Below are 56,149 nucleotides of genomic sequence, written 5' to 3' on the forward strand. Positions count from 1 at the left end.
GGAAGAGTCCTGTATCTCTCTCTCTCTCTTTAACTCTGTCTCCATCTACCTCTCTCCGCCCCAAAGCAAGCTTGGCATGAACTAAAATATAGTAAACATGTACACACACTAAGCTAAATTCGAATATAGTAATCGAAGTTGTAAACAAAGATCAAATGCTAATACCATGGTAACCACATATTAACCTATAGGTGAAAACTGGCTAGATAACTCCCCCAGAGCTAGTTACTCTGTGTGACATTTAAAACCATAAACTGTCACTCCGATGAAGAATGTGCATGATCCAGCTAACGGGGGTTCCCCCTCATTAAGATTTTTAATTAGCCAACAGTACTTCATCAAGTAAACGATGCACAGAAATGACAGTACTGTTTGCCTTCCTGTTAGAGACTGAGAACATTGAACATTGGGTCATGCAACAGCTCTGAAAAAGCTAGAAACACTGGAACAAAAATACTGTATTCTATGTGTTTGTGTTGTATGCTGTAGGGTTTGTATAATACTGGGTTGTATAGTAGCTACTATTACACTACCATTAAATAATTTGGGGTAACTTAGAAATGTCCTTGTTTTCAAAGAAAAAGCTTTTTTTCATTTTTTACATTAAAATACCCTCAGTTTGATCATAAATACAGTGTAGATATTGTTAATGTTGGAAATGACTATTGTTGCTGGAGATTATTATTATTTTTTATAGAATATCTACATAGGCATACAGAGGCCCATTATCAGCAACCATCAGTCCTGTGTTCCAATGGCATGTTGTGTTTGCTAATCCAAGTTTATCATTTTAAATGGCTAATTGATCATTAGAAAACCCTTTTGCAATTATGTTAGCACAGTTGAAAACTGCTGTGCTTATTACCGAAGTAATAAAACTGCCCTTTAGACTAGTTGATTATCTGGAGCATCAGCAATTGTGGGTTCAATTACAGGCTCAAAAGGGCCAGAAACAAAGAACTCCGAAACTCTTCAATCTATTTTGTTCTGAGAAATGAAGGCTATTCCATGTGAGAAATTGCCAAGAAAATTAAGATCTTGTACAACGTTGTGTACTACTTCCTTCACAGAACAGCGCAAACTGGCTCTAATCAGAATAGAAAGAGGAGTGGGAGGCCCCGTTGCACATCTGAGCAAGAGGGCAAATACATTAGAGTTTAAGAAACAGACACCTCACAGGTCCTCAGCTGGCATCTTCATTAAATAGTACACGCAATACACCAGTCTCAACATTAGCAGTGAAGAGGCGTCTCCGGGATGCAGGTCTTCTAGACAATTGTAATGAAAAAGCCATATCTCAGACAGGCCAATAAGAAGATTAAGATGGGCAAGAGAACACAGACACTGAACAGAGGAAGATTGGGAAAAAAGTGTTATGGACAGAAAAATCTAGACTAATCAAGTTTGAGGTGCTTTTATCACAAAGAACATTTGTTAGACAATGACCAAATGAAAAGACGCTGGAGAAAAAGTTATTGACTGGCCAATCAAATATCTGAATCCTATGTTTAACACTCATCTTGCGAGTACTGCGTAGCCAATATGAAACATTGCAATAAGATGTATGCAATAAGGCTTGAGGGTGTGTAGTATATGGCCAATATACCACAACTAAGGGCTGTTATAATGCACAACGTAGAGTGCCTGTACATAAGCACCATTGACAATATTTCAAACCCCAGAGATGCCTTATTTCTCTCAAAAACTTGTTACCAATGCAATTAGATGAGTAAAATGTATGCAATGTCATTTGTATAGCAAGAAAGGCTTCCTTTAGACTTCTTTTACAGGATTCTCTTAGAAACATATCCTCCATTAAGTCATGTTATCAATGCAAACAGGATGGAACTGAGCATCCACAAAACAATGGATAAAAAATCTGAAATTAAGCTAAGGCTTATGGAATAGCAGTCATAGCCAATGCAAAAGCTGCACAACGGGACTTCCGGTCAGTTTAATAGACAAACAGTAACTAGAAATGTGAATAAAAAATGGTGTAAAACAAAATTAGCATGAGCAATATGTTCAGTATCAAACAGCTTAAAGGTGGTATGTCTGCCTGTTTGTCCTATCATGGTCACACAACAGCCTCCTTAAAACGCTAATATACCATGTATTCTCACAGGTATGGTAATACAATTTATTATTTCAGTTGAGGTGAAGCATTATGACAAATTAACTACATTTTCCCAAGACGTGTTCGACTGTTCTCCAGGTTACCCTTGATGTCACGGCTTGACGAAACGCACAGATATAAAAGCGCACCTGGTGACGTCGCGATAAGAATAGGCGAGGGAAACGGCTTGGACAACCTTAAGAGACAAGTGGAGACCACGAACTATATTAAAATGATTTCAAATATTCAATTTTGCTGTTTATCTGTCCTTGTACTTCTGAATTTGGTAGGAGCCAAACCCGTGTCCAATTTACAGGTAAGCATGCGCAAACCTCTCTTGATCATTACTATTTTGCCATTCTTATTCCACCAATTCTTATTTCAAGTTACTCTATGTAACATTTGTTTTAATAATGCCATGTTTTCTATCCATTAGAGCCTGAAGGAGCTTCTGGAGGAGAGTAATGTACCGTATTATGGGTCGGAGGAGAGCGAGGTGGATGATAAAGACTTGAATACAGAGAAGGAAGCTTTCACCGGGGAAGTGGTCCAACCTTGGCTCACCGAAGACCGTTCCGCGCTTACAGGAAAGGAGAACGCAGTTGCGCGCCTTCTGAGTGACATTATGACAACACCCAAGCGTTCGTGGGGCCGGTTTAAGAAGGGTGGAATGAGAAGCTGCTTCGGAGTTAGACTAGAGCGAATTGGGTCATTCAGCGGACTTGGATGCTAAAGGTATAGTTTTCCAATGCGTCAATCCAACCGAATGGGATACTCAATTTAAACTGTAGTTACAGTCAGTTATAGTATTCTTTATAATAGGTTTGTTAATGTAATTTGTTTAAACCATCAAATAAATACAATACTGTTCCTTAAACCCGCTGTATGTTTTGTGTTGTTTGTACAGGTTTTATTGGCTGTTAATCAGAGAAAGAAACAACGCTTAGGCTACTATACAGTAACTCTTCAACATGGATGAACCTGTTCAAATCAGAAATTGACTGAGAGTTTACAATGTTGTTTGTGATGTATGTATGTGATGTAGATGTATGTATATTTGTGGGTTGCATTTGGCTTAATTAATGTTCATAATTGTTAACTTATTAATTGTAGCACCTCTTTATTTATTTATTTATTTATTTGTCTATTTGTTTGTAAGAAAGTAATGTCCAAATTTGCAATAGATTATAGCCTATAGAAGATAAATAAATATTTTGCATAATAAATTAACCTATTTTGTGAGTTTTCCTTTCCAATAGTATTTAGCTATGTTGGTCTATCACAATGAGACACTACTCATTGAAGTGAAGCCTCTGTTTACAAAATCATCATCACAAATCCTATCAATTATCTCCACTCTGGGCTTATTCGTAATCCCTCGTCGTACATCTCACACTAAAGACTAACTAAAAAATGGGATAACTCCGTAGTATGCAATGACTGTACAGTGAATAAGCACCCGCGTTCTCAAATATGGTCCGACCGATATATCTTAAAAGCATACTGCAAAAAGTCAGCTTTCTAATCACGGTTGAGGCGGCGGAATGTCGAACCAAATTTCGTTCGGACACGCAGCGCATAGCATCAAATGCGCGATGCTCTTGCCTTTTTAAAAGGACCCCTAGTCAATTCGTAATAAATACAAGGTTCTTGAAAACAACTGAAACAGGCGGCAGAGGTTAGTTACTGGACTGACAAAATTCCAAGATTTATTTTAATGTACCTAGAAATTATGTGAGACCCTCGTGAGCTGAGGAAATCCGTATGCCATTCGGAGTCAAAATAAACTTTGCAGCAGACTTAGTCATCTTACGTCTGCTGCAATTAAAATCTGCTGAAACTATAAAAAGACCAATCAGGTTAACGGAAATGTCTGCCAGTTTATAAAGACACGTTTAATTCTCAGAGTTGTAACCATACTAATAAGTATCTAACAAGACTAACCAATAGAGCGAGAGAGAAACAGATATGGGTCAATGTTGTGGTTCTAGTTGGAGTTGTAAGGAGGCTAGAGAAGAGTCACAGAGAATTAAGAATGGAAAGGAAGGTGAGACAGGAGAAGCGAAATATATGAGAGGAAAAGATAGGAGGAATGACGAACATGTGAAAAAATGGAGGGAGAAATATAGATTTCAAGGTACGTTAGATCCGAAGGAATGCGAAAGGTTAGTGAAGGAGATTCGAAAGAGGTGTTTACGTACTGAGAATAAGGCGAAAAAATAAGGTTTAACTACTGCAATAGTCTGGTTGACAGAGAGTAGGAAGTGACAGAAGGGACAAGAAGAGGCAGAGAAAGAAGAGTTTAGTCGGATGGTCTACAGCAACACTGGATGAGGTAAAACGGCAAGCTGTGCACCACGAGACCAATAGAAAAGAGCGGAAGAAACAGAAGGTTGAAAAGACAGCAGAGTACTTGGTGGGAGTATTAAGTTGGAAACTAGACTTTTCAGAGGTAGGAGAGGAGATCTATTTTAAAGGGGGACGAGAGGGATGTACAGGACGTAATAAAGATGATAAATCCAATATCCAATATAACAGAGATGGGACACCAAATTATGGGAAATGTTTCAAATTGACAGCCCCTAGAAAAGAAAGAAAAAAATAATAATAAAAAAAGAAAAAGAAAAAACCCCGGCCCCGAGAAAAAGGTATAAAGAGACTGGGGACACAGCATGATAGGTTCAAGTCAGAGGGGTACAAAAGGAGTACTACCAGTTTCAGTAAACCCTAAATCGTCATATAGACCATACTAGAGACAATATTTACATTACTGTTGAACAGGAGTTAACTTAAGAACGATTAAAAGAAATGCAAACAAATGCTCCTAGGGTAGAACTAAATAAATGGGAAACCAAGGGAGCAACTAAAACAGACGACTCCCTATGGAAATGACCTGAAGGAAAATACATCTTACCCAAATCGTTGTACAGATATGTTGCATTGTTGACACACGGAGCAAGCCAGGTGTCAACAGGGGGGATGTATGATATGGTGAACACAGTGTTCACCGCATATGTACTGATAACTAACCTAAACAAAATGATAACTAACCTAAACATAACCCACAGGGGCAAATAAAACAAGAATTGGGAAAGTTTCCAACCTCAGAATACCCTTTACTAACTAATACTAGATTTACTAGCTAAAAAAGATCTTGTCTCCAAAGTTGCAGCTCCGCAAGACAGTGACCAGACAATTCAATACCATGGAGTACAGACTGGTGACTGTATCCTGATCCCAGAGACTACTACCCACCTGATCTTACTAATTAGCCTGATGAAATAGTTTTGGCCGAGACGTTCATTATCCATGAAGATTCTTAAGAAGAAGGTTCAATGCTTTGAAAACCCTAACCAGAAGTGATGTAATTGTGAAAATAGTTTAAGGGGATTCATGTTGAATAATGATTCACAACTAATAAGCCAGAGCCTTACAACCTCTGACTAGTGATTTTGAACCTGACAGATGATAAATGGCTTCATGATCACTATCCTTCAGTAAAAGACAGTTTTTTGCATCAGTCATATTTTCAAAATCAATGCCAAAATTTAACAATTTCTGCCAGGGTATGCAAACTTATGAGCACAACTGTAGCTGCCAGAATTGTGCACAAATGTAAGCCGATTCACGCACACAACGTGATCCACAAGGACACTCAACAATTTTAACATGAAAATGTAGACTGACAAATCAGTTTGCATTTATACAAGTGATATTTTAGGAATATGGGTCAGGTAGTGTTTGTGGACAGTGACTTACATTTGTGAAATTTTTTTTCAGTTCCTACCACGCATTTGTGAGTTTAGTGCTGTGTATAGACAAATTAATGTTTACAATCATGGATTTGCTGTGGTGTATTTACCAATCACGGTTTACTTGTGTGGATTGTGTGCTGTGTATTTACGGATCATGGCTCACATTTCGTTGCTGTCGGAAACCTCTTATCTCCAAAATCGCAACTTTTCAGGAAATTAAAAAAACTGTATTTATACAGAAATAATTGAACACAGCACTTTCAAATTGGTATTGTATCTTTATATATGGTCAGGTACATGCATGTATCATTACATTATTACAATTTTATCAAAATCAAGCTCAAATGGAGTTAGAAGGTTTTTGAATTGAGAATGAAGAGATACAGTGGGGAGAACAAGTATTTGATGAACTGCCGATTTTGCAGGTTTTCCTACTTCAATCAATCAAATGTATTTATTAAGCCCTTTTTAAAACAGCAGTTGTCACAAAGTGCTTTACAGAGACACCTGGCTTTAAACCCCAAGGAGCAAACAACAGTAGTGTTGAATTTCACTTACAAAGCATGTAGAGGTCTGTAATCATAGGTACACTTCAACTGTGAGAGACGGAATCTAAAACAAAAATCCAGAAAATCACATTGTATGATTTTTTTTAGAATTAATTAGCATTTTATTGCATGACATAAGTATTTGATCACCTACCAACCAGTTAGGATTCCGGCTCTCACAGACCTGTTAGTTTTTCTTTAAGAAGCCCTCCTGTCCTCCACTCATTACCTGTATTAACTGCAACTGTTTGAACTTGTTACCTGTATAAAAGACACCTGTCCACACACTCAATCAAACAGACTCCAACCTCTCGACAATAGCCAAGACCAGAGAGCTGTGTAAGGACATCAGGGATACAATTGTAGACCTGCACAAGGCTGGGATGGGCTACAGGACAATAGGCAAGCAGCTTGGTGAGAAAGCAACAACTGTTGGGGCAATTATTAGAAAATGGAAGAAGTTCAAGATGACGGTCAATCTCCCTCGGTCTGGGGCTCCATGCAAGATCTCACCTAGTGGGGCATCCATGATCATGAGGAAAATGAGGGATCAGCCCAGAACTACACGGCAGGACCTGGTCAATGACCTGAAGAGAGCTGGGACCACAGTCTCAAAGAAAACCATTAGTAACACACTACGCAGTCATGGATTAAAATCCTGCAGCGCACGCAAGGTCCATCCTGCTTAAGCCAGCGCATGTCCAAGCCCGTTTGAAGTTTGCCATCCAGAGGAGGAATGGGAGAAGGTCATGTGGTCTGATGAGACAAAAATAGAGCTTTCTGGTCTAAACTCCACTCGCCGTGTTTGGAGGAAGAAGAAGGATGAGTACAACCCCAAGAACACCATCCCAACCGTGAAGCATGGAGGTGGAAACATCATTATTTGGGGGATGCTTTTCTGAAAAGGGTACATGACGACTGCACCGTGTTGAGGGGAGGATGGATGGGGCCATGTATCGTGAGATCTTGGCCAACAACCTCCTTCCTTCAGTAAGAGCATTGAAGATGGGTCGTGGCTGGGTCTTCCAGCATGACAACGACCCGAAAAAACACAGCCAGGGAAACTAAGGAGTGGCTCCGTAAGAAGCATCTCAAGGTCCTGGAGTGGCCTAGCCAGTTTCCAGACCTGAACCCAATAGAAAATCTTTGGAGGTAGCTGAAAGTCCGTATTGCCCAGTGACAGCCCCAAAACCTGAAGGATCTGGAGAAGGTCTGTATGGAGGAGTGGGCCTAAATCCCTGCTGCAGTGTGTGCAAAACTGGTCAAGAACTACAGGAACGTATGATCTCTAATTGCAAAGAAAGGTTTCTGTACCAAATATTAAGTTCTGCTTTTCTGATGTATCAAATACTTATGTCATGCAATAAAATGCAAATTAATTACTTAAAAATCATAAAATGTGATTTTCTGGATCTCTCACAGTTGAAGTGTACCTATGATAAAAATTACAGGCCTCTACATGGTTTGTAAGTGGGAAAACCTGCAAAATCGTCAGTGTATCAAATACTTGTTCTCCCCACTGTATGTGTTTGTCCACCATTGATTTAGAATGGCTGTGTCTGAGACAGTAAGTGCATCGCATTACATTATTATCAACTTACAGGTTACAAAGCTTATTGAGGCTTTGTGTGCTCTCAGTTTTCCTATCATTGAATACATTTTGACAAAATCTTTTTTTAAAAGATTAAATGCTATGAACATGTTATTGAAGACAGTAGTGTCTATGACTAAATGGCAAATGCTAGCTAGTCTAAACTGCACTCCAACCCAGTGTTGCCAGAAATTGCAAGAGAAACAAGCAACCGGGACTGTCAAAAGAAGCCTAAAAGAAGCAACGTGGAGAAAAGAAACAATCACAGCTAGCAGTAGCCAGTAGTAGCTCAGATGTACATTAGGCAGCAGGGCTAGACAAGAGATGGGGACGTTACAGCATTTATTTAATTACAAATTCTCTGTTTTTGTGTGCTTCATGGTCAAAACAATACAAAAGCCCCAATAAGCATGTACATTTTGGAAACAAGCCCAAAAAAACACAACCCGTGACAAACGATTTTTCCAAGTGATTTTCTCAAAAAAGCCCAAAATTATTATATTAAGAAAATAATTCATAAAACATTTGCCTTTTTAGGCATAATGTTTCTTTGAGCAAAGAAAATGCTGTAGGCCTACTTACTGTTGTAGGGTGCTGTAGGGTTTCACTAAGGTGACAAAAATCAAAGGAGACAAAAATCTAAGTTGGGAACAGGAAATCCAGGAAAAACAGCTACGGTACAAAATCCCAAAGGCTAGGCAAAGTTGAGAACAAGAAGGCCAAAATATTGTTACGTGGGAAAATCTAGGTACTATTGTGTTTTTGTAGGAAAACGTGAAGGCTAACGAAGGCTCAGTATATTGATGAAAGACAAACAATACCTCACAGGGAACTGAGAATGGCCCCTGAATGAATAGGTGCGCTAAATGAGGAAAAGGTGGATCGAATAACACAAATTAAATCAAAACAAGCAGAGAATACAAAACCTGGAATGTCAGAAACAATGAAAAAATAACCAACCACTTAAGAAGGAATGAAAACAAAACAAATCCCAATGAATAAACAAATCCCCCAAGAAACATAGGCTATAAAAACTAAATTATAACGAAGACACATAATCCCATTCAAAACCTCACACATAAATAAACAAATTATATTAACCCTTTGATGCTTACGATCACACCAGTGTGATTAGGCTAGAGTGGTCCCTGAAGCATACGATCACACCAGTGTGATTAGGCTAGAGTGGTCCCTGAAGCATACGATCACACCAGTGTGATTAGGCTAGAGTGGTCCCTGAAGCATATGATCACACCAGTGTGATTAGGCTAGAGTGGTCCCTGAAGCATATGATCACACCGGTGTGATTAGAACGTATGGTTTAGAACGCACAATTAGAATTTCTAGGTATGAGTGACGTAACGATCACTGGTCAGACCACACTTTTCTTTACTCACATTTAGCACAAATAGTGTTTATAACTTTATTTCCTCATTTTAATTGTTTGAAGACCACATTATGATATTAACCAGGTAGCAAGCGTTCAAATCGGGACAAGAAGCGTTACATACCAACAGGCAGCCAACACTAGCAGTCATATTTTTCTAAGAAAAACATAACACCTCTGACAAAAGAATAAATAATGATATTAGCTACTGTAGAGCATCTTACCATTTCCTGGAAGAGCTGACAACCGGTCAAAATCATTGTGTAAAAACTTTCTAGAAGTTACGTTACCCGTTTGTGGGCGCCGCTATGCATGTTTATCAACCAAAGATAAAGAAAGGTGAGTAACTCTGAGACCTGATGGTCATTTACATTTGCCAGTCTTTCGAACAGATTTGCCATCCTGGGAAAACTATGATTTGTCCCTCCCCAATATATCACTGTAAAAATATCTATGTAATTTCAATAATATTTATAATACGCAATGAAAGCACTTGTGCTGGATACAGACACTTAATAGCGCATTTTTAAGTTTTAAATGATTGCACCCACCGCCCTTTGCCTCACAATAGTTTGATCCAGTCCTCAGCAGTGGCACATCATGCAGATACTACATAACTACAGTGCGTGTGTGGGAATCTGAAGGAGTCTGTTGTTGTTGGTGGCTGACTTTCAGTAACTAGTTCAAACAAAATATGTTTTTTTTATTTATTCTACCGCTCAATACAATAAGACACATTTATAACCGTCACCAGTGTTCATTTTCGCTGCACTGAATTACAGGCCACACTTTGTTAGCTAGCGGTTAGCTGTAGTTCTCTAGCTAGCTACAGTAACACATCAACCAGTGTTTGCAGCTGTTTGAATTTGAGTCAATGAGAGAAGCTTGCAATGTAATGTATGTGGTGTTCCTTACCTGGCAAGGTGGTTAATCCAGTCAGTTTGTTTTTATGTTAGTAAGGTTCACACACATTAGCTCAATTGGCAGGTCTAATAGCGAACCAATGGTGCAAACTAAAACAGTATTACAGCACTACTTTTGTTGTCCCTATCAGGAATTTCTCTTGAGAAAATTTTCACTAATCGTATTTGTCCATTACTAAATGCAAGAAACAGAATTCATAATTTGTCAAACTTTTGAGAACTTCTGAATAATTACGTAAATAAATGATTTACACTCCACCTATTGCTTGATAGTTAGCGTATGTTTTATTGATACAAAAAGTGTCAGTATTTTTGCGCCGCGATCTTTAGAAAAAGGACAGCATTTTTAAGATTGGTCAATAAGTATTCAATATACATTTTTACAGTTACTACCGGTAGAGGTTTGCTAATATAATATATATATTTTTAAAGTGTACATAACTAGTAAGCAATGTGGTGTTTTTGGGAAACTGCAGATTAAATGTATTGTGACGTCATAATCACATTCTGGAACTCCAAGTGAGTACTGAAATCACGTGCCAAAAAACTCACGCTGGGGGGCCATAAAGAGACATTTGAAACTCACGCATGAAAAGGTTAATAATAAATAGATATAAAAACAAGTAGTTCATCATAAAATCAAAGTAAGATTGTACCTCAGATGAAGTCCGAAAAAAATCACTTCATTGATGTTTAGCTTCAGCTCTGCTGTGCGCGGAACAACAAAATATGAAGATACAAGTTTTCCGCCCAAGAGCGACGATTTGTGAGTAGTATGCTGTGAACACAAACATTTTGGCAGTATTCTATCTCCATAAGCATTTCTCCAACCTTGGTCATATAGGCACAGTGTTTTCTAATTGAAGTATAGCATAAATATTTTAATAAATACGGGGCTTTGGAACACATGATGCTATTAGCATTACTGAACTCTCATTATAACTCTCACAAGCAGGCAGTGTAGGCCATATCAAAAGGGTCTGTGGCAAATTCGCAGTTGAGTGCAGTGAATGGGGTTTTATTTATTATAATTTTTTTTTGATTTTATTGCCTCCTTTTGAAAAGGTGACGAGCATGAAAACAGGCTTGTATAAATATAAAACCCTATGAAATTGAAAGGAAGCTCGCACAATGAAAATGTTGGCTCTAGTTGTGCTGGTTTTTAAACATCACACCTTGGCCACACCAAATGCGCCATTGCATATGCTAAGTTCAGTCATTTCCGAAGAACAAGTGTGTTATGATGCAAAGACGTACAACAATATGCGTACCCTCCACGGATGCATCACGTTTGGGGTGTTGTATGCGTAGGATTTTTCCGTATGCGTATGCGTTATTCAACCCGGAAACTGCCGATTTATAAATAAGTTATGCATCTAATATAATCCAAAAAGCATTGTCAGAACAGAGACTCACTAGCTTGCTAACAAAGATTTTTCAAGAACTACTCTCCCGGTCGTGGAGAACAGAACTTTTAGAAAAGGAGAAATCCCCACTTTTTGTGAACACATACTTGATGATCGTCCCTGATGTTTTCAAGAACTTCTGAGGGTCATTGTGAAGCATTTCAGTCACTACAGAACAAACTGGAGGTTTCAATCCTTCAGATTTACATTTGGTTCACCTGATTTACATATTTTGTGTGTTATAACTCCCCAAGTACATTGTCACAATCTCCTATATGTTTCCAAAATTATAAACAAAATGCAAACAACAGCAAATTTGTGATTTACCCAAGGCTCTGGAAATAATTACACAATGCCCATTAACTTACTTATATTGTTGATTGATGAGAAATCTACTGTACTATTCATGTTTAAATAGTATGTCCAGATTATTAGCATGCTAACAAATGTACATCTCCTTAACCACTGAACCACATTGGTTTCTGGGTCAAGGAAGTGATAGGAGGGAGAGAGGATTTCAGATGTATTATTTCCTCAAATACATTAACAGGCAAGACTCAAGGTCCAGCACACACCCCACTTTAGATGCGCAAGATATTTCATGCCATTTACTTTTGTCGGTTGATTAATTATATCTTGTGGTTTATTGAGAACTGTGAACATTACTATCTGCAGTAACAACGTGCAAAGTCTGTTCCCAATGACATCTGCCCGATGTTGGCCCACGTGTAGGACTTCCTGTAACATACTCAACGTCAACAATCTCAAACAACTTGGAAGCCAATTTATGAACGTACGCTTCTAAACAAAGCATTGAACTGACTATGTCATTGGTATGCCCTATTATCTAGTAAGACAACGCTTTAAAAGGAGTCGTTTCCGACAGCTAGTGATACCACAATCAGGTGTTGCAAAGTTCTTTGCATTTCTGTGCGTGTCAGTCTAGATATAAAAGAACATGGGGTAGGTGTGTAGAAACAACAGCTGTAAAGGAAAATAGGCTTTACAAAGAACTTGAACTTCATTGAAGACAAAAGAAAATGCAGCTCTACAACATCATTTATTTTGGCCTCCTCCTATTCTTAAATCTGTCGCATCTCAGCGCGTATCCTGTCTACAATGGGCTACTGACTAATGATGACATGGATGTCCTAAAGGTGAGTTCCTATTATGCTATACAGCTTCATAAGGTTTTTGAAAGATGTCTTGTTGCTGATAGATCATGTAATTTGCCTTTTGTAGACACTGATGATTTTATTGAAACCATTTGTTCAAACTTGTTTTTGGCATTGCAGGTACTGCTCCATCGACTTGAGGAGTCCATTCCTGAGCAGAGAGAAGCTGAGCAAGTCCCCAAAGAAAAGTTGGACGACTTGACTCTTGAAGACATTGCAATGGTTACACAGGATGAGAGAGAGCAGCCACAAACAAGACTTGACAACGCCGCAATAAGAGAGTTCCTCTCGGCTCGGGACTTGAAAACTGTTCGAAATGACTCTTCATCAAAGAGATACTCAGGCTGTTTCGGGTCAAGAATGGACCGGATCGGCTCAATGAGTTCTCTTGGATGCAACACAGTTGGCAAATACAGTAAGTAGGCCCTATACTTAGTTTAGGTTGAGATTGGAGGGGCTAGCCTTCTGTGCATCAGACAAAATCAGTTAGAGTCCAAGTAGTCAACTCCAAAACTTCCCTGTCAAATTATGTGATGTCAACTGTAAGAGTTCTTGTGCTCAGAAACAGAATTGTGTAGTCTAATTTTCTTGTTTTCTCTATTTTCAGATTCAAAGAGTAAATGAAGTCTTATCCTGGAACAGCAATGTCATTATTTACCAACATTTATTGTTATTTATAGGCTATAGGCTACATATTTATTTTCATGGTATTTATTGCATTTTGTTTATTGCCAATAATATTAATTTCAACTAATGTAAGATTGTTCTTTATATGGTGTATTTATGTATAATAAATAAAAATGTTTACAATTGCTCATAACATTTTGTTGACTGCTACTTTATATACCATCTATTCAAGAAAAAAGTGAATGATTGCAAATTACAGAATGCCGAAGTCATTGTGTGTGAAGTTACCTAAACCACCTTGGGGTCCTATCCATAAGCCTGGATAGGATCCTAAGGATAGGATGTCTCAGTCCCCAGCCCCTCTCCAATTAGGGGAGGTTGGGTTAAAAACAAGACATCTAATTTGGATTGGACCTAGTGACAAAATAACTCATAGGCTTAGGTCCAAGTATAAATGATCCATTGGAATCACAGGAGACCATGACAGGGTATCAGAACAGAACATTATGAGGAAAGCAAAGAAAAACAACTTTATTCAAAATAAAATAATAAGCAATTATCTTTAAGGTTGACTTCAAAGTACTGTGTGGTCTTCGGTGTTGTTTCATTACCATGGTGATAGAAGGCTCAGAATATAGGCTGCCTTTCTGAATAAAGCAGAAAATATGTGTTTCTGTAGAGAGTAGGCTTAGAATGAGCAAACTATTCTATGATCAAAAACATTGACCAAATCACTGACGTCTGCCCAGTTCACACCATCAACATTGAAACCTCAACACATGCTCAGTTATGCTGTCCTGCAATATATATATATTTTTTAAAATTAATTATGAACAAAAGAAATCCCACAGCAATGCCAAAAATGTAAAGAACTCTTCATGTCATCAAGGTTATCGGCATGCATACATGAGTCTTGCCTTCTATGGAGTCTCATTCATATATCAGTGAATGCCCAACCACTGTCACCTGGTTCACATGTTGTTCCATAATACCGATAGGAGGGGATGCATGGCAACTACAACATAATATTATTGTTTCACAAGGAGACAATTTATTATGGATGCCTTTTAAATAACCACACTTAAAATTAATAAAGTCATTATTGCTTGGTTTCTCAGGTCTCTCTTTTGTGCCATGTAAGGTGACTGGGAAACTCCAAAGAAATACATTGTGATGTAGAAAACTCTTGTAGAGAAGGGAAACACGCCAGTGTACAACCACTCCTTCACTTTATCGGATCAATTCTAGTATTTTATTAGGATCCCTATGGGCCCTGCCTAGGCAGCAGCTACTCTTCCTACCACCGCATCACCTTGAAGTCCTAATATGAGATTGTGTAAAAAAGATGTACATTATAATGTACATTGTGGTGTATAAAGCACCCAAGTAACGTATTGGATGTGTTCATAATAATGGATGTTATGCGAACGTCAATGCAAACTGATAGAATGGCAAGATGTTTAAATGGGGAATATCTCAGGCACTATAAACAGTTCTGTAGAAATAAACATTTGAAACATTGCCTGGAAACACTGACTGCAGATGTTGTCTGGTCATTTACATGTATGCTTTATTTATGCTATTAGTAAAGGAAAAATCTTACATTTGGCCCATTTAAGTAGTATTACATGAATTAATCAATTAATGAACAGTATGCAAAAGAGATATTTTTCAGCAACAGAGCATGCTGATGAATGTGATGATTACCAGTTCAGTTTTGGTTTAATAATGGTTATTAACACCAATCCCGTAGTTATTTTATACCAGTAAGAGATAATTTAACACTTGAATAAATGTTTGAAATGTTACACTGAAAACTGAACACAAGAGGGCCCATGGGTGAGGCAGATTACTGTCTAGCACTGCGACTGCGACCAGGTGTTTGGGCTTAGGCCCCTGAGATTGATTCGGAGGTCACACACTGTTTATGAATGTGATTGGGCCCTACCATGACTATCCTTCTTTCACACACACACACACACACACACACACACACACATCAGCCACCACCCGACTGCCACTTAAAATTACATTTTACCAGAAGCCTTATCAGAGAGGTGTCAGAATGCATCTGTGTCTGTATGCGTGTCTGTGTGTGTCAGTGTGTGTGAGACAGCTTACACTATATAAGAGAGTGCTGATCGACTATGCTGACAATGCCCGTCTCAGCACTAACTAACTACAGGTTAAATGGAATCATATATGGCAAGGATGACTGTCTCATGGGCACTTTTGGTCCTGGTTTGTCAACAGATGCTGGTGGCTGCACATGTGTTGGGCAGACCCTACCCTGCAAGCGACTTGGTACAGCTGAAGGTTGGTAGCCACTATTCCAGTCATGCTTGATTGTCCATGGGAACATTTATAAGAAAGGTGTGTTTAAACCAACTGATGGATGGTTTCATGAAGTGCCTGGCAATTTTGTTACATAATAACAGCTAATCGGAATGAAAAGGTCAAAGCTAATATGCTCTTTTCAAAACAATAATTTTCAGTTCAAAAAGTAGAGTTATACTATGAGGAAAGTGTCTTGTATTTCATGGCGAATGGTGTTTAAATGGACTTCATATCAATGTCTAAAAGAACTTGTCTGCTATAGATGGCCTTAACAGTGTACAGAATGCTGTAACTAAATCAAGTCAAGAATATTGTAATAATGTCATGTCAATCCCTTGGGTCCAGTTAAGCAAAATGTAACTTAAACCTCTGGACAAGCCTACATTGCCACCTACAACCTTTACACCGCCATAGTGAAAAATAAATGAATCAACTAAACGATCACGGTCACCTCCAAAAGAATTGGAACCCTTGAAAAACGTATTTTCCTAAATATGAAATATAAACATTATTGGCGTCCTTGTTTTGAGCACTGCACACTTCCCTTGCAAGCATAAAGCCACTGAGCATTTTCCGGTAAAAAAAAATTCTGAAACTGGAAAGCACTGGAAGGATTCTTAGGAAGGATCGGAGATCATCCCCCCACACAGGTTATTTCAAGATCCTTGAGATCATTCGACCGGTGTTGGACTGCCATTTTTAATTAAGACGACATGTTTTCAATCTGATTAATGTCCACGGACTGAGATGTGTGACAGAGAAAGGTGTATTTAACCTGAAATTATGTGAAACACCTTAATTGCACAATGGGTGGACTTTCAATTATATGATTTCTAAAGACAGCTTCATCACAACTCATTCAATTTTGTCATAGCAAGGGGACTGAATACTTATGGAATACAAAATAAATGATGTTTCATGTTGTTTTATATTTATATTTAGAAACTATTTGTAACAAATTAATAATATACATATATGATGTATTTCCCTGAGCCTCTTTGAAAAGCTTTGTCTTATCACAAGAACATAAAAAAATAAGTATGAAGATATTTCTGATTGGCTGCTAGGTTGATAGAGACTACCAATCTATCCACTCTAAATATTTAAACTTAAAACCATTTACAGTATAATCTGATCAGTTTTGTGTCGTCATGCAGTTTGTCAAAAGGATCATCCCATCCAAACACTTTTTAAACACTTAAACAAAAAGAGAATTATATTTTCTAATGTTCAGGGTGTTATTTCCACCTAACGGTGTGTCATTGTAATAAGAATCTGAAAAATCTGTCCAAATTCTTATTCCGAGGATCAGAATACTATTTATTGCTTTAAAAGAATTATATTCTAACATTTAATCCTGTCCGAATGGAGATTTCCAATCAGTTAACGCTTAGAACAACTGTTCTACAGAATCTACTGGAGCGATTTGAGGAGACCCTGGCTTCGGTGGCAATAGCAGAGAACCCTGCAGTGGACTACGAGGGCCCCAACTCAGAATCTGAACAAAGTCAGAATAACCCAGGGTGGGACATGGTTCAAGAGGCTCCACAGAGGTCTGTACTCTCAGACATCCGGGAGCAAACGACTGACGAGAGCTACAGCAGGGCCCAGAGTCTAAAAAACAAGCTGCAGGACCTGCTCATGGCCAGCCGAAGTAAAGCTGTGTCTGGGTGCTTTGGAGGCAGGATGGACCGAATCGGGACCGCAAGTGGTCTCGGCTGCACTCCTAAAAAAGGTAGCTAGTACAGATTGGATTGACTATTTACAGAACCAGATGAACTGATGAATTATTCTTCATTTGAAATAAAAAATTACCCCCTTACCTTAACTTAGTTGCACTCTAAGATACATGTTAATGCAAACTAACAAGTCATGGTAAAATTTGCAGTGCGATACACACAGCCTATAGAATAGAAAGAAGTTATGGACTCTAGTATTAGCTATCACTTAACATCTACAGTATGTTAGTGGTTCCCAACATCTATGGTTAGAGTGCAAGAACACAAATATGAATAATTATAAATTAATGAATAAAGCTTGAATATATAAAATATTTGACAAAAACATAATGATGAAATTCTACACCCAGATAATACTGTTCATTGAGCTTAATTTTTCTTTACTCCAGGACTAGGCTTAACGTGTCCATGAAACCGGACCAATAAATTATATGAATTGGCTAAAGTTCTGGATTTTTGGGTATTGAGATTTTGCCGCAATGTTCCCTGCATAATTCCGCTGTTGCATGTTTGTTTTTACAGGAGTAGACTACATAAGATTAAACAAGTATAATTGTAGGAATAAACTAGCTAGTGATGACCATTAAACATGTTAGCTAGCTTTACCTGGCTTTCAATGGAGTGCCTCAAACACATTATGTATCATCATTGAGATATAAGCATGAAACCAAGATGTTTGTCTTTCCTGGTCCTTGAGGATTTGAACTAACTTAATTTAGTAATTTTTCTACTATTGTTTTCTATTATTGTAATGTTTATTGTTGCTTTTGACCTCAAAGCAGTGTTAGCTAGCTAACTGTTGGCGGGCTATGAGTCAAGTAGGCAATTTTAATCAGTAAAGAAATCTGTATCCTTCCTATCCTATTGTATATACACTTTTGGTTGTCAGCATCTTATTGACTTGAATGATGTGGATATGTTCACATTACACAGTTCTTTTCTTAATACATCCCTTTTGTATGTTTCTATTTCTATTAGGATAGGATGACAATGACAGTTTCCCTGGACACAACTATCATCAGATCAGATCACCCCACATGAATAAAGTTGTGATAAAATCGAATATTGTCACTGTTTTACTTTTTAAGCTTAAATTCCTCCAAGAATTTTGATTGAACCGTTTGGGAAACATGTTTTGTAGAAATGTATACATTATTACTAGTATGTTTGTCTGCATCTCAAGAAGTTTTGTTTTAGACTAAAGTAGTCACAACAAATGTGTAAGGCAAATAATTTTTTAAACCATCTACCATCTATGCGTATTTAACTTTGCTCCAAAATGTTCCACATCTCCAGACGTCAGAACCCATTAAAATGAGTCGCCTGGTGATGTGACAACCTCCACACTTCCAGAGTCACCTAGCTCTTCTTAACCATAAAGTCAGTGCAAAAGGACCTTATTACACATCTTATGACTCCTTTCTGGGCATTGGAGAAGTGAGCTAATAACATCCTAACACCTAGTGATATACAGTAGGGACCCCTTATAGTTGGTAACTCCTCCAAGTAGTCTAGTCTAGACATTAAGTGCATTATATTATAGCCAATGGCTGCTTCCTTATATCTTTACTGGCCACAGAACACACATTAAAGGAAAACAATAGGGTTTATTCGTACTGTAAGCACGGCTTTAAATCACTACTGAGCTGACTCGAGACACGTTGAACAAAGCAATAGTAAGGCCTGCTAAGATTAGTTGGGCTTGCCATGATATTTGGTAATCGTTTGCATTCACTAATCCAGTTTCTTTGACATCAGTGTTAGATGTAGAGATGTTGTTGTTAGACAGGTGTCCAGGGCCTAGTGACTTGTTCAATAAGGGGTTGAATTTTGCCATAATGTTTTATAAAATACTTAATTACATTATTATAATTTGTGTCCCTAATCACATATGATGAACCAGTTTTAAGCAACTTTAATGTGAACAACCTTTGGTTACCTAGGGTCTCGCTTCTAGCCAATGATTATTACAGAAAGCAATCAGGAAGCCAGTAGAAACATGTAACAGTCACTTTGACACGTGGACATAACCTGAATGAATCTTTTGACAGAAAAAGCGACACAGAACGTGGAGTGTGTCTGCGGGGAATGTTTCTTGACAGGCAGCGTGAATGGGATGCCACTGTTTGTTATGCTAAAGCGTAGCTGGGCCGCTCCTGTCTCACAACCGTCTAGTTGGGTTACTCTTTATCAATTAAAACTCTGGTAATCTGCTTCAGTGAAGCATTACCACAGATGGCGGCGACCCATTGGGAGAAAGTGTTACATTTTCAGTGGAACCAGCTGAGCCATGCAGGAACTAATGAAACACAAATGATTCGCCTGGCGACTTTGCCCATTAACGTGTCAGGATCACTTGGAAACCTTAAGTGGCATAGTAACAGACCCTAGTGGAACTCCAGTTAGACTCCAGGGCTGCTCAGTGACAGACTTTACATGCACACCAAAATCCAGCTAATATCCAGGATAATAGGAGATGTTGCAGATAAAGGCTTTTATCCAGGAAATGAGAAGATGGAAGTTGCAGATCTTGGATGGATAGTGTGGCATATACACATCTTATCCTGTTAACTGTCTGCACAGTCTCAATTATGCATAGAATCATGAGTACTGTGTTATGATATTCATCAACTACATAGCAGAGCTAAGACTTCTAGGGATTGGAGAGCAACTGTAGTACCTCCAGAACAGTGATAGAAAAGGAAAAATAAATGTCTGATAAGACTTACTTACTGTTAGTTTTCAGTGCATATTTTTGAAATATTATCTAGCATATAAGTGTAGAAGATAGCAAGTTATACAGTCCTTAACCACAGATTCACATCTTCTCAAAAGATGCTGAAATACAGTATTTCTCCTGCCTGTTTTTAAGACAATATTTTGACTTGGTGTGGCCTGTTTACTATAAGAAATGTATAGCAGATGTTAATAATCTAAAGATAAATGCGAGATCAAGCCTATAGTCAGTCTACATTTCAGTTAAGCTATTATTTCATTTAACCCATATGAACATCATTTTGGAAGACGGTTTTTATTCATGGATACAGGTACACTGGCCAGCTGTATATTACACTGGCATTGTAACAACTTGTGCCAAATAAGATGTTAACAGGGATATTGGCTATTATTTGGTTGTAAACATGGTCACTGATTTTGATCCCAATGATAAAAACGGGTGTGACAGCCCATGGAATAACAACCCTCTGAGGATTTTTCCACTGTGGGGAAAGATTAGCAATTACCAATCAGGCCAGTTATTAAGTGTGGGCCAGCTTCCCAGAGCCAGTCAAATGTGGAAAACTGAGACCTGGACATAGTGGAATTCCCACATAGGGTACACCAGGACACCTAACAACCGTTCACAGCCAGCCTGCCCATGCATATCCTCATTCAAGTACCAGGCAACAGAGAGCCTTGAGTACATCTGAACTACTCAAGCATGGAAGTCGTCCACAACAAGAATGTATACACTGCATTTGCTATAATTGAAAAGTACACAATCCTTTTTCTATTATAAAATGTAAAATATCTAGCGATGATCATTTTTAAATGGTTTTTAAATTAATTTGGAATACATTTGAATGACTTACAAAACAAAGGGACCTTTATTGTAAAGAGTAATGTCAAGGCACAAGACAGAGGTCTCTGCTTTCTCTTTCCAATTGACCTATGGTGGATTTGCATTGGGCTTGCTTTTCTACAATTTTCAAGCTTTCACAAACCTTTCAATAAGATTAAAAACAATGGCTAACATCCACAGCAGATGTACATAAACACAAGTGTGTCTACAATGTCATTTGGCAAAAAAGCAATCCCTTTAGTCCCAACACTGGCTAAGCGTAGCACATTTACCATTTGTCTTCCTCTGATGGCATATCACCTAACATTTCCTGTAAATATAAAGCATTTTTAAAAGAATGAGGGACTCTGGCTAGAGATGCAAAATTACAGTAACTTAGTAAAATATTCCAGCTGTAACTCCTGAATATGAGACTGCTCACAAAAGTTTTTTTAATTATTTTTTTAGAAGAGAGTTTGCAGAAATGAGACTTATATTTTACATCCCTAGCTAAGCAAAAACAATGCCATTTAATTTGATGCAATCATAGTACATAAACCAAACTGTAAAAATAGAACTTCATAAAAATAAACTCTTAAATAAAATATTTAGCAAAAAAATTACATTAAACAAGGAATACTTAGAGTATAAATATGTGCCATCATGGTTCTTCATAATTGATTATCTTTACATCTATCTACACTATTTAGAGTTTATAGAAAAGCTGCACTGGCCTCATAAATAACATGTAAATGATAGACTTTGCAATATGACATTACCATACACAGTGGGGCAACAAGAGACTAATCAACTTAACAGGCATTATCAGCCTTTCCCAATTTACACTATGTTTTGATGAGGATATCATATTGTGGAATCTACCTTTACAGAACCACCAACCCAACCTCAGCCACCCTACCTCAAGCAACCCTACCTCAGCAATCCTACCTCAGCAACCCTACCTCAGCAACCCTACCTCAGCAACCCTACCTCAGCAACCCTACCTCAGCAACCCTACCTCAGCAACCCTACCTCAGCAACCCTACCTCAGCAACCCTACCTCAGCAACCCACTCTGCTGGTTTGCCAATAGGTTCTCTGCATTGTAAAATTAAAGTGAGTATAGGTTTTACATAGGTACTTAATACTGACAAATGTCCACTCATTCAGTCTAGAAAAAATGCTTGGGCTTACTTGGTCCACACAATCAAAAGAAAAAGAAAATAAAGAAAATGATCATCTTGGGTGGATTTCATGCATTCTTGACGTCCAATCTTCCTACACACTCCTCCGAACCTTGATGCTTGAATATTTGTGAAAGTAACAGTTTGCAGTTAAGCTTTAAATACACAATTAATTATGCATTTTTATGTTCAAATGTTTCACAAATCTTGATTCAGAAATATCTGTAATGTGAAATCTTGATCTCTTGATAACACTGCAAGGAAATACTACATAGATTGAAGCCTAGGCAGGCCAATGAAATAATTGATGTGCAAATGTATAGTTTAGCACATTCAAATAGTAAACTTAAAAATGTTAAGGTAAAAGTAGAAAAACAAAAGTGCTGCTGTGATGAAAATAAAGCGTTGGTCAGTTGGTAAAGCATGGAAACGGAACCCGGGGTAATGTGTTGAAGGAAGGCTCTTCAGCAGACATGACACATGCACCCATTTGAAAGGTGTGTGCCCGCTGTGTACTGGATGCTGTAGTGTGTGTGTGGTGCGTGTGTGGTGCGTGTGTGGTGCATGTGTGGTGCGTGTGAGTTGGTAATGGATAAGACATGGAAAAGCCTGGTAGATGGCGATCCAGTTGAAGGAAGGCATGTGTCCACAAGGACAGCAAGATGTGGGTCTCTCTTGTTGGCTTTGAAGACCGGACTCTCAAAGTGTTATGTAGTGCTGTCTGAGTTTGGCTAAAAGGAACTCGTGGGTTAAATTGTGTCGTGTGATTATTCCAACAATCTGAAAGAGAAGGTACAAAGGTGATTTCTTCCTCCACTGATTCTCACCATAATAATTATTTGCAAACAGTAATTAACAAAGCAAAGGCACATTTTTACTATGTTTCCTAGATTTGCATCATAGTGGACAAGCAGTTATGTTATTTATGCCTTTATGATTGACTAAGAGACAATTTGTGATGCTAATTGTTACTATAGATCTGGGTATTATTCATTAGGACCACTTTCTTCACATTAACACTCACCTCTCCCACGGCATTGACCACAGGAAGGTGTCGGAGGCCCATGGTCCTGAACAGGTTAAAAACCTGAGACACATGGGTGTTTGGGGACACCGTGTAAGGGCATGGGTTCATGTACGGTGTGACGTCCTGAAAGGAAACGTTGATGATTGTTAAAACCTACGTAAACTTCTATTTCAGTACAACTGTCAGTTTTAGGCTTTTTCCCTTGGATGGACTCAAATAAGAGATCTTTAATGATTGACTGGGTTATACCACTTCATGTGATGATATACATGCAGTGTAAGCTATTAAAGTGTAATGCACTGGGTTGTACCACTACTATGTGGGGGTGTGAGCAGAGTTGGTTGAAAAGTTAGCAGCAGATCCTTTAAGTCCTGTATGTTGTGAGGTGGGGTCTCCATGGACCAGTTTGTCCAGCACATCCCACAGATGCTCGATTGGACTGAGATCTGGGGAATTTGGAGGCCAAGTTAACACCTTGATCTTGTTGTTACGTTCCTCAAACCATTCCTGAACCACTTTTGCTTTGTAGCAGGATGCATTATCTTACTGAAAGAGGCCAATGCAATCAGGGAATACTGTTGCTATGAAAGGGTGCACATGGTCTGCAACAATGCTCAGGTAGGTACTTTCGGACCACTTTTGATAGGTACTGACCATTGCAGACTGGGAACACCCCACAAGGGCTGCAGTTTTGGAGATGCTCGGACCCAGTCGTCTAGCCATCACAATTTGGCCTTTGTCAAAGTTGCTCAGATCCTTACACTTTTTACAATTATTCCTGCTTCTCACACCAACCTTGAGGACAGAATGTTTGCCTGTAGCCTAATATATTCCACCCACTGACAGGAGACATGATAACGAGATTATCAGTGTTATTCACTTCACCTGTCAGTGGTCATAATATTATGGTTGATCGGTATATATATATATATATATATATATATATATATATATATATATATATATATATATATATATATATACATACACACACACACACACACACACACTCACCTAAAGGATTATTAGGAACACCATACTAATACTGTGTTTGACCCCCTTTCGCCTTCAGAACTGCCTTAATTCTACGTGGCATTGATTCAACAAGGTGCTGAAAGCATTCTTTAGAAATGTTGGCCCATATTGATAGGATAGCATCTTGCAGTTGATGGAGATTTGTGGGATGCACATCCAGGGCACGAAGCTCCCGTTCCACCACATCCCAAGGATGCTCTATTGGGTTGAGATCTGGTGACTGTGGGGGCCATTTCAGTACAGTGAACTCATTGTCATGTTCAAGAAACCAATTTGAAATGATTCGAGCTTTGTGACATGGTGCATTATCCTGCTGGAAGTAGCCATCAGAGGATGGGTACATGGTGGTCATACAGGGATGGACATGGTCAGAAACAATGCTCAGGTAGGCCGTGCCATTTAAACGATGCCCAATTGGCACCAAGGGGCCTAAATAGTGCCAAGAAAACATCCCCCACACCATTACACCACCACCACCAGCCTGCACAGTGGTATGAGGCATGATGGATCCATGTTCTCATTCTGTTTACGCCAAATTCTGACTCTACCATCTGAATGTCTCAACAGAAATCGAGACTCATCAGACCAGGCAACATACTTCCAGTCTTCAACTGTCCAATTTTGGTGAGCTCGTGCAAATTGTAGCCTCTTTTACCTATTTGTAGTGGAGATGAGTGATACCCGGTGGGGTCTTCTGCTGTTGTAGCCCATCTGCCTCAAGGTTGTGGGTGTTGTGGCTTCACAAATGCTTTGCTGCATACCTCGGTTGTAACAAGTGGTTATTTCAGTCAAAGTTGCTCTTCTATCAGCTTAAATCAGTCGGCCCATTCTCCTCTGACCTCTAGCATCAACCATGCATTTTCGCCCACAGGACTGACGCATACTGGATGTTTTTCCCTTTTCACACCATTCTTTATAAACCCTAGAAATGGTTGTGTGTGACAATCCCAGTAACTGAGCAGATTGTGAAATACTCAGACCGGCCCGTCTGGCACCAACAACCATGCCACGCTCAAAATTGCTTAAATCACCTTTCTTTCCCATTCTGACATTCAGTTTGGAGTTCAGGAGATTGTCTTGAACAGGACCACACCCTTAAATGCATTGAAGCAACTGCCATGTGATTGGTTGATTAGATAATTGCATTAATGAGAAATTGAACAGGTGTTCCTAATAATCCTTTAGGTGAGTGTATAATATTTTAGCAATAAGACACACCTTATTGCTATTATAAACCTTCTACCAACGCAAATATAGCAGTAATAAGTATAATGTTATACCTGTGATACATAACCTTATATATATCATGGTAATCAGCACACAGGATTTTAACCACCCAGTTTATAATACTAATTATATTACTTTGCACTACTTTTCTGTAGAAAAAGCTGTAGATTAGCTTAAGAGGTATGTGATGGACTTGGGTTATACCACTATCATGCGGGGGTTGAGGAGGGCCAGGTCCAAGTCATGGATGTCTGGGAAACGGGGGTAGTCCTCGGTCATCTCACCATAGGACAGCCTAGGCTGTGTGGCACTCTATTCGGACACAGAGAAGATGCACAAACACACATTAGGTGTTACCCCACGTTACAAATGCTGATGTAATGTCTTGCTTGTTGGCACATATTTTGATACCGTGTTGTTTGCGAGATCCAATAAAAAGTCTGTTCATTTTGTTGACCGTGCGGCTCAGAAATGTACCAGAAAAACAAGCTTATTGTTTCCGGCCTACATTTGATGAGGTGCATGAATAATGCGTTTTGCAACTCAGACAACACCACTGTGGTTATAACTGCTCACTACATGTCTGCCGCTGAGTGGCAAGACAGCCATTAGAAAACACCTTTTAAAATAAGCCATTGATATAATAGTGCTGAAAACATGTTGGCTCGCCATTTAAAAAGGTGACAGAACTAGCTGTTGGTGCAGCTGCAGCCAATAGGCACTTGCTATTGTTAACTATTCAACAAAGCAAAGCATTATATCTACATATAATATTTAGAATTGACACATGCAGTCAGAGAATCAATAAGAAATCCGAAAAAATATATATTGGGATAATCAATTGGATCCATTCCTCGCCAAATGAACTTGACCCTGATTGCAAAAGTATTCATGCAGTGGTTTGGGATACTGACCGTCTGGTTTTCTGCATAGCAGACACCGCGGATAAGCAGGTTGACAAGCTGGGAGCGTAGGATCAGGCCGTGGAAGGTTAGCGGTCGGAATCGCTCCTCCATGGTCCACTCCTCACTAGGGGACTGGTCTGGGTACAGATTAGGGTAGGGAACGTGTCTGGAAAGACACGCAGACACACGTTCTAGAATGACTTTCTCTTCAAATTAAAACACTGGACAGATTTCATGACAGTTTCTGGAAACTGAAAATGTTTAATTGTGTGTATCCTTGTAATATAGGAAAGACATTCCTCTAAACAGGCTGGCTAATGAAAAAGATAACGGATCATCATCTGGTTTACGACTGCAGTAATGGGATCGACGTCAGTGCTACGATAGCGTTATGACTTCATTGTTAGCACATACCATAGTATCTATTTGAACACATCAGCTAGTACAAGCATTGCATTGTGTGTGTGCTAGGTAACTCAGCACTCTTTGGGAAGGTATTGGTACCTCTGCACTTCTTACAGGAGATAAGGACCATAGACATGCATTAAGACCTACACTCTGTTTTAATACTGACCGTTGCTATAAGCTGATTATAAGTGACCAGATGTTTTTGTATTCACCAATGAGAATGTAAATGTTATGCAAGTTGTAAGTATAAAAATCTCAAATGCATGTAAGAGTTTGAAAGCTCTTCCCGGGTGTTAAGTAAAGTCTTGAATAGGATTAAATCATTTGACTGTTGTTCTCAAAATCTTTAACATGATTCAAAACTACAGTTTGAAATGTTTGAAACGTATTTTGAACTTGGCAGCAGAAACAAGGAACCCTTTCAAAGGTTAGGAATTGCCAGGGACAATCCCACAATATGATATTACCATTATGCTTAGGTGCCAAATTGATACGCCATACCATATTAACATATGTTCTAAACACATTTATTACCATATATTATGCAGTGGGACAAGAAAAAGCCATGACAAAATACATGTTGATCAGTTAAGGTCTTAGAAATTATAAAAAGTTGGCTCACCATCTAAAAAGTCGACAGATAAAAAGCTAGAGAAGGAGAAAAATGCCAGCGTTTTGGTGCAGGTAAAGCTGACAGGCTCCAGCTAATATTAACCACCCAACAAAATAAGTATGAAAAAAATTGAAAACGTGCTGCGCTTAATAGTGCAACAACAAGGACATAGTTTATGTTCCCTAGGATACCCCTGGGCTAGTCAAATTGTTATAATAAATGTAAAAATTTGGTCTAATTGGTTTATTACAGTGACAATAACGGAGTAACATCTCTGTTTCAAACTATTGTCTTCAGATGAATATCAATGAAAGCTAGTTAACCCTAATTAGCATTTCTTTTACCCTTTTAGTGTTTTGAATATATTCAGACCAAGGGAAGCAATCCAAACACCACCTGAACAACTCTAGGAAAAAGACAAAAGACTGAGCAACAATGCATCCTATCCAAAGGAAAGAAGCAGCCCAAGGAAGTGGAACTCCGGAGAATGATTATTATGAACCTAAATGGAATTATTTGCAATGGTTTGTGCCAGAATGAAATTAAGTTTAGTCTGTTCAAGGACTTATTGTCGAGACGTGCCGTTGAGTATGTAGTTCCCAAAAGTAGTGAACATTAATTGAACATTTAAGGAGGCTGATAACATCTCTGGTACGGTTACTGTCCCCATGGCACAGTGTTGTACCCCAAAGCGAATCATCTCATTGGCTCATTTGTCCTGGTAAGGCGGGGCTACTCAGATCATTGTACAATGCCACTCTACTCTGTTTGCACCTTTGGCTAAACAAATCACGTAAATTACATGGAATCACTGTGATGACAATACAAATATTGAATTTCAAGCACATTATGATCTATAATGTGGATATAGCACATTTCCTCAGTGTTGTTTCCAGATATTTTCAGGCAGTAACGACACAGGATGTTTAGCTGCATGGATTTCTCCAGCCTCACCTTCTCTCCAGCATCTGCTGCAGCATGTCCTGACCCTCCTCCACGGCCGGCACCACGGCTGCCGCTGGGTCATCACAAACGTTGCGCAGCTCACTGGACGGGTATGACTTCATGGACTGGCAGCGCCTCCGCTGCTCCCCTGCCCGCGTCAGAACACTCGCTTTCTGTGGAGCGGATGGCAGGAGAAAAGGTCAATGAGTGCACATAGAATATAACAGTCGCTCCACAAACACATTTTGCAGTTCAGATGATGTTTACAGGAAGATAGCATGACAAACTCACTGTCTTACACGTCTCTGTTTCCAAAACTACCTTGAAAAATTGCCTTGAGCTAGACTGACTTACCACGATACAGCTAAACAGAACAATACGTTTAGAACAATACGCACCAGTTAGGCTATGTTTGTCTACATGACCATACCCATGGAACAGCAACTAGGGACTTCACTCTCACGCTTTACTCTCCACTGGACAGGGAGAATCATTTTGTTTCTCCCTGTCCAGTGTTGTCAAATTAGAAAACACACACACACAAAGTGCTTTAAGGAATCAGTAAAACCAGAATGGGATGAAGAAAGAATCATATATATTTTCTAATTATTGGAGACTACAGACTACATACTATAGACTTAGACTACAAGGGCCAACAGGTAGCTGCACAGTATAACAGAGCTCTGACTCCCCCTGGTGGTAGCTGGAAGCACAGGACAAGGCACTTTCTGCAGGGGGGTTCTCTTTAGAAAAACATGCTGAAGCCCTCACCCCCCACCTCACTGTTAATGGCAGCAGCCCCAGACGCAGTGCTGCCTGGCAGATAGAGGTAATAAAATATCAACTTCAACCAAAGTCCCACCAGGCTGCCCTCAAAGGTTCCTCTCTAACACAGAACAGAAGGACGTGAGCCTACCTTGTAGCGAATATTGTTGCTGATCAGGATGTTTCCCTTCATGAACTCGCGCTCATTGTCCCTGTTCTCGGTGACCACGGGGAAGGCGTGGTAGATGGTGGTGCGCAGGATGCTCACCAGGGACTGGATGCGCGTGTGGGGGTACACGTACGTTAGATTGGGCTCCATGATGTCACTGGCTGTCAGTCTGGGGGACAAATGTGAGGCCCACATGTATACCAGTGTTAGGAGCCATCAATTAAAGGAGGAAAACTGAAGTAAATATTTTACTTTAGACAGGTCCCATGTCTTCAATGGGATGTGTGTCAGAAATGCTTGAACATCTGCATGTGGAAACAGATGCAGTGAAACTAACACAAGGCATGTGTTACTGTCTTACTATGTACAAAGACTCCTTACCAGGCAAAGAATCCGACACCTCATTTTGTAATTAGGGTGACATCCCACTAAGATCTTTTAGTTTAAATGTGTCTATATAGTAATGTGTATATACACTAATGTTCCAAATGATTTGAGCAATGACACGATTTGAAATTAGATGATTTTTGTTTATGTTTAGCAATAAATCAATAGGCTGAAATACTGCGTGCAACTTTTTATCTTACATTGTAATTATCTGTTAATCAGCAGCTCTTCCTAATTATTGTGTGTGCACCAGTTAACATATTTTTTTTATAAAAGTGAAATGTCAACATGGACATCAGTAAACAAATTGCTTTCCTTCAACATCACTGTATATAGACAAATGAATGCAATTTAGTGTAATCATCATTAACACCAGTTTCTCCAATAGTAACCCTAGTGTTTTTGGCTGCATTACATTCCACAGGTGGATGAATGATTCGGATCAGATGGTTGTACTGGGTGAAAGGAGGAGCGGCCACAGGCCAGTGACTGTTTTCTAGAACATGCTTGACTTGGCTGATATCATAAGTGTTGTTCAAGCAGGGCATGCCGGACTTCATCATGAGTCTGGCTACAGGCTACGTGAGAGACGAGAGCCATGCGGCAAACAAAGATTCCACCAATGCTGGAGCCAAATGCCACATAGCTGAATGACACGCAGCCGAGTGACACGCACCCGAAAGACACGCACACGTGTGACACATACACGAAAGACACGTACATGTGTGACACATACACGAAAGACACGCACACGTGTGACACATACACGAAAGACACGTACATGTGTGACACATACACGAAAGACACGCACACGTGTGACACATACACGAAAGACACGTACACATGTGACACATACACGAAAGACACGTACATGTGTGACACATACACGAAAGACACGTACACATGTGACACATACACGAAAGACACGCACACGTGTGACACATACACGAAAGACACGTACACATGTGACACATACATGAAAGTCACGCAGCCGAGTGACACATACACGAAAGACACGCAGCCGAGTGACACATACACGAAAGACACGCACACGTGTGACACATACACGAAAGACACGCACACGTGTGACACATACACGAAAGACACGCACACATGTGACACATACATGAAAGACACGCAGCCGAGTGACACATACACGAAAGACACGCACACGTGTGACACATACACGAAAGACACGCACACGTGTGACACATACACGAAAGACACGTACACATGTGACACATACATGAAAGACACGCAGCCGAGTGACACATACACGAAAGACACGCACACGTGTGACACATACACGAAAGACACGCAGCCGAGTGACACATACACGAAAGACACGCACACGTGTGACACATACACGAAAGACACGCACACGTGTGACACATACACGAAAGACACGCACACGTGTGACACATACACGAAAGACACGCACACGTGTGACACATACACGAAAGACACGTACACGTGTGACACATACACGAAAGACACGTACACATGTGACACATACATGAAAGACACGCAGCCGAGTGACACATACACGAAAGACACGCACCCAGAAGGCACGCACCCAGAAGACACGCAGCCGAAAGGCACGCAGCCGAAAGGCACGCAGCCGAAAGGCACGCAGCCGAAAGGCACGCAGCCGAAAGGCACGCAGCCGAATGCAGCACATCTCCCCAGAAGGAAAAACTGACGAGGTGCACAAATCTGACACACGTAGCACCTAAAACTGATTTGTTTGTGGGAGGGATTGTAAATAAGTGAGCCAAGTCAACTGTTAAGACAACTGTTGTCACGATTCCATTGAGGGTGGCGCCTGTGTGCATGAGCAAAGTCACAAACATAGAACACCCTGGCCAAGGCAACATCACTTACACTGGCTTATCTGTTTGTCCATTTTCAGTATTGTCTCTTTATCTGCAATTTGTTTTAATGGATTGCTGTGCCATCTGCCAACCATAAAGGTTTTTATTAGCTGGTATACCAAATTTCCTGTTAACAGTCCTTTTCAGACTGAGGAATGACAAGGGGAAGAACAAACATACATTGCCCAATCAATTTATTTGAATACAAGAGTATGTATGATGACCACTTATCTTTACTCTCATGAAGTATAAGAATAGCATTCTTTACATACTTGTCCATCTCCACCTCTGTCTCCCACTCCAGCATTGGCACTCCTCTTAAATGGATATGTATGTCATAGATGCCCTTATTGAAGAAATCCCCTATCCACTTGGCCACCTGAAAACACACACACACACACACATCATTTTGGAAGCAAAAACAGAGATACATGTGTGCAACATTTTGCATGAAATATTAAAAAATATTAAATCCCTGAAGAGTACTTTACCATGAGGGTTATCATAATCGGCAAGCCGTAAGTGATCTCATTGGTCGATTCGATGAGAATGACAGTCAGGCTGATTGTCATTCGGACCACTCCTCCCAGGAAGGCGGCTGCTCCAATCAGGGCAAAGGTTCCAGAGTAAATATCCATCCCCAGGTTTCTGTGGAAACAGGACAATTAAAGGAGCCAATCGGGAAGAGCTGCACATAAACGCATGCAGTCAGTTGTATTGCGAGGAAACTAAATGCTAGCAGAGTCAACTCAAATTGTATTATTTTCTTGTTCATAGAACCACAAAACGAATGAATGGGTCAATGACAAATCTACATATTAATGTTAATTCTTTCTAAGAAAGTTGGTGTGGTTGCATTACACCCAAGCAGGTAACATTATCTGATATATGACAATAGACTGCTCAAGGACAATTCCAATGTGAAACAATAAATCCAATGAGTGGGATCTACAAAGTTTCCTGTTAGCACATGCAGTTCAAATGCCCGGAGACAGCAAACCTTTCTTTTAAATAAGCCGTCAGCAGACAAAACTCTCCCACAAGCCCTATACAGGCTCCAGCGTAACACATCATGACATTCATTATTTGTAGATGAGCAGAACTCAAGAGCCTGAGTCTGACAAAGCAGGGATGGAGAAAAAGATGTGTTGAAGGGAGATGAAGCTGAGAGAGGATGATTGGCACTGAAAGTTCCCAGTCAGCACCCAAGCATGTTTTATTTTAAAAAGGAGAATGTCACCTACAATTTACGGGTAGGAAATGTGTTTGCATCCATCAGACTAGTTAGTATTTTTCTGACCATCTGTCCCTGAGCTTATAGGAAGGCGTGAGAGCCTGCTGCATAGCACAAGGTAAATCAGTGAAATATTCCTTACAAATGATAGGGTACCCTGTATGTAAAAACATACATATCAAATAATTAAGTGATATGAAGTCATATTGAAATGCTGACATCAATAAGCTAATCTTTAACACCCAAAGACAAACGGCATTCCATAATCTGATGGGGCCTTCCATTAACAGGGCGCCATGTACATATGGGTTTGTCAAGCTGATTACATTACATAACGTATGTTTACTGAAGTAACAGCCAATTTCGCTCTGATAGCCAATTCCCAAAATGTAAAGAAAAACTAAACTTTCTCTCACTGTATCCATCACTAGTTAAAATCAGATTTATGCATCTTGAAGCATTTTTTCTAAACACAGATTTATATCAGATTATATCTGTTTGTCAGATTTATATCAGATTTATACATCACAATCCATTTTGTGGATTGCAGGGAAAACAAACCATAGGCCCATAGTCTACTCAGTTACATTATTTCTATCATGTAGGCCTATCCATTTTTTTTACTAAAAGTACTTTGCTTCAATATGAAATCCTACATTGTATTTCAAAATGCTAGGGCAATGGCCATGTAAACCAGATTTTATAGTAAAATTATCCTACCTTCACAATGAATGAAGTCTTTAGTGCAGTGAACATGCTAACTGAAGTTTAAAGTAACTAAATAGACATAACATATATGTATGTAACCAAATAATCCACATTTTAGGTTGCCATTTTGACAACATTTGATTATGTGAACACACGCCTAACATTTAAAACATTATCAAAATGTTTGCCTTACATTTTGAGGATGTTTGCCACCAGGCGTCCAAAAGCGGCGCCGCAGAGCAGTGAGGGCACAAAGAGGCCACTGGGCACGGACACACCGTAAGTCCAGCAAGCCAACAGGAAGTACAGCACAAAGAACACTGTGAGCGTCACTGGGCTGAACGTACCTACAGTAGCAGACAGGAAATTACACACTCAGACACCACACAACAACAGTAAGGAAGCCGTCTATACATTGGTAAACCACAGCAGTAACGGCAAGCGCCAAGAAGAAAATAATGCTATCTCAGAACTCCAGAGCTCAAGGCCCTGGTTGAGGTGTTCCCTAATTGATACATGGCACGTTCTACAGCATCTCGAGCTACAAAAACATAATCTGAATGTGAAATGTTCTTCAAAATTACAGACTCAAACTTAGGACAAAAAGCGACGATTTAAAAAATATATATACTAAAATAAAACAGAATTTTGGCTGTATAAATGGTTAAGGTTATGGAAGGGTTTCACCAATGTTAAAGTCTGGGCTAGAATTAGGGGTTGCATTATTACATTAAATGTTATGTATTTAGTGTCTCCTTTAACTTGTCCTCTGTATCATAATTTTGCATACAACCAGACAGGGTCATTTTCATTTAGTTGCCTGTCCATAAATCCTATTGATCTAAAACATCAAACTGATCTCACCGTCCTGGTGGAAGAGCTGGTTGATGGCCACTTCCTGAGGGTTAAAGAAGAGCGTTGCCATGTCATTGTATGTCTTGTTGGGACAAAAAAACTGGCGGATGGTGGAGTTGATGATGTCTTCATTGAGTGTCACCTAAAACATACCCCCCCAAAGAAATGGGATAAACACCATTATAAGAAATTCAACTGAAATTACTTTGCCGAAAGATACCACAGAGGAAATAAAATAAAAACAACTTCTTAAAGTAGTTTTTTTGTATGATTATATGTTTTTATGATCTTATTTAAGCAAGTCAGACATTATTTTGCCTCAGATTTTAATGTATTTTAGCTCTGCCAAACATACAAGGGCAGTACTGCTGTTGTTGGTTGTGGCAGAGGCGAAGTCACGACATTCTCCTAATGTCATGGATGCTACGAATATCACCACTGTCGTCACCATGGCAACCAGCAGACTCTCCAGGACCCTATTGAGGAAGCAGAGGAAGAGCAGATGAAAGACAAAGGGGTGTTTTCATGAAACCAGTTCTTTAAAGTAGGTAAGAATTCAGTTACACAACCACGATGTATCATTCTAAAGACTAAAATGTCTAGTTTTTGACATACTATAATATTCGTATTAAAGTGATTACATTTGCGTTCTGCTTAAAGTATTTTTTCATATTGGATTTTAATAGGAACCAATCACTTAGGATAGTTAGGCCTTTTCTTATAGGATAGGATTCTTACAAGAACCAAACCTATAACAATCTTTACTGTACAATGTGCATATGCTTGCAGAGTGTTTGTATGTTTTTGCAGCAGCTACCTGACAAATTTGGCCTTGGGGTGGACGTGTCTCATGCGGTACTTGGCCAGCTTCTTGTTGATGAAGTTGAATAAGGCCCCCAACAGCCCTCCAACCACCCCCATCAGGACAAAGAAGGCGAGGTCCACCACCGTCCACAGATGACACTTCTTATCCCCATCTAAACACTGTGGGAGAGAGGCAGATTTCCATGCAAGAAGTCCAAAAAATACACAGAGAAAATATTCAAATGCGGCTTCCACCGAAACGACCTGCAGCTGATCAAAGCAGTCTGAAACAACAAATGTTGTTTTAAAGAACACATTTCCCCACACCATGTGCAGAAGGAACGGGCTTTGTCCTTCCCAAACATGGTTTCAGTTTGAGTTTGTGTCCACGACTGCCTCAGCCTAATAGGGATGGGATGATGGCATGAATGACTGCGTAAATTCCCAGAGGGCTGTAGTGGGCGAGAGTTGTCTGTCAGGGCGTCCTTACTCCATTAGTGATGTAGTGCATGCTGTGCAATGTATCTTCACACATTCAGAAAACCAAGGTTATATTCATACAAAAAGATTCAATTTGTTTCACTGAAGAAAAATAATTGCATCATATATATATGCTAGCTCAGCCATTGACTGGGCACTTGAAAGCTGGATATTGGGAATCTTCTAAACTGTATTAATGCAGAATTTGAGTAAAAGTGAAAACCACAAATCAAATTTAGGTTTGAAATGGGTGGGACTATAACGTTACAGAATCATCCTTAAAAGATGTCACTGTGCAACAGTAGCAGTAGTTTCACCACCCACAGTCTAGCTAGCTTTGGTTGAAGACCAGCATACAGTGGCTGCAGCTGCATTTAATATCAGAAATGGTGTTGTAATTCATTCAATAGCGTCGCCCGATTCAGGATATAACTATGTTCTCAATCAGGACGTTTAGACAAATCTTTACAAGCCATGAATAATCTGTTATTAAATTAGATGTTTTATTAATATTTTTGAAAATGTGCAGTTTTATTTGTATGCTTTGTTTATTTAAATGTACAGTTTTCTTTTTATGCTTTGTCTTTTAGGGTAAATGTATTTCTTGTATGGGTGATGTTTCTTTTTTCTTTATGGCCTAATAATGTAGAGCACTTTGAATTGCCCTTGTGTAAAAAATGTGCTGTACAAATAAACTGGCCTTTCTTTGCCTTGGCAGGAGGAACACATTCTCTGGTCTTTTACTTAGACTGAGCTCAAATGCTACAAAGCTGACACAAGAAGCACGATGAGGCAAGGCTACCATATTCAATTACCAACCCCTAAATCTTGGATGACGTTAGCCAATTGCACTGCCCAGCATGCAACCCTGGGGCTAATAGCTCTCCTACATGGACCTGCTGATCACTGTCATTTCAGCATCACAAGCCTTTCACACTCACATTACTGACGTGTCACTGTTGCCCAGTTTGGTGATAGTGTGATGGCATTAATCTAGCTGGTGGATGCAGTGTTACTGCCAGCTGGGTGAATTAAGTGCTTGTGTTTCTATTTTGCCACTGCTTTACTGGCATTCAAACTGAGGATGGTAATGCGGTTAATGTGGTTAAAGTGCTTGTACCTTGAACTCTCCAAAGTTAAGCAGGCCGGGTAGCTGAAATGATCCCCATTTGTTGTAGTGGATCCCAGAGCGGAAAAAGTTTAGAGTGAATGTAGCCGACATGGAGCAGAAGAGCTGAGGGAGTGGAAACACAGGAGGAGTATGTCAGAACAGAACTTTTGACTTGGTACATGGCAAAACACGACCACCTTGTCCATCCTGGTAGCTAATGAGGAGACAGGTGATCTCACAAAAAGTTGACATTCACACAAAAATCTCAAGCCTGATTTGTCGCTGATGAATGAGCAACTGTTTTATAGCATACCAAATAAGCCAGATATTGCTCTTGTTGGGGGAGGCACTAAGTGGACTGCTTAATCAATGTCTAGATGGAGCAGGTTTTTACAGAAAAGCTCCATAAGTATCAGACCTTCATTGCAAGCTTGGAAAACCTTGCAAGCTTGCAGTGTGGGCCTGCAAAAGACAAATGTAAACTATTTGTTAAAGTATTGCCTGTTTTTTTCTGGCTAGCATAGCTGTTTGGAGAAGGTGCAGCCAATGCTTGAGTGACCAAACATGGAGACTTATTGTGCCATTTGGATTCTTCTTGAAAATGTACATTTCATTTGTGGGTCTAAATAAAGCACTTCAGGTATGTGTCCTTCAACCTACCACCTTCCAGGTGAGTGCCTGGTTCCAGAACGAAGAACCTTCCTCAAGGCTGAAGAGGGTGCCCCCTATTGGTGCCCCAAACGCAGCAGCTACCCCTGCTGCTGCCCCTGCCGATACAAAGTCCCGCTTATCTCTGAAATCAAGATTGGGCACATATAATTAACTCATAACAATTAACTTTTCCACTTTTAGTACTTTACACTAGAAGAGAGTGCTACTGTACCTGTCACTGCGGAAGTAGGGAAAGTCAAAGTTGATCTTTTTGAAAGTAATGCTCTGAAACTGTGGGAGTCCTGCTCCCACAATGGCTCCACAATGAATCATTGGACCCTCCTTCCCGACAAACATACCTGAGATCAAAAACACATTGCTACTGGATGCCTTTTGTCATTTTATTATACAAATAACTTGAGACCCCTAAATGATGTTGAAATACCTCCGGCTACTGTAAAAAGTACTCCGATGGCCTTGCACAGGAATGCCCGCAGACGGACAATTCCTGGGATCTTCACTCCGTTCAGGTAACTTTTGATCTCTGGGATTCCGGAGCCTGCAGCTACTGGCTTAAAGACACAGGAGATAGATCTTCAGTAGGAGTTCAGATATACCCCAAGATAAGCAAAGAGCCAAAATAACATTGCTTCAGGTGGGAAAAAATTATTCGAATAAAAGCAGGGTTTTCTCAGCCATAATAGGGAAATATGGTTCATTTAAACTATATCCTTATTAGGAAGCAAAGACAGATACTCATTCCCAGTGACTAAATTCATGTTTCAAATTTTGTCCACAATGTAAAATAATTAGTCATTAATTTGGGTAGCCAGTAGCACCCCTTCTCTCCACACTCACAGAGTCTGTTTTCATTATTAAGAACTCAACCTACATTGTTGGTACAACACCTTCAGACTGCCTGCAGGGGCACAAGTGGCTGAATAGGTGGTCTGCATTTAGCGCACTGCATTTAGCGCACTGCATTTAGCGCACTGCATTTAGCGCAAGCTTCTGGGGACACCGAGTGGACAGCTGGTGTGCCCAGAAGCTTCGTTGGGTAGGGTTCAGTATGCATGCTTGGGTTCCGCACACAACTTTATGGCATGTTAGGAAGTTAGTTATTTGTGTATAGCAGTTTTACCTCAATGAGAACCAACACACTGGCGATGAAGATGAACGTCATGTTGAAGGCCAGTAGCTCGAGAAGTGACAGAGCCAAGCAGCCGTTTTCACTGCACTCTTCCACAGCTAGAAAACACTGGTTAAGAAAAAGCACTGACTTCCACAAAACCTCACTGGTTTTAACTACTTAAAAGATATTGGTTAGGGAATTCTGACTTCCATAAAGAACAAAAAGACTTTAGGCATGCTACGTAATTACCAGTGTTAGTATCGTTTTCTGTTCAATATCCAAACATCACCAATCTCAGGTATTAATGTTTTTTAAAGGATTATAAAATTTTCAACAAAAAGATACATTTTCCAACTAAGTTGAATTTCAGCTGAGTGAAGAGGTGTACAAAAAAGTCCACAAAAAGGCCCACCTGATAGAAAAGGCATGGAGTCAAGGGTTTAAGATGGTATCATGTTCCAAAAACACACATTTTGCATTGTTCATACAAGTACAAAATATCAACGTTTTAACTACTAAAGCGGTAACTTACAATGGCAACAGAAAAATCTCTGATTTTACATGCAGGATCAAATATGATGACACTTACCAGGCCTACTGAAGCTCCAATGACAAACACCAGCATCCACTTCACAGCTTCATACTTTTTGGCTTTCTAATGTGATAGGAGAACCCATGTTAGAATATATGAAATCAGCAAAACCGCAATACAATGATTTTCTTTCTCCAGATATCGCAGTCAAATTGAAACAAAGGCATTGTCACCTCTTTGGGTAGTGTGAAAATTCAATGTGAAAAGCCAGGACACAAAAGAACACCCATCAATAAACAATACTACACTGAAATGTTTAATTTCTTAGTATACCTTATTGTTCATTCCCTCCAGAACCTCAACATATGGTTCATTGATGCACCGGTCATAATCCAGGCTCTGACAAAAGATAGAAGAAAACATTAGATGATTCAGTGTTCAATGCTAGTAATTCTGTAGTGTTTGCCTCGGATTAAAGATTTCTGATTATCATTTCAGACATTTGTTAGGCTATTTGTATGTCAACTTGTTTAGTAATAGTGTTAAAGACAGCAAGTTACATAGGGTCCTTAAGAGCACATTTGCATTTTCTCAAAAGAAATGTTGACAAAAATTACATTTCTCCTCTCCTCTTCCTTAGAGAAAATTTGGTGCAATTTATTTCCTGCAAGAGGTTATTATGCTATGGTTCATGTCCAGATTTCTATTAGAAATACTATTAAATGGGTAATGCACCCACAGAAACACAAATCTTAAAATGAGAAGAAAGCCTATTATTTCTGTTAGTCTGTTAAATAAATTTTTTCCCACCACAATTTAACTTCTAACACGTTGAAATCTGAAAATCATGTATTGATGCTTCATAGCTTTAGATGGAAGATGGGCGATGACACACTATCACATTTCATAATGCTTTTAAACAATGACCTGCACTCAGGACCGCCAGATTAACAAACATATAAAATGGGCATACTTGTCTACAGCAGTTCCATCCATCGACTGTCAAAACAAAGTATACATTTCCTTAACATTCCCTTAGAGTGATGAATGTACATTCATCCTTCAACTGCCACGGATGAAAGCAGTTTGTACATTTCCCTCAATGCAGCTTTCAGACAAGCACTGCCATAGCTACTGGATAAACACAGATGATATGGAAACAATTTTTACCAAGTTGATCATGGTACATGTTTAACTCCCAAATCATAAGTGCAGTTTGTTTAACCACTTTTACAACTATATAACTACTTTGTATGCTGATATTGGCTTTATATTGTTGTGTAGATACTCTTCCTAACTAGCTGGCAGCTGAGGTAAAAATGTATTCAGCCAGCTAGGCCATGAGAGTGCACTGCAGTGTGGGTTTCTGTTGATATGAGTCTTAAAAGATTTCTTCAAAAAATGTCATGTTGACTGTTAACTTCATACTGCTATAACTACAAAAGCAGAAACATATCACAACATAGTCATATATGTGCATTATTAAACAGTGTATATCACAAGTATTTGTTGTTTTTGTTTAGATCAACCCCTTCTACTTCTAAGTGGGCTATCAAAAAAGTATGTAAACAGCTTATCCCGAACAACTCTTCATTCACATGAAACGCTGATGTATTGATTTGAATCTGCTTGAAAGGTATTTTCACACCTCATAATCTTTTCTGGGAAGGATCTCATCCTCCTCGTCTTGAGTTTCCCCAAGAATAGTCTAGAAATGAGAAGAATTAAGAATGTAAACATGTCAATTTTGCACAAAGAATAACAATAAATATGACTCTGCCTGACTAATAAGGATAGGCCCATTGCAGAACAGCTTTCCGGTAATCATTAGAAAATAGGCTACTGGGTGGTATGTGCTACCTATACGTCTCACAATGAATATACCCAAACAAAAGAGAAAGCTATTAGATGAGGTTTCTTCCTGAGTCATCATCACCATCCCTGTGAATATCTTGAAGGGAATTCATTGCTAGATATTTAAGATATATTTTAACATACACTTCTTCAGACATGAGCCCTTGTCAAAAACTCCAATCAATTAACAATGGCTTATCATGCAATGTTTTAGAATGGAATAGGCTGGGTTGGCCAAGCATATCATTACAGTAGTTGAATCAGCGTAATGACAAATGTCCATAATGAACAAGACAACAGAAGAGGGTGGAGATCTCTCCAGCCACGGTGAAGTCAGGATAAGGCAGTACTCCCTGTGAGTAAAAACCCCTCAATATTCAGCAAATTAAGGGGATTTTATGTAAATTCTCTCATACCAGTTCTTCTGGTGTACGGGTCTCTTCATCCCTGCAGCAGCAGTGACAACACAAGCAATTCCGACAGCACGCCATCTTCGTTGTTGCCTCTTTAGCATCACCACCACCATCGTCACAGATACAGTAAAAAAACTGAGATAGCCCACTCGAATAATATCTCGGGGCGGAGCCAATCTGGCGGGGCGTAATCAATAACACATCTTCCTTCCGTTCGCTCCACCCTCTACGCCCGGAAATAAAAAAGTAGCCACTACGACGTTTCGCTCTGAGGCACCCCTACTCGGGGCGGGGACAATAAGCAGACCAGGGTCTCAGCGTCCGTATAAACCGAACTACAAATATGGTTGAGTAGGACTTCTCCATTTCTGTACTGTCTCTGATTTCCACTTCCTACAATGTCATGTGACGAACAAAGAAGGGTTGTCAACGCAATGCAAATGTTACAATTGCGTGACATTTACGCATATACGCTCGCGTCTAGTGATGTGTATTTCGAATATTTTCGGTGAGCCGGCATTTGTTGCTCCGTTCTCCTTAAAATGGTATCCCAGTTCGCAATTTAAATACTCATTTTGACACAATTCTAATATAATATGTAAACCCGACCAGTATGGATGACTTCGAGAAAAACATTTAAAACCCCACATCACTGCGTTAACTTTGCGCAGATCGAGCTGTGACTATTGGGTAAACTGAGAAGGGATTCCCATACTTTCTGAACACATGTTTCAGAAGTTCAGTAGGGGACGGTCTGGTGATATAAGAGCGGTCCCACGTTGTAGTAACTGACATAGCGTAGACGAACCTGGGGGCAAGCTGTAGACTTTGTGGAAGAATTTAGAGAATTGGGTAGGTAGCAATGCATTTGCTGCAGAATGTGTTCTTACGTTAGCTAACTGGCTAACCTTTTTGCATTGTTACGGCTTGGTTTATTATGTACGGGGGATAACTGAAACAATTTATGTTTAACAAGCAATGTTGCCTGCTGGAAAATATATCACGTTTCGCCAAGAACGCCCATTCGTGTTTCTGTGTGAGACAGAACTACAGCAACAGGGGAAAGTGCTTTATTCTACTTGTGATTGTTGTTAAAGTCAAAAACGTTAATATAATCTTCCTGCAGCAATATGGTGAATCAAGTGCAGACTGTTGATGACACTTGGCGAAGATGTAGCAAAAGCGACTCGAGTGGGGCGAGCAACAGTGGCGGCGAGAGTTCCAAGGAGAGCTCTCGCTCCTCCACGCCAGTGTTGGACACCGACCGCACAGATAGACTACGCGATAAGATGCGTCGGCGGACGGAGTCGGGCGACCACTGGTTTTCACTGGAGTTCTTCCCCCCTCGTACTGCCAGCGGTGCCGTCAACCTCATTTCTAGGTCTGTAACCATAGCTTGTTGCCTTGTTCTATCTAATTACTAAACAAGTATCATTTTATAATGCGTCAGTAGCTAATTACGTCTAATTTCTCACCCAGATTTGATCGAATGGGTTCAGGGGGCCCCCTGTTCATAGATGTAACCTGGCATCCAGCAGGGGACCCTGGTTCAGACAAGGAGACCTCCTCCATGATGATTGCCAGCACAGCGGTCAACTACTGTGGCCTGGAGAGTGTACTGCACCTAACCTGCTGCAACCAGACCAAAGAGAAGATCACTGGGTACCTGAGCAAAGCCAAACGCCTCGGCCTGAAGAACATCATGGCACTAAGAGGAGGTAGGTTGACACTGCTTCCAGATACTGATCTAAGTGCAGTTTTCTCCCTTTAAGTGTAAGGTGTGAGGATGGTGTAAGACTGTGAACAGAGCAGATACAAAGGTAATAACTGGATTTTATGCAAATACTCTTCAACATCACCATTGACCGATCAAAGATCAATGCCATCCACCTCCTATATGTTTGGCTTTTGTATGTATGGGTCAAAGTGAAACACTCCTCAATCCCAGAAATACCAGGAGAGCAAGTAAAACAGCTCCCCCTGTCGAATCCATATCTGATGTACATTGGCCATATATAGTAAGGGGGAGGAGGGCTCTGTTGCTTTTTCTGTTGAGATTAAGCCACGTCTGAATTGAAGCAAAGTTGGATAGTGCACTCACAGTTCAGACCAGATGTTGAAATTGTTTTGGACAAATGTGGCAAGACTAACCTATTTTTAAAGTGATTTGACAACAGATCTAATGTCCAATTATGAGATAATACTTTTGTTAGCTTGGGCTACATTTCTTTACTACCATCTGTTTGGAACTCCGATTGAGTGCACAATTTCATTTTTTATTAAATGCCTGTCCAACTGATTTATTATTGTTCTGGCCATAAAATTAGGTGGATATTTTTGAGTGACTTATTAGGCACTTGTGTGGCTGTACTGTTGGAGTGCTTACATTTGCTTTTTTTTTTTGCCTTAATCACTTACCTGTACTTATCTTTGGTTCACAGTTTTATAGTGCTGCCTGTTGCCTCACTCTAGCCATTATGGCTTCACATTGGGGCTTGTTTACAAATAGCAGAGTTTCTCTTGAACCCTTATTTATCCAGGTTTTTCTCATTGAGATCACATGTATTTTTTGAGAAAGTCACAGCTAAATAGCCATCACATCTTGGCTGATTCCTGCCGAAGAACATGTTTGCTGATCTCTTCATAGATCCGATTGGGACTGATTGGGAAGAGGAAGAAGGTGGCTTCAACTATGCCACAGACCTGGTTAAGCACATCCGCTGCGAGTTTGATGACTACTTTGACATCTGTGTTGCGGGTACGTTTTAAGCGAATTTAAACATTCAAATAAAACTCTTAAAAACAAACATTGCTCCGTTAACCATTAATGTGCTTTAGGAACGTGAATCACTAGTGACATCTATGACAGCACTTGTGAGGGACACTTGTTTTTTATTTGATAATACATTTGACAAGGTGAAAAATGCAAATCATTCTCATGCACTTTAGTGCGCATGCACTTGAATTCATGCATTTTGTAGGCTACATAATTGATCTGTTGATAATGGGAGGGTAATTGATTATTGAATATTCATTTAAAGAACTGCAAACCTAACTATGCTAAAGACACTTCTATTTTCCTTGTCAAAGTTTTATTACTTGTCAAGTGAGCCAGAACAAAGCGAGCCAATGTAACACCTAACCTAATGTAACATCTTTTTGTTGAACCTGATTTTTAAGCCTAATTCAAACCTTAACTCCAAGTCATATAGGTTAAAGCTTTTTGTTGATTTGAGAACCAGCCAAATGTTTTTTACTTCCTGATTTTCCTTGTTTGGTACTTTGGTCCTCACTCAGGTGTACACACACACGTGTTTATACACACACGCTTGCACTCACAGATACTCTGAGCATTTAAGCCTGTTTATTATACCAGGCTACCCCACTGGCCATCCAGAGGCACAGAGTTATGATGAGGACCTGAAACATCTTAAGGAGAAAGTGGATGCTGGAGCAGACTTCATAATCACTCAGCTTTTTTTTCGGGCTGATACCTTCCTCAAGTTTGTCAGGGACTGCAGGGCCATAGGGATTACCTGCCCCATCCTACCAGGCATCTTCCCTATCCAGGTACTGTGGAACATACTGCCTTTCCGGCTGTCAAGACTTAACGTTCTGTCCTATTTAATTCAGAAATGAGCAGAAATATTTTACAGAATGGTGCCACTCTCACCATGATGTGTGATTGGTCTGTTTTTGTTATCTAGCTTTTTTGCAGCGTAGTCGTACAGGAGTTGCACTGAGACATTCTTTGTTTCTTTTAATACATTTTCCCCCTCGTCTTTTAGGGTTACCAGTCTCTTAGGCAGCTGGTCAAGCTGTCCAAGCTCGAAGTGCCTGAGGAAATCATGCGGGTCATTGAGCCCATCAAGGAAAACGACGCAGCCATCCGCAACTACGGCATTGAGCATGCGGTGGGCATGTGCCGCATGCTGCTGGAGAGCGGCGAGGTGCCGGGCCTCCACTTCTACACACTGAATCGCGAGGTAGCCACCATGGAAGTACTGCGGCAGCTTGGCCTTTGGATTGAGGACCCCAGGTCTGTCAGAACCCCACCTTTAGAAATGCATACATTATGAATCAAAATGGCCCTAGAGTGCTCTTCGTGCTAAACTCAGCTGTGAGTAGATAAACAGTCATGGCTTTCATACGCATGTGGTCAACATCTAGGTTACATAATCACCTGTTTCTTGGTTTGCCAAACATTTCTGCTGAGCATTAGAAATGAGACTTCTTTAAACAGTAATTTTCTTACCGGTTTTCCGTTTGAACAATTACCATGTGATTTGGCACGTAGCTCGTCATTGTTCACTCTCTGTGGCAATTATTAGTAGATATCTGGCTAATCAATTGAAGATACAATGGGTAGGCTTGCTACTAAATCATACGGGGAAAAACACAGTTGAAGGTTTATTCTCAGTTAGCCTATCGTTAACCCGCTTATTTTTCCCTGATTTCCCTCAATTTCCCTCACTACATATGTGTTCATCCTCCTGCATTCCAAGCTATGCTTCTGCTATACAGCTATATTACAGTGAATGCTGAAACTGTTTGTTTCTCCTACTAAGTTTAATGCGTTGTTGCATTAAGTACTTGTTTTTAAGGTGCGAATATTTAAACCTAATCTACTTTTACTAAATGATGTTTGGTGGCTTGGCAGAGCGAGGCTAATACTGTCAACAGTACCCAATATGCAACTTGTCTCCATGATTGATGCCGCAAGAAAGCCAGCACATATAGGCCTTTTGGAAAAAGTATTTGAGGGGTTTATTATTAAACATTATTTGTTGCAGGCTTTTATTTTTCTTGACACGCTGCTTAACACATTATTTGGGTTGTTTTCTCATGATCCCTTTAAAAATACTCTTAAGTTGCCGCACAATCACTAACACTATACAATTGAGTGTAAATACATTGCAGGATCTGACTAAACCCGGTTTAATCAACATTTAAAGTCATAGGGGTGGGAATTGCCTGGGACCTCGCAATAACATATTATCCCAATACTTGGGTCACAATATGATAATATTGTGGGATTTTTGTGACACATCAAGTACTGTGATATTTTGATCAATTCATTATTTTCAAATTAATAAAAATAAAATTAGGACACATTGCAAAAATCCTGTAGTAATAATAGACGACAGAAAACACCCTGGAACACAACACACAATAGCTACTTCACATAGTTAATATATAGTCTCACTCACAGATCCACTCAAAACGGACACATTCATACGGTTGTATAACGTGACCAGTAAAATTTGTCCATACTGTCATTACATTTTTCATTTAGCTGAGGAATTTAGTGGTTGGCGCAGAAACTGCTTGTTCTTTCCTGAGTTCGTATCAAGTCTGCTCAGCTGCTATCCAAGAGGAAGGTGTTGTGGGAAATAATTGTTTGGTAGATTAAACCATTTAAGGAAATGTATAAGGCACTGAGAGATTGTTCTGTTATACAACTAAGACAAAGTTGGATCCATTGGTCTTTCAGATCTTCCAGTCATTTGTCTGGAAATATCTGTGAACAAGATTAATACGATTTTGAAGATATGAGATTTAAAAATGTCAGGTTGGCTCTTTCAATTAAGAAAACTTTGTTGAATGTAACTGGCTTAAGTATTTAAAGTATTCAAAATGCTCAGCATTTCTCTTGTTTCTATTACTGATCTGGGTTTTGTCTTGGGTCAACAGGCGGCCTCTTCCCTGGGCAGTGAGTGCTCACCCCAAACGCAAAGTGGAGGATGTGCGGCCCATCTTCTGGGCCTCTAGACCCAAGAGTTACATCTACCGAACGCAGGACTGGGATGACTTTCCCAACGGCCGATGGTGAGTAAAATGGCTGGATTTTAAACCAACACTAGAAATGTCTATCTTAGTGAAAACATGTATTGGCCCATCTTCTGGCTGGACATACAAATATCTTGCTGGCCTGGAGTTAACATCTAATTATTTTGGATAATTGGTGACCTCAAATTAGTTTGAGTAATTTTTTTAATCAATCCATCCTCATAAATTTAAAAAAGAAAAGTAGGCCTATCCTTTAACACTTCAGAAAAATAACATTTGGTAGGGCCATTGGCATTGTGATGGACATTCATATTATTTTTACATAATAAAATAAATCTGAATAATGTGGGAATTGTCTGTCTGCATGCACCGTTAAATACACTGTGACATTTAATATGTATTCATTGTTGGGATAATGTTTTATGGAAAACTGAAAAGCCAACAGTCCATTTTTAAATAATCCGCATATGATTTTACCACAGTGAAAGAACAGTACTTTTGCAACACCCGTCAATGTAAAGTGAGGGAAACAAATCTTTGCCTCATTTGAACAAAATAGGTTACCAACTTCAAGGAAGTAGAAACAGTAGCCAAGAAGAAATGTGAGCTCATCCATCGTATGATGAGTAAATTGTGCATTGACAATGTTTATACATGACTTGTAACCACATGTATGTTTTTTGTGGTTGGAATGTTGGACAAGGTTTCTTTATCTCGTTGCCTTCTCACGATTCCCCTGCAGAGTGTGTCAGAACATCTGATTGATGAATTATAACGTGCTATCTCAGTCACAGTAATAACTCATTAATAGGCATGACATGCCAAATCTGTCAGTTATTTACATTTCTTGTTTTGCAAACCGTTCCAGTTAGTTTGAATGTTAAAGTTGAACTACACATTTAAAGCATCAGATGAATAGATAATCAGCCTTTAAAACATGTCATTGGCTAGCTGACGGTTAATTGATAAGTAAATATAAAAAACTATTTATCCTGTTTTATATGTGTAGATCTTTTAAGGAATTTGGCAAGATGAGGGCCTGCACCAGGGCACAGGATCACCACAGATGGCCACGCTCCAAATACATTTTATATCCCTAAAAACAAAACTAAATCATTTGTATTGTTATTTCAGGGGCAACTCATCCTCTCCGGCTTTTGGCGAACTCAATGATTACTACCTGTTCTACCTGAAGAGTAAGTCGTCCAAAGACGCCCTGCTCAAGATGTGGGGCGAGGAGCTGACCAGTGAGAAGAGTGTATATGAGGTCTTCACTAGCTACATCATGGCCGAGCCCAACCAAGCCGGACACAAGGTGACACGCATGCCCTTAACCCCACCTCTGTCTTCATTACTGTGCAAACTGCCTTCAAATGGTATTTAACAGGAACAAACTACCCGGCCATAACAAATAAGTGTCTCTGTGGACATTTTGGTGGCTGTTCTTGTTCTTTCTTTTGCCGGCATATTTCAATGACTAAAATACAACCCATATGACAACTACAACCCATATGACAACTACTAGGTGATGTGTCTGCCATGGAATGACGAGCCACTTGCCCCTGAGACCAACCTGCTGAAGGATGAGCTGGCCAAGGTGAATCGGCGTGGGGTCCTCACCATCAACTCGCAGCCCAGCATCAACGGCAAGCCCTCCTCAGACTCCATTGTGGGATGGGGCCCCCCAGGGGGCTATGTCTTCCAGAAGGTACATTCAGGCCTCTTTGGTTTCCCTTCAATTTCTACAAATGATTGTGTTAAAGGCTTTATTTGATTAATGTGTCTCTAATTTAGGTAACAGGGCAGTGTTCATCAAAAAATTATAGGCACTAATTAAGAAGTGAAAAACCAGTGGAACTGTGATAGATTTTAATGGTAGAAGACAGGTTAATTTTGCCCACACACATCTCCAGTTACACAATTGCATGCCATATCCATGCCAATAGCCTATTCAGTAGGGCAGCCAGAGAAAAATACTTTATTTGGAGCAATCAACAAATGTTAACTCAGGACTTCTTGACCTTTTGATACTTCTCACTTAAAACATGCAGTTCTAATATATACAAGCCTATCTCTGAGTGCCATCATTGCAATTTAGTTTCTTATTTTCTGTAGGGGATTCACAATAATTCCTTGAAATACTGTCGCAGTCAACTGTTCACTGTTAATCGAAGGATTGGGCGGACAAGATGAATGCCAACTCTTGTTTAACGTGCATATATTCACCATATAATGACACAAACTTAATGCTGTGTCACTTTTTGTAATCCTACAGGCCTATCTGGAATTCTTTACATCAAGTGAAAATGTCACTGCCCTGCTCCAAGTGCTGAAGAAATATGAGCCTCGCGTCAACTACCACATTGTCAACGTACAGGTAGATTTTCTGGAATACGTATTTTCTCTACATGGTTCTATAAATTGAAACATTTTGTCTGATTTTATGTGTTCGTTGTTTCCATGTATAGGGTCAGAATACAACAAATGCTCATGACATGCAACCCAACGCTGTGACGTGGGGCATCTTCCCCGGCAGGGAGATTGTCCAACCCACCGTGGTAGATCCAGTCAGCTTTATGTACTGGAAGGTCAGTTCATCTCAGTAACCTACTGGCCCACAGGACATTACTCTATGCACTTCAGATTTGGATGGACAGGACAGGTGTAAGCAATTTGACGAAACCACCTGTCTCCAAAATGTTTGGTCGAGACATAAGTCAGATGAGTTTGTGCAGTGGCATTCATTAGTTCTCTGCGAACATTACTGAGATTTTAGTGGTGTAATTTACTGTGTATAACAGTAGCAGTTGGAACACATTTCTTTGAGCCAGTGCAGTTAGTCCTGGGACAACAACCTTCTGTAAAACCTTTTCAGACAATCCTTTTCAAAGCCATTATTTTATGTAGCACTTAAAATGCTTACTGTTAACATTTTAACTAAAAAATCTGTGGTGAAATGCTTCAAATCCTCCCTTATTTAATTATTTGCTCTCACCTTCCGTTTAATAGGACGAGGCCTTTGCCCTGTGGATCGAGCAATGGGCCAAGCTGTATGAAGATGAGTCCCCATCGCGTATGATCATTAAGTACATACATGACAATTACTTCTTAGTCAACCTGGTGGACAACGACTTCCCATTGGACAACTGCTTGTGGCAGGTCATTGATGACATGTTCGAGCTGCTTGACGTCAATCCACTGGAGCAGCCTGTTGAGCAAGCCGCTGAGCAATTTATCCAGGAACAATCGGCAAACTAACCGTGGTGAAAGTCTCTGACTGAGTTATGGTGCTGCTACGATTTTACTTTTTCCTCAAAGTTAACACTACCAGTTGAAGTATTCTACCATGGAGTACATACTCCAATATTTGACTGAAGTGGTTTAAGCTTAGGGATCTCTTTTGATTAATAGATGGTGTACAAATTGGCCATCATGTTAAAATCACTAAGTTTATCCAACATTCGAGTTGTATAGAGCATATCAGTTGTTTCATTTACATAAGCTCACTGTAGCTAAATTGGCTACTATCTAGATCATGAAAGAATAGAGAATAAAGACTAGTTTATCATTTTGAGGCCCATTATTTTCTTCCCCCACAGATGAATTTGTGGATACCATATTTATGTAACTGCGCTCAGTGTGAAGGAAGTTAGAAGTCACTAATGATGAAATGCTTACTAGCTTAGCATAAAGAGTGAATGTTTACAAGTGCAGCTAGCATGCCAGCTGTCCTCTTAGACATCCATTCTTTGTACTAACCCCAGTTAAAAATATTGCAAATACTACATGGCATCTTCCTTCAAACTGCATGCATATGCATATATTTATTCTATTTTTTTCTACAAAAAGTTCATCTGGCTCTGGGAAAGTAAATAAATGATTGTTGCCAAAATGTCTAACTAGATGTCCTTAATACAAAAATGAATGGCACAGGGGAAAATGTTGTGCTTTTTAAATCATTTTAAATTCTTTCATGTATTAAGTTATGCATCTACATATTTGAGTCGTATCGTATATGACATTTTATGTTGTGTGAAAGAGCATTAACACCTATTTTAGTCTTACTTAGAGTTTTTATCAGTACGCTAATACTCCAACAGCCCTAATGTAGTTTGACAATGCTTTTGATGCTGCACATAATAGGTGGTCGGAGTTAGCCTGAATATGCATTATTTCATAGAGGAAATGGAATGACTAATGTGACAAATGGGTAATTTGTCTTTTTTTCTATGAAATAATGCATATTTTGGTTACCTGTTCTATTGTGTGCACATTCGGTTTTGTCCAATTACAGTAGCCCTGTTGTCCAGAGTTATACTGTTAACTAAAATGACTATACAACTGCCAAAATTATCACTGGTGTGAAATAAGTTGTTTAGACCAAAGCATTTTGTAAGACTAAACTATATTTTAAACCAAACCATTGCACAATGCAGGGATATTTCAATAGGGTTACCAGAACGCATATGTAACGACAGACTTGATTTGTGATTACCATTGTAATCTGCCATATATTGTAATCTGACAATAATTTACTAGTATAGTACCACGCTGTTGCTAAAATAGTCTGGTGGTGTCACATAAGGCCTTAACTACCAAGCATTTAATCAGTGTTCTCACTGCTTTATTTTTGTTTTATTTGTTGATATTTATTACTGTTGGTACAACATGGTTTGTTAATATCAATTAAAAAAAACATGCTCTCTACATTGCAATGTTCAGTTTCAACCAACAGTGTGATTTCCCTGACCGTTTTCCTTGATGACTTTGAAAACAAAGTCCATGGGATGTCAGCACCCTTGGCACAGAGAATCTTGTGACTTGTCAGAAAAGGATTGGCTGGTCCTGGTTTCTGGTGGGTGTGAAGTAAGACTATAATTTACCCATGGTTGTACAGGCTAAAAATATTGTTCACTGTGGTTAAGTTGACCCTGTTCAGCCAACACATTTGAGTCAACAAACTAAAAATAACAGTGTTGATGCCAAAGAGAAAAGTCTAATTTGTGCAATAAAGCTATTAGTTACAGCATGGGCTGCTCCATTGAGGCCTATCCATGTTATAGTGGTCAATTTTCTTTGTTGCCTAGTTCCGTCCGCTGACCTAGTTGGAGTTGTGATGACGTGAGTCCAGACCAACTGAGTCATCGATCCCAACCCATTTGACTACATCAAAATGGAGGATGTCTTCAATTCCAAGCTCCATGTTAGAATTTTCTATAACCATCTCTGGTTGGAATCTATTTGGCAGAACCGTTATTAAGACTGACATAACTGTTCTAGGACAGAAGTGGGTTGGGAAAGATTTTGCAAATAAATACTTGGGGTTTTAGATAAAAATAAGTCACTGGTCAGTTGTGTCTTGTGATATCCCAGGTGTTGCTCTGAATCTTTTCTGTGAGTTGGCCTAATCTAATAAGATGCCATGCTGGGAAGAGGATGCACATGGATGTAAAAGCGTGGCGCCAGTTGCTGAGCTCTGTTTAAAGAGCTTCTTGTATATAGTAATCCACCAACTCCTAGAAGGACACAGAGGAACATGATAGTGGACAGAGGAAACCTGTTACATAAGTCAGGACTGAGTGTGAACTCAATGACCGCTACATTACATATCTTTTTTCAGAACTTTGTAAAACAATTTTTTTAGGAGTTGTCATTTTGTAAAGGAAACATTGATTGTTGAAAGTTGATAGATATAGGGCTTGTTTATATTACCCTACATTATCCAATACATATCAAAGAAGATTGAAGATGCTGGATTGTTTTTTTTACCTTGCAGATATTGATTGCTTGAGATGCCACCTTCTGAGGTGGGTATGCCACATTCGATGAAGCCTCCCTGGATTTTGGCACGTGTGAAGACAATTCTGTCAACTGTATCAAGTTTCTCTGCAGCCCGCACACATGTCGCTTATTTGTCCTGTGGTTTACATGTGCCAGTGTAAATTTCTAACTCTACGGAAATGATTATGTAAACCAAGAGAAGTCTGCCTAGTCTCATAATGAAAACAAGCCCTAATGAGTGTGCAGCTTGTGATTTACATACTAGGCTATAGATAACAGAAATAAAACTGTTTTGCATGGCTTTTATAAACCATGTGTGTAGAAAACTTCCCTACATTCTAAATACCCTCAGACAGTTGAACATATCCTAGTTCTACCGCTTCGGTGGTTTTCATTCTTAGGATTGTTTTGACTGTGAGGGCACACCAAGGTTGCCCTCTTTTGTCCTGGATATGTCCAGACAGTATTTGCATGTCATACATAGGGAATGTGATAATGCATTCAGGTAAAGTGTTGTATGTTGGGCAGTGAATACATTTTAACTTTGGGGTAAAATGTTTGATCCACTTCAGGGATTTACAATCATTTGAATACATTTTAATGTTGGGCTAAAATGTTTGGTCCACCTCAGGGATTTACAATCATTTGAATACTTTTTAATGTTGGGGTAAAATGTTTGGTCCACCTCAGTGATGTACAATCAATTTAATACATTTTAATGTTGCGGGAAAATGTTTGGTCCACCTCAGTGATTTACAATAATTTGTGCCAGGAGGAGGTGCCACAGCAGCATCTGTTTGTTGTCGCCTCCATTCAAATTACAAACGAGTATCTTCAAAAGGTCCCACATTTTACTCTGAGTTAAACTATTAGGGACAAAACAGTCTCAAATTACATTATTTTTCACTACAACAAAGCCTGAATAATCTGGTTTTGCCCAAAGATATTTAGAGATACCATTTAAAAGGGGAACAATTGGAAATGGAAACTTCATCAGACAGGTACACCAAGTTCACAGAAATATTTTTAAATTATCCAGTTTAAACCATAGATACACACTGATTCAGTTTTTCCAGCATTGCAGCTTTTTTTAAACTAATGTATTTGCTGGAATAAATTGTTGGACTTGATCTGAAATGTACCAATTTATTATTGAAAAACATATCATGCCTCGTGAGCTTTGCCAGTTCTTGTACCTTATCAGAACCCAAAGTATGTTTGTTCACCCCAATATGTGTAAACAAAGTAAATGTAATAAAAACACTATACATTGCATTTATCCTCAAAACATGTTTTAAACTTCACATATGATATAATAGATACTTGGTCCTTGAAAGCAAGTCTTAGTCTATTAATCTGAGTGTACGAGAGAAAGCTTTGTTATTGTTTCAGCTGCTGACTGCCACTTGTTTTTGCCATTGTGGGGATCCCCTTCATGGTAAATGCTGCATCTGTTGTTTGAATCTCACCTTACCTTTAAAGACTTTGATGCTTATTCCCCCTATTATGGGATGAAACCTCCTAACTCCAGGATAGTAAACCTACAACACAATCATAGTACAACAGAGAAAAACTAAACTCAACACTGAACTGAATGTGTTTATTGCCAAATAATTTGAAACATCTTTACTCCAACACTGGAGTTACTTTAGTTAGTTATATGAGTGGCACACAGCACTGCCACAGCATCCTGTCCTGTCATACATGCTAGTTTTTCCTTACCAATAATGTTAAAGGCAGCTTGTAACCTTCAAAGGACATATTCAGCTGTTCAAGAACATTCTAAGTATCCAATGTCTAGGACTTGATTGCCAACATGAGAATGGCAGTTGAACCAAGAACATGGCAATACTTTTTGTCTGTATAAAGGTTATGGTACTACGCCACCCAGTGACACACATTTGGGGTTTCCCCTTAGAATCAAAAAGCTTGTGATTTGTCAGAAACAGATAGGGTGAGGTATCATTGACCATGACCCGTGTGAGTGACAACACTGTATATACAAGGGCATGGTACACACACGCACACACACATATACATATATATATATACATATATATATATATATATAAAGCAAGAATATATGCTACAAAAAAAATTTACTTGAATATTTGTAATCATTGGTTTTTGTTGGACATGCATTTAAGATTAAAAAAAAATCTATGTAACTATTACTGTGGAATTGTCGTTCACACTGCACACGTTGGTACTACTTATCTCTTGCACTTCTTATCTATTTATTGCATGTGGCTACTCCAAACATAACCTCATTCACCTGATTATTACTTACTGTACCTACTGTAGTGATGCCATTGGGTGATATAGAACACACACTGAACCCTGAGTTGCTTTCCTGCTGACATTTTGAAACGTTCCGATAGACATTTTGCTCCATCTAACACGCATGGTTCTTTGACATGCAGAATAAGGAACAACGTTGGTTCTGTTCATGGATAATGCAATCTTCAAACACATTTTAGTTTTATTTCTACATTTTAATTGTCAAATGAACAGTGTGAGTGTGTGTTTGTGTCAGTCAGTCCACCTTATGTGTTGAACTATCTACTGACTTGCAAATAGAAACTGTCTCTGAGCTTTATGTGTGGCTTGGTCTGATAAGATTAGCTAGTTACGGAAATGACGGGGCTGAGTCTGAATTTGTTAATTCTAGTGAGTGAAATACATAAAGGCCTATTTTACTGTTAAGTTGCAATTGTAATGGAAGGTTCAGAGAAACAATCTGAAAATGCATTTTCATCACATTGAATAGGCACATGGCAAATAAAATTTTAATCTATTCTGAAGTTAGTGGTTTTGACTTTTTTATTTATTGTACTTACAAGCAACTATGAAAATATTAAAAAGCATATTGTAATTATTATTATTTTTATGTCAAAACAAACTTAATATACCCTATTTCACATTCAAAGTCTGTGCAGTGAATTAGTAGTTGCATTTCCTGCACAAATTACAATGCACAAATTATTCTGTCATGTTAGACAAATGAACTGCGGCCAACATACAATACAAAAAAAGCATTCAAAACATGCCAGCAATAAAAAGTCCTTTTAATTGTTTAATAATGTATCTCACATTATTAACA

At 39.3% G+C, this 56,149-nt stretch overlaps 5 protein-coding genes across 6 annotated transcripts; 4 read left to right on the forward strand and 1 right to left on the reverse strand.

Moving 5' to 3' along the window:
- The first annotated feature begins 2,281 nt into the window (after positions 1-2,281).
- On the forward strand, positions 2,282-3,339 carry nppal (natriuretic peptide A-like). Its single transcript, NM_001310855.1, is given in 3 exon segments — positions 2,282-2,432; positions 2,553-2,851; positions 3,024-3,339. Coding segments are annotated over 2 exon segments (381 nt in total). The 5' UTR covers positions 2,282-2,348; the 3' UTR covers positions 2,850-2,851; positions 3,024-3,339.
- Positions 3,340-12,700: 9,361 nt separating this feature from the next.
- Positions 12,701-13,718, forward strand: nppb (natriuretic peptide B). The gene is made up of 3 exons (NM_001303672.1): positions 12,701-12,883; positions 13,022-13,316; positions 13,509-13,718. The coding sequence occupies exons 1-3, from the start codon at positions 12,767-12,769 to the stop codon at positions 13,523-13,525; spliced, it is 429 nt and encodes a 142-aa protein (NP_001290601.1). The 5' UTR covers positions 12,701-12,766; the 3' UTR covers positions 13,526-13,718.
- Positions 13,719-15,688: 1,970 nt separating this feature from the next.
- nppa (natriuretic peptide A) lies at positions 15,689-18,667 on the forward strand. Of its 2 annotated transcripts, XM_010875548.3 has the most exons (3): positions 15,689-15,844; positions 17,276-17,600; positions 18,583-18,667. In XM_010875548.3, the coding sequence occupies exons 1-3, from the start codon at positions 15,719-15,721 to the stop codon at positions 18,585-18,587; spliced, it is 456 nt and encodes a 151-aa protein (XP_010873850.1). In that variant the 5' UTR covers positions 15,689-15,718; the 3' UTR covers positions 18,588-18,667. The 2 variants fall into 2 exon arrangements, with proteins under 2 accessions (XP_010873850.1, XP_028979795.1); XM_029123962.2 differs by lacking the exon at positions 18,583-18,667 and having other exon boundaries at positions 15,704-15,844; positions 17,276-17,608.
- Positions 18,668-21,186: 2,519 nt separating this feature from the next.
- On the reverse strand, positions 21,187-41,591 carry clcn6 (chloride channel 6). Its single transcript, XM_010875547.3, has 22 exons — positions 41,479-41,591; positions 40,857-40,916; positions 39,542-39,607; positions 39,266-39,331; positions 39,022-39,088; positions 38,686-38,792; positions 37,990-38,116; positions 37,777-37,903; positions 37,554-37,686; positions 36,903-37,016; positions 35,316-35,482; positions 34,854-34,974; positions 34,508-34,640; positions 33,837-33,990; positions 32,193-32,349; positions 31,974-32,080; positions 29,423-29,609; positions 28,516-28,679; positions 26,550-26,706; positions 25,840-25,947; positions 23,371-23,496; positions 21,187-23,126 (listed from the first exon to the last, which is right to left on the reverse strand). Exons 1-22 carry the CDS (start codon positions 41,551-41,553, stop codon positions 23,046-23,048), a joined length of 2,604 nt encoding a protein of 867 aa, XP_010873849.1. The 5' UTR covers positions 41,554-41,591; the 3' UTR covers positions 21,187-23,045.
- Positions 41,592-41,946: 355 nt separating this feature from the next.
- Positions 41,947-51,980, forward strand: mthfr (methylenetetrahydrofolate reductase (NAD(P)H)). The gene is made up of 12 exons (XM_010875545.4): positions 41,947-42,327; positions 42,602-42,856; positions 42,955-43,193; positions 44,123-44,233; positions 44,852-45,045; positions 45,264-45,514; positions 47,170-47,304; positions 48,400-48,580; positions 48,791-48,973; positions 49,541-49,642; positions 49,734-49,853; positions 50,275-51,980. The coding sequence occupies exons 2-12, from the start codon at positions 42,606-42,608 to the stop codon at positions 50,521-50,523; spliced, it is 2,016 nt and encodes a 671-aa protein (XP_010873847.1). The 5' UTR covers positions 41,947-42,327; positions 42,602-42,605; the 3' UTR covers positions 50,524-51,980.
- The last annotated feature ends 4,169 nt before the right edge of the window (positions 51,981-56,149 follow it).

The sequence above is a fragment of the Esox lucius genome, chromosome 12, assembly GCF_011004845.1.
Source record: "Esox lucius isolate fEsoLuc1 chromosome 12, fEsoLuc1.pri, whole genome shotgun sequence".
In the NCBI taxonomy this organism is placed as follows: domain Eukaryota; kingdom Metazoa; phylum Chordata; class Actinopteri; order Esociformes; family Esocidae; genus Esox; species Esox lucius.

What these genes read in the sequence shown, in the direction of transcription:
- nppb (NM_001303672.1), top strand. Translation starts at nt 12,767, where the DNA reads ATGCAGCTCTACAACATCATTTATTTTGGCCTCCTCCTATTCTTAAAT. An exon ending in ATGACATGGATGTCCTAAAG is followed by an intron (nt 12,884 to 13,021) that starts GTGAGTTCCTAT and finishes TTGGCATTGCAG; the next exon opens with GTACTGCTCCATCGACTTGA.
- nppa (XM_029123962.2), top strand. Translation starts at nt 15,719, where the DNA reads ATGGAATCATATATGGCAAGGATGACTGTCTCATGGGCACTTTTGGTC. An exon ending in GCGACTTGGTACAGCTGAAG is followed by an intron (nt 15,845 to 17,275) that starts GTTGGTAGCCAC and finishes ACTGTTCTACAG; the next exon opens with AATCTACTGGAGCGATTTGA.
- clcn6 (XM_010875547.3), bottom strand. Translation starts at nt 41,553, where the DNA reads ATGGCGTGCTGTCGGAATTGCTTGTGTTGTCACTGCTGCTGCAGGGAT. An exon ending in GCAACAATATTCGCTACAAG is followed by an intron (nt 28,680 to 29,422) that starts GTAGGCTCACGT and finishes TCCGCTCCACAG; the next exon opens with AAAGCGAGTGTTCTGACGCG. An exon ending in CAGCAGATGCTGGAGAGAAG is followed by an intron (nt 26,707 to 28,515) that starts GTGAGGCTGGAG and finishes GTGTCTTTCCAG; the next exon opens with ACACGTTCCCTACCCTAATC.
- mthfr (XM_010875545.4), top strand. Translation starts at nt 42,606, where the DNA reads ATGGTGAATCAAGTGCAGACTGTTGATGACACTTGGCGAAGATGTAGC. An exon ending in CAGGCATCTTCCCTATCCAG is followed by an intron (nt 45,046 to 45,263) that starts GTACTGTGGAAC and finishes CTCGTCTTTTAG; the next exon opens with GGTTACCAGTCTCTTAGGCA. An exon ending in TCAGCTTTATGTACTGGAAG is followed by an intron (nt 49,854 to 50,274) that starts GTCAGTTCATCT and finishes TCCGTTTAATAG; the next exon opens with GACGAGGCCTTTGCCCTGTG.